The 72,089-nt window shown below is 37.2% G+C and overlaps 1 protein-coding gene across 1 annotated transcript; it reads right to left on the bottom strand.

Moving 5' to 3' along the window:
- Positions 1-39,223: 39,223 nt before the first annotated feature.
- LOC145167863 (putative WRKY transcription factor 46) lies at positions 39,224-41,488 on the bottom strand. Its single transcript, XM_079087125.1, has 3 exons — positions 40,910-41,488; positions 40,694-40,822; positions 39,224-39,966 (listed from the first exon to the last, which is right to left on the bottom strand). Exons 1-3 carry the CDS (start codon positions 41,185-41,187, stop codon positions 39,435-39,437), a joined length of 939 nt encoding a protein of 312 aa, XP_078943251.1. The 5' UTR covers positions 41,188-41,488; the 3' UTR covers positions 39,224-39,434.
- Between the last annotated feature and the right edge of the window lie 30,601 nt (positions 41,489-72,089).

The raw sequence follows: 72,089 nt of genomic DNA, 5'->3' as shown, positions 1-72,089 counted from the left end.
CCTAAAAGTCTGCAGAAACGAGATTTAGAAATCGAGGTCTTGTGAGAAGCTACCTCAAAGTGAATGACTCCATTAGTTCGACTGTAGTTGGCAGACAAATAAGCCCTAGAAAGATGGACTAAAGGAACAAATTCTGCCATGGTTAAAGCTTGAGCTAGTGGCGATAACCTTAAGAATTCAATCATGGGCCTTAGGGCTTCATTGTAGCAAGATGAGTCAAGATCAAGAATGAGGTTATGGTTTGTCTTCACATTAAGCATGATGATGGAGGCAGACTGATCCGTGAAAGAGGTAGTTTCAGATGATCCGGGCATTGAAGTAACGAGAAAGATGACGATTAGTAGAGAGCGTTTGCGATTTTTGTTTTGAGGGTTTCTGAATACAGTGTGAGCGGTGAGAGAGAATGAACCGTCAAAACCCTTTTATACGGTTTATTATGAGTGGTGAGAGAAAAGCACGGCCTGATGTTTATGTACCCCGTAAAAGTGGCCTTGAAAAGTGCGACAACTCATCCATGTGTCAGACGTCGTTGTAACTGACACGCATGATGTCAGTGATTTGAAAAAGATGTGCCTGATTTGAATCCTTATCTCCAAAAAAACCGTTGTTTCAGTTTGCGACTCATTCGGAATAAACAACCAATCCACCATGGCCTATTTTCTGAAGTAGAGTAATCAATCGGAATTAGAAACAAACTGTGAAAAATAATTAAGATTTTTGTATAAGAGTGTGCTAAAGAAAAAGAAATAAACCAAATAAATTTGTCAGAATCTTTTAAGTCAAATAAAAATGACATGAAAATCAGATGGATCCCGGGCAACAATCTCTTCCTTCTGAGTCCAGAGAGACTCTGAAGTGCTTGCGTGGTATCCCATTGAATTACGATCACTAGTCTTATAATAAACTATGAAAGGCTTCTTTTAATTGGCTTCATGGGTGGCTAAGCTTCAACCAAATTCCAAAACTTTACATAAGTCCGAAGATCTGAGAGAAGTACTTGTTTAACCAGTGTAGCCATAAGAACACTTATGCTTTGGATATTCTTTAAGTGGCTGGATATTATGGAAATCTCAAGAAAAATAAAAACTTGGATCATTTTGGAAGAAATGTATTGGGTCGATAATATTTCCTTAATATCACTCAAAAAGAAAAATTAGATTTCAACTTAAAATGTACAAACCATAAAGGTTTTAAATGTCAATTCCTTGGTAAAAATATCTAGAACATTTAATTGTTCACCGTGAATTCAGAAATGGGTTTCAGATTTTGGGGTCTCACTCAAAATCGTGATAATAACGATTTCAAGATCTTAAACACGGATGTTATGTAACCATAAACCTCAGTGGTAAATTTTGAGAGTCTCAAGGGTTACGTTTATGAATGCGATTTGATGGAGAAAGTTTAGATTGGTTCCGAGGAAGAAGGTGTACCTCTGCTATATATGAATGATAAAGCAATCAACTCTTAACTCAATGTGAGAAGATTAAGGTAATTCGATGAATTATGTGATTTATTAGCCTGATTGGGAAGAAACGATCGGAATGAAAGTTTCATTAAGGCTTCGAACATAAAGTCCTAGAGGATTGAGACAACATGCAATAGCATGCTTCTAGGGACACGTAGCTAATGCATAGATTCAGAATTATACATGCCCCCATCGTTCTGAATTGAAGTATTGAAGTATAAGTACCTGAAAAGCGAACGATAGCATTCTCAAAAGTAAACTATAGTTGGTATTTTTGATTTTCTGAAAAAGATAAAATAAAAATTATTTTTGTGATTTTTGGTTTTCTGAAAACAAAGGAAAACACAAATAAAGAAAAATATTTTTGAGATTTTTGGATATCTGAAAAAAAAAAAAAACATAAATAAAGAAAAATATTAAAGATAAATAAATTTAAAAACACTAATGAACAGTAACCTCCGAACAATTCCGAAGCTCGGAATCAATCGGAGGACACTTAATGTACAAAGCATACAAAAGATTTCCAAAACCCCAATGAATAGTATATTCTGATTAATTCCGAAGCTCGGAGCCATTCGGAACTTGAACAGTAAATTCCGATTACGAAGGGGATTTCAGAACTGAGTCCGCTTCAATCATGCATAGCCCTTGTAAAATCCGATTGGATGTTATTTCTGGTAGGACTTTTGTAAAGATGTCTGCCAACTGATCATAGGATCTAACAAAATGGACTTTAACATTTCCATCCTCAACGTGATCCTTTATGAAGTGATATCGCAGTGCTATATGTTTCGACTTTGAGTGTTACACTGGATTATGGCAGACTCTGATTGCGCTTTCTGAATCATAGTATATTGGAATCCTCTTCATGTTCATTTAATAATCCCTAAGTTGATTCTGAATCCATACTACTTGGGAAGTGCATGATGCAGCCATGATGTATTCAACTTCTGTAGTAGATAATGGCACACAAGTCTGCTTCTTGGATTGCCAACTGACAAGTTTGCCATCCAGAAACTAACATCCCCCAAAAGTTCTTTTTTGATCAAGTCCACATCCACCAAGATCAGCATCGAAATATGATTGCACAAAGAATTCTGAGTTAGAAGGATACCAAATTCCGAAAGAGGTTGAGCTTTTGAGGTGTCAGAACATGTTTTTCATAGCTACATTATGTAGTTCACGGGGATTCACCTGAAATCTAGCATAATAACATACAACAAACATAATATCAGGATGACTCAACGTTAGATACATTGAAGATCCAATCATATGGCGATATATAGTGATATCAGTTGCTGGCTTGTCCAAGGATGGAGTGAGTTTCGTTCCGAATGCCAAAGGAACCTTGACTTTTAAATCACCCACCATACCAAAATTCGCTAGAAAAGTCTTTGTGTAGGCTTCTTGGTTGATAAATAATCCCTCTGAACTCTGTCTAATGTTTAAACCAAGGAAAATTTTAATTGGACCCATTGAACTCATTTCAAATTTAGTTTCTATCAGTTTTCAGAATTTAGCTGTTAATTTAGGATTTGTGGATCTGAAAATTATGTCATCAACGTAAATTTGAACAATCATTAAATGGTCAACGTCTTTCTTGCGAAAGAAGATTGAGTCAACTGAACCTTGTTTAAATTTTGATTGTTTCAGAAAACGAGTAAGAGTTTCATACCATGCTCGAGGTGCTTGTTTCAGACAATACACAGCCTTATCCAATATATAAAAATGATTTGGATATTTTTCATTAACGAAAACCGGTGGTTGTTACACGTAGACTTTTCCTCGAGTTCAGCATTTAGAAGCGTGCACTTCACATCTATTTGCTAGACTTCAAAATTTTTGTGAGCGACATATGCAAGAAAGATCCAAACAGATTCAATTCTTGCTACCGATACGAACGTCTCTTTGTAGTCTATTCCTTCCTCTTGGCAATATCCTTTCACCACCAGTCGTGCTTTGTTGCGAATAACGTTTCCTTCCTTATCCAACTTATTCTGAAACACCTATTTCATTCCGAAAACTAAAGCATACTTCGGAGTGGAAACTAATATCCATAATTTGTTTCTCTCAAATTCATTGAGTTCTTCTTGCGTAGCTTGAACCCAATCTGCATGATCGAGAGCTATTTTCACAGTTTTAGGCTCAATCTTGGAAATGAACGAATTTAACATGCAAACTTCCATTTTTGAAAATAATGCAGTTTGTTTCACTTTTTGTTGTGCCCTTGTAGGAACACCTGAAGATGAGTCTCCTATAACTTGAAACCTTGGATGATCTTTGGTCCATTTGGTCATGGGAGGGTAGTTCGGATCATAGGTTGCATTGATTTCTGCAACAACATCCTCAAGCTCAGATTGTACATCAAAATCATTATTTTCATTCTCCCCGCTGGGAATTTGCATTTGAACCTTCATTCGGTATCAGATTCTTCCCCTGGAAATAAGTATCGGTATTGGAGCTCGAAGTGGAACTCTCCCCGTGAAATGGAGAATCAGAAGGTCCTTGCTGAGGTGGGATTTCAGAAGTTTTCGGAATAGGTGACTCCTAAGAAGTCTCAATGTTTTCCGTAGCTTCATCAACAATTTTCTTCAATTCATCTTCTTGATTGTCGTTTGCCTTCGATTATGAGGAAATAGCTTTATCAAGCTCATCAAACAAATTCAAAAATTCCTCATATAGATCTGAGAGAGGAATTGTCATAGGATTTGTTGACGGAAAGATTTCCTCTGTTTGACAAACTTCTTTTTGATACTTCTTCAAATAGTTATCATCAAAGGTCACATAATAGGTTTCTTCAATCTTCCTTGATTTCTTGTTCAGAACCCTATATGCCTTTGAAGTTAACGAATACCCCAAAAAAATTTCCTCATGAGCTTTCACATCGAATTTGTTCTTTTTTTCTTTAGAGTTGAGAAGAAAGCAGCTGGGTCCAAACACATGAAAAAATTTGATGTTAGGTTTCGAATTGTTCAAGATCTCATAAGGAGTAATCATAAATCTTTTATTGATGAAGGAACGGTTTTGTGTGAAGCAAGCAGCTGCAATAGCGCCAACCTAGAAGTAGAGAGGAAGATTCGCAAATAATAACATCGTCCTTGCAACTTCACAAAGAGAGCGGTTTCGTCTTTCAACTACTTCGTTCTGTGGTGGAGTGTAAGGAGCATAGAAGTTGTGAGAAATTCCTTTTCCAGTTAAGAATTTTTCAAATGCTTGATTCTTGAATTCTGATCTGTTGTCACTGCGAATTTTCCAAATGGACTTTCGTAATTGGAGCTCAACTTGCTTAATGAAATCTATGAGCTTCGGAGTGGCATTTGATTATTGTCTAAGAAAGAACACCCATGTAAATCTAGAAAAATCATCAACAACAACAAAAATATATTTATTACCACCAATACTTTCGATGGCAGATGGGCCACAAAGATCAATGTGCAATAGTTCCAGTGGCTCAATGATTTTTGTATTGATGATGTTTTTTGATTTGGTGTTTAAGCCCATTACTATAACTGGGATGTTCTTTCCCCGATTGTAGCATGATCCTTTTGGGTTGTCTTCACCAGTGCAATTTGATAGGATGGACTTTTGAGAATAAGGTTATTTATGATTTATTAATATATTACAAGTATAATATATTAATATGAAATCATATTATTTAATTAATATTGATCAAGAATTAATTTGGAATTAATTTTGTGATCAAAAGAGACTATTAAATATATGGAGATTGATTGTGTAAATCAGTCATTCTAATAGTGGGCTAATGATCCATGGTTATTTAGGATAGGCTAAACCAATGAGATAATCCATGGATAGTCCATGGAGGTTAAAGATGGGTTTTGAGCATTCTAACACTTCCTAAGTGTACATGCAACCCTAATAACCTTGGATCTATGTTTGTCTAATAATCATGCAAAGTTGAATTCCAAGGTTATATTCTTATCTAGCATACATGGGGAACATTTTTAACTTGAATGAAAGATAGAATAACTTAGCTTGTTGTTGATTATGATCCTTGAAACCTTGTGAGCCTAGCACCCCAAGTGTGATGCCTCAAATGCTTCACATAACACCAAATGCAAAGGATAAACTTTGAGAGAATCTTACACTCGCAAAATCGGCTCTAGCCCTCTTGTTTCTTATGTGTAGCCTATTTTGGTGGAGAATGGGTTTCTTATATAGTGTTAACACATCTAGGGTTACACCATGTAAACCCTAATGTGTCATGACTCTTCATTTCCATGACCCATGGGTTTGTTACTCCCATGGAGCATCCATGGAGCATCCTATGGGTGGAACCCAACTTGATAATCCATGGAGCCACTTAGCCCACTATATAAGATATGGAAGATTTACATAATCTACCCATATATTTAATTAGTTATCTTTTGATCACTTAATTAATTCTAAATTAATTCTTGATCAAACTAATTAAATAATATTATTAATATATTAGAACTTATAATATATTAATAAACCATAAGTGTTATTTCTCTCATTTTAGTTTATCCAATTGCATGGTGCCATGCAACCAAAATGGACCATGCCGGGTCGGGTCAAGTACATACCAGAAATAGTTATGGACTTAGACACCTTATCCAACAGTCTCCCACTTGGATAAGTCTAATAACTATAACTGCAATACTTCAGGAACCGATCGGCAATCGTAGCTCTTTCAAGGTCTCTCGGAACTGAGAAGATGATGATACGCCATTTAAGATAAGTGATCATATAATCATCTGTTCTAGATATCAGCCGGACAAATACATGGAACAGTGTCTTACTTTGTGTCCAGCAGTTTGTTTCCCGATTTCCGATTTGTTTGACATAGAACTCAACTGAACACATCAACTTAGTTCTGACCGGGCCCGGTACATAGGTCAAAACAAAATCATCGAGGGGCCCAGATATCAGCTTCTAATCCAAGAAGGAAAAGATAAACTTCGACTCATATGTTTGTTCTACTACTCATTGAATTATACACAAGAGCACGTTTTATAAGATCGAGTTACCAATACGTTTTCGTACAATCAATGCATAACCAACTCATAAGTAACAAATCATATATCTAGGTTTGAAGACTTATATGATATTACCGTCTCACGATCACTCGAGATAAATTCCATGAAGTGATTCCAGTGAGCGTAGGTTGAGTCCAATGCTCAGAACTTATGAGCACTCATGAGTGTTGTAGCCATGTCCAACAACTTAGACCTCTGCAACCAATCATGACAGTCTTGATTCATACCTACTTCTGATATATGACCGACTGTGGAGGTTCGAATAATATGATATACCAAACATAATTATTCTGGAAGTCAAAACATGCAAAAGAAATATAGTAAACGATCGACAAGAGATAGCAACACTTTACTCATAAATAAAACACCTTTTATTCATCATCTAATGTCAATTACACTTTACAAATTTCAAGGTTATCTAACTAATAAATCTAATATCATCCTTCAGCCCTATGCTCCGAGCATGCTGGAGATGCTTAACCCGAGTCAGTCCTTTCGTGAGGGGATCTGCTGGATTCTCATCCGATGATACCCTCTTTGCCACGAGGAGTCCTTCTTCTATTCGATGTCTGATGAAATGTTATTTTCTGTCGATGTGTCTGGATCTCCCGTGATCCCTTGGTTCCTTCGCTAAGGCAACTGCACTTTCACTATCACAGAAAATTTCCATTGGCTCTTTAATAGCTGGTACAACTCCAAGGTCTCCAATGAAGTTCTTCAGCCATATCGCCTCCTTTGCTGCCTCGCTAGCTGCTATACACTCTGATTCGCAAGTTGAATCAGCCACTGTCTCTTGCTTGGAACTCTTCCAAGAAATTGCTCCTCTATTTAAGGTAAAGACCCAGCCTGACTGAGAGCGGAAATTATCCCTATCAGTCTGAAAGCTAGCATCACTATACCCTACAACTCTCAAGTCTTCACTCCCACCGAGGGTAAGGACCCAGTCCTTAGTCCTCCGTAGGTACTTGAGGATATTCTTTACCGCAGTCCAGTGTGCCTTGCCAGGGTTCCCCTGATACCTGCTAACCATGCTCAAAGCAAAGGCTACATCAGGTCGAGTACATGTCATAGCATACATGATCGATCCTACAGCCGAAGCATAAGGTATTCGACTCATTGCTACTATCTCAGCCTCAGTACTAGGGCTTTGTGTCTTACTCAATTTGGCATTACTCTGGATGGGTAACTCTCCTTTCTTGGAGTCCTGCATGCCGAATCTCTTCAACACCTTATCCAAGTAAGTACTCTGACTAAGTCCAATTAGTCTTTTACTCCGGTCTCTCAAGATCCTTATCCCTAGAATATAGGCAGCTTCTCCTAGGTCCTTCATAGAGAAACACTTCCCAAGCCAGGACTTAACTTCCTGCAGAGTTGGGATGTCATTTCCTATGAGTAGTATGTCATCCACATACAATACCAAAAAGCTAACTATACTCCCACTAGCCTTGACATATACACAAGATTCATCTTCACTCCTAGAAAAGCCAAATTCCTTGAATTTCTCATCAAAGCAAAGATTCCATCTGCGAGGTGCTTGCTTTAACCCATAAATGGATTTCTCAAGCTTACACACTCTATTAGGGTACTCTGTGTTGACAAAACCCTCTGGCTGACTCATGTAAACATCCTTAGCCAACTTTCCATTAAGGAAAGCGGTTTTGACATCCATTTGCCATATTTCATAGTCATGAAATGCGGCTATGGCTAACAGAACCCTAATAGACTTAATCTTGGCCACTTGAGAAAAGGTCTCATCATAATCAACTCCCGGAGTTTGTGAGAAACCCTTTGCAACCAGTCGTGCCTTATAAGTGTGTACATTACCATCCATGTCGGTCTTCTTCTTGAAGATCCATTTGCACCCTATAGTCTTACGACCTGGTAAGTTCCAAACTTGATTGTCATACAGGGACTGTATCTCGCTGTCCATTGCCTCTTTCCACTTGGCTGACTCAGGACCTGTCATGGCTTCCGCGTAACTGTTAGGTTCATCCAAACCTATCAGTGTCTCATCACTGATAAGTGTATCACCTTCCGCAGTAATATGGAATCCATAGTAATGCTCAGGTGCATTCCTAACCCTTGTGGAACGCCTCAGAGGTACAGACTTGTCAATTGGCTCAACAGAAGTTTCCTCCTCAAGTTGAGTGCTAGGGTTTGAAGTTCCTTCACCACTTGACTCTTGAATTTCTTCAAGGTCAACTTGCCTCCCACTGTCTCCTTAGCTTATGAACTCTCTCTCTCTCGAAATAAAGCCCTACTAGCTACAAAGACCACATTCTCATTAGGTCTGTAGAAGAGGTAACCAAAGCATTTCTGTGGGTAGCCGATGAAAATACACCTCTCACTTCGAGGTTCGAGCTTATCATGAGTCTCGCGTCTCACGAAAGCCTCGCAACCCCAAATCTTAATGTGGTCTAGTTTGGGTACTTTACCAGTCCACATCTCATGAGGAGTTTTGGCAACTTTCTTTGTGGGAACTAGATTAAGGATATGGGCGGCAGTCTCTAAGGCATACCCCCAAAATGAGATTGGTAGCGAAGCTCGACTCATCATGGAATGAATCATATCCAACAAGGTTCTATTACACCTCTCAGCTACACCATTCAACTGCGGTGTCCTGGGAGGTGTCAATTGTGAGACAATCCCATATTCCCTAAGATAGTCGAGGAACTCTGAACTAAGATACTCACCACCTCGATCGGATCGAAGCATCTTAATGTTCCTGCCCAATTGATTATCGACTTCCTGTTTAAACTCTTTAAACCTCTGAAAAGTCTCTGACTTATGCTTGATTAAGTAGACATATCCATATCTACTGTAATCATCTGTAAAAGTCAAATAATAACGATTAGCATCCCTTGTGGCATGTTTGAAGGGCCCACACACATCCGTGTGTATAAGATCCAACAAACCTTCACCCCTCTCACAAGAACCTGTGAAGGGTGACTTTGTTATTTTTCCAAGTAAGCATGATTCGCAACTATCATCTGAATTTAGGTCAAATGACTCCAATACTCCATCCTTTTGGAGTTGGCCTATGCGTTTCTTGCTTATATGTCCAAGACGACAATGCCATAATGATGCTTTATCCAAGTTATTATCATTAACAAAATCAATACACAATACATTATTTCCTAAGTTATCAACCACAGATACAGTTTCATACACACCATCACAAGGTAATGCTTTAAAATAAAGAACATTATTAAAGAAAGCATTAATCGAACCAACTTCATTATCAAATGAAAAGGTGAAACCTTGTTTATACAATGCATGAAAGGAAATAATATTTCTTGCTATTTCTGGCGAATAACAACATTTATTCAAATCTAAACTAAACCCACTACTTAGCGATAAAGTATAAACTCCAATCTTGGTGACAGGTAAAGCTTTCCTATTCCCTATGATTAAGTTTATTCTTCCATGCTCCACATTCTCACTTCTTCTTAGTCCCTGCAAATCAGAACAGATATGAATACCACAACCGGTATCAAGGACCCAAGAGTTAGAATGGGGTGAGTTATTAGATAAGATAGTGTAAATACCTGCATGGTTGGGTTTAACTTTCCCATCCTTCACATCTTGTTGGTACTTTGGGCAGTTCCGCTTCCAATGTGACTTTTTATGGCAATAGAAGCATTCAGCCTCTTTAGGGTCAGAAGAAGGAGTGACAAAACCTTTCTTGGTTCCACTTGAAGAAGAGCCATCAAGGGTCCTAGCCTTGGTACCCTTCGAAGATTTCTTCCTCTTCTTCCCTTTACCTTTCCCGATTGCCAAAACCGGGGCGGAGTTTGGAGTAGGAGTGTTAACAACCGACTTACCCTTAAGACCTGTTTCTGCGGTCTTGAGGAGTCCCTGAAGTTTGCTGAGTGTGACCTCTTCCTTATTCATGTGATATGTCATGCGGAATTGATCATAGCACGATGGTAAGGAGTGCAAAATGATATCTATTGCAAGCTCCTCAGGGAAGTTCACATTAAGCATCAGCAACTGATCCACATACCTTTGCATTTTCTTCATGTGGCTCGTGACGGATTCCCCATCCTTCATCATGGTTGTTATGATAGAGCATATGATTTCATACCTCTCTTGCCGTGCACTTTGATGGTATCTTTCCATCAGGTCTTGGTGCATTTCAAAAGGGTAGAAGTCCTCATAGGACTTTTGGAGTTCCGCTGTCATGGTGGCCAACATGATGCATGTCACTTTTGTAGCATCCCTTTCATGTGCCCGGAAGTCAGCGATCTCCTGGGGAGTTGCAGTGGTCTCATCAATCTCCTTAAGCTCCTTGTCAAGGACATATTCTTTGTCCTCGTAGCGGGTAATCATCCTAATGTTTCTGATCCATTCATTGAAGTTGGATCCATCAAAAGTGACTTTCCCACACAAGTTCATAAGGGTAAAGGAGCCATTAGGATTAGAGCCAGAAGCAGAATTGTTTGAAGACATCTGAAAGAAGAGAACAAGATTAGTTTAGATATTAAGAGAGTCCTTAATAAAACACCCAAATGTAATATTAAGGCTAGGATCCAATCACAATATATTATAACTTAGAAGAGGTATGCCGTAATCCAAGTTATAACATATTTGAAAGGTTGGTGAATGACGATTCACCAATTTCCACCATGAAAAACGAAATATAAATATTAGGTTTTTAATTGGTTCTTAGAAATTCCTAGATTCTTTTGAGATTCAATGAACTTTTCAAATGCATGTTTCAATCTCGAGTGTGCCCTCCAAGTTTTGTGACTGGGATACCGAGGATCACAAAACGAGGTGTGAAGTAACCATGCAAATCACTTGGTACCCTCAAGGTTTATCACTCAATCGATGTGCCGGTAAACCACACACGCTCCACCGATGCTATGGTAAACCTTAAGTCACCCTTTACCTACCTTGTTAAGTACAAGTTAGTGTGCCGGTTAACCACACACACTCCACCAACGACTTAAACAAAGTGTAAAGTGTAATTTCATGGATTAGCACCTTATTCACATTTTCCTAAAGTAACTAAGATTGGGAATTTAATAAAAGCATTTAGTTACTTTATAATATTCATCATACTTTTAATGAGAATTTATAAGTCCTTGTCTTACCCATTCGGCTAACGACCCTCCACCGATCAAGGAAGTGGTGGGTGAGAGTGGACACCCATTAAGTTGCCATTTTATAGGCAACAACCTTATACCCCCCTTATAGACCGACTTCGTGAATGAGGCGTACTAGCGGTAAGACGACTTGACGTTATACATATATATATTAGTAACTTATAATATTATAAAGTATAAGGGTTGAATTTTAACTTTTAAAATTCTAAGGGTTGGAACTAAAGTTTTAATCAAGACTTCACATGTTCCAAAACTTGAGGGCAAGTTTTATAAACTTCCAAAATTTTTCATTTCTTATAACTTATGAATTAATTGAGTAATAAAAATGAAGACTCTTCATTTTTATAACTCTTGTGTTCTTTTAATGGCTTTAATAAAAGTGAGACTTTTGGTTTTCCATAACTTGAGAACAAGTTATGGACTCCATTAAAACACATTATGATCATGAATTAAACTACCATGAAGGTTACAAACAATTCCTATGATCATCTAATCTTCATAAGTTCAAGAACATGAATATGAACACTTTCAAGAATCAAAAATTACACTTAAAAAAAAACTTGTAATTTTAATAATTGCCATTGTAGATGGATTAGCATAAACATTACACCATCTAAAACAAGCTTTAAAACATCAAAACAGTTTAGGGTAATGTTTCTAGTCCATTTCCAGCAACAAATGTGCAAACTTTCATACGAGCAGAAAACAGACAAACGATTTTTTTTAAAGCTGTTTGCAGACAAAAAAAAACAAAAAAACCTAGGCTCTGATACCACTGATGGGTTTTGAGCATTCTAACACTTCCTAAGTGTACATGCAACCCTAATAACCTTGGATCTATGTTTGTCTAATAATCATGCAAAGTTGAATTCCAAGGTTATATTCCTATCTAGCATACATGGGGAACATTTTTAACTTGAATGAAAGATAGAATAACTTACCTTGTTGTTGATTATGATCCTTGAAACCTTGTGAGCCTAGCACCCCAAGTGTGATGCCTCAAATGCTTCACACAACACCAAATGCAAAGGAGTAAACTTTGAGAGAATCTTACACTTGCAAAATCGGCTCTAGCCCTCTTGTTTCTTATGTGTAGCCTATTTTGGTGGAGAATGGGTTTTTTATATAGTGTTGACACATCTAGGGTTACACCATGTAAACCCTAATGTGTCATGACTCTTCATTTCCATGACCCATGGGTTTGTAACTCCCATGGAGCATCCTATGGGTGGAACCCAACTTGATACTCCATGGAGCCTCTTAGCCCACTATATAAGATATGGAAGATTTACATAATCTACCCATATATTTAATTAGTTATCTTTTGATCACTTAATTAATTCTAAATTAATTCTTGATCAAACTAATTAAATAATATTATTAATATATTAGAACTTATAATATATTAATAAACCATAAGTGTTATTTCTCTCATTTTAGTTTATCCAATTGCATGGTGCCATGCAACCCAAATGGACCATGCCGGGTCGGGTCAAGTACATACCAGAAATAGTTATGGACTTAGGCACCTTATCCAAGAGTTAACCCATGCATCCTAAGTAATATGAAAGGTCATTAGGGTTTACAAAGTGTAACCCTAGCATTTTCCACATTATAAATAGAACCCCTATAGCCAAAATCAGTTACACCATAAGCCACACCATTCTTGAAGAGTGAAGTTGATTTTGTGCAAGTAACTTATTCTCTCAAGCCTCCTCTTGCATATTGGTATTTGTGAACCATTAGAGGAATCACACTTGAGTTGCTCAAGCTTTCAAAGGTCAAGAACTACAAGTCCTTCTAAGAGGTAAGTAATCTAACTAGTTGTATTACTCATTTGACAATTTGTATGCTAGTTAGGAGAATGCTTTCGAAAAATTGAAAATGCATGTATAATTAGAGAAAACATAGATCCAAAGAATTTAGGGTTGCATGTGCACCATAGGAGTGTTATAGTGCTCAAAACCCAACAGTGGTATCAGAGCCTAGGGTTGTTTTCTATTATATTTGATGGTTGTAAATTTTTCAAAGATGAAAAAGTCGATTTTCCTGCACCTGACTGGTGAACTCGCCAAGTACATGAACTAACTCGATGAGTCTACTCAGTAACAGAGCAACTCGGTGAGTCAGTTCATGCACACGATGAGTTGAAGGCTCTGTTTGTAGAATTTCAAGTTTTCTTGGCCTGGATTGGATTAGGAACACTACCACAAACTGTTTTGGATCATTAAAATGATTTTTTTCTGATTTGTTAGTGCTTGTACTCATCCAACCACAAGATAATTGTCAAAGTTTTGAGAAAATTGTTGTTTTATATGATAAACAAAGTTGCTTGTAAATTGTTGACTTGGAATTATCTTGTTTATGAGTTTAGTTAGATCAATCATGAATTATGTGATATTTTAGTTGTTCGAAAATTGATCTAAATGAATTTTAATGACCTCCATAACTTGTCCTCATGTTCTGGAAAATGAAAGGTCTCATCTTTAAAATTGCATTAAAACTCATAAGTTATGAATACCAAGAGTTTTGACAAGTTTCAAAACTTGCCCTCAAGTTTTGGAATTTGTAAAGTCTCACTAATGAAACTTTAATTCCAAACCCTACAGTTTTAAAAGTTAAAATTCAACCCTTATACTTTATAATATTATAAGTTTAATAATATATATATATATATATATATATATATATATATATATATATATATATATATATATATATATATATGAAAAGTCAATCTTACCGTTAGTAGGCCTCATTCACGAAGCCGGTCTATAAGGGGGTATAAGGTTACTGCCTCTAAAATGGTAGTTTAATGGGTGTCCACTCTCACCCACCGCTTCCTTGACTGGTGGAGGGTCGTTAGCCGAACTGGTATGATAGGACATTAATTCTCCCTCATTAAAATTATAATGATAAATATAAAGTAACTAAACTTTTATTAAAACTCCCAATCTTAGTTACTTTAGGAAAATATGAAAATGGTGTTAATCCATAAAATTACACTTTGCACCTTTTTAAGTCATTAGTAGAGCGTGTGTGGTTAACCGTCACACTAATATGGGATTGACAACGTGTGGCAAAGGGTAGCTTGATCTTAATCATAGATCAATGGAGCGTGTGTGGTTAACCCTGCACATTGATTAGGTGATTTGTAACATTGGGTGTACCAAGCTAATTTGCATGGTTATTCACACCTTGTTTGTGATCCTCGGCATCCCACTCACAAACTTAAAGGGCACGATCGAGATTTAAACATGCCATTAAAAAGTTCAATGAATCTCAAAGCATCTAGGAATTTCAATTCAATAAGACTTAATAATCTATTTCGTTTTCATGGTGGAAATTGGTAAATCGTCATTTACCTACCTTAAAATATTTTACAATTGGATTTCGGCATCCCTCTTCGCAATTGTAGAATATTGTGTTGGGTCCTAGCCTTAATATTTCATTTGGGTGTAATATTAAGGATTATCATCTAATCTAAACTTTGTTCTTCTTCTTTTACAGATGTCTATTCCAAACTATGCTTCCAACCTAATTCCTTCTGGCTCTTTCTCCCTCATGAACCTATGTGGGAGGGTCATTTTCGATGGCTCGAACTTCAATGATTGGATTCGAAACATCCGAATGGTTATTCGTTATGAGGACAAAGAATATGTCCTACATAAAGAGCTTAAGGAGATTGATGTCACACTGCTACTCCTGAACAAATAGCTTAACATACAACTCATGAGAGGGATGCAACAAAGGTGTCGTGTCTAATGATTGCTACCATGACTGCTGAGCTGCAGAAGTCCTATGAGGACTACTAACCCTTTGAAATGTATCAAGATTTGATGGAAAGATTCCATCAAAGTGCTCGGCATGAGATGTCACACCCCGATCCTTGTCGGAATCGATCAAGGCATGATATATTGTTCAAAGTCTCATGACAACTATGTTATAATATGATTAGATTCAATTAAGTACTAAGTATGCAAACAAGATCCACAACATACAAATACATATCCAAATACGAACAACATTTATTACATCAAATTTAAATTGTCTTGTGGATTTCTAAGGCGCAACCTATTTTTCATCATTCTTCATTCTTCATTCTTCAAATCTGCACCATGGGTAAAAACAGGTCAACTACGAGAGTTGGTGAGTAATCAAATTTTAGTAGAGAAAATTGTGAAGTTGAAACATTTATAATTTGAAATTTGTTTTCTTTTGAAGTCGCCAAACAATTGTATTTGAGATAAATGTTTATAAATCAAAAATTGATTAACAATTGATAACAACAACAATAAGTCCTCACCCTATATATATATATATATATATATATATATATATATATATATATATATATATATATGTATATATATATAAATATATATAGGATGGAGCATCTAATCATCATACACACTCAACCACGTGTGATCAATCACCTTAGCGTCCCAAGGCGGGGTGGTCAACCCAATAGCGCTATTATTGTCCATGACGTACCTCAAGAATACGGGCATAGTCATGGATATTAGACTAAAAATGGTAATGCACTACAAGTACATGTAGCGTAAACAAACAATAGTTATACAATTAATGACTCACGTATAAATGTCCCAACAATGTCTCAATTGTGATAAAACAATAAAATGAAGTTGAAATATATTAGAACCACATGATACACCCCAAAAGTATTGAAAATTATAAAGTATGGGGTAGATTACTCACTTTAGTCCCAAAACGAAATGCGTGTGTCGTACGATAGACGATTCGGGTCAAAATGGCGTAGAACCTAATATAATTAATAGTTTTGGTTTAGGAACTGCTAAACAAGAATGAATTATTAATACAAATAATTAGACGCGTATTCTTATATTAGATGAATTAACAATAATTCATTTTGATTATAATATTAAGGTATTTATTTGTTAAATGAATTTTAAATTGAATTACTTACTTTGCATAATTAATTTATATTTTCAATTTAGGCTAGATTTTAATAATTTCTTATTAAAATAATAACTTGCCTAATTATAATTATTTATAGATTTTAACAATTATTTATATGAAATAATCATTAAAATGCATTTTTACATGCTTAAATACTTAGGAAAATAGTTTTAAATAGTAAACAGTATTGAAAAATTATGAAATTATTAGTAAATCATTATTTCATACAATATGAATTACTGTAAAATTTGTATATTTTTCTGAACTGTTTTAGTATTTATTTAATATTTTAATGATTAAACAACACAAAATTCGGGAAAAATAGTAAATGATTCTCAAAAAATCTGTAAAATTAACCATAGTTTTATAACATGATGTAGAGCCCAGTGTATAAGTTTCAGATATTTGTTACTATGGGAAGTATTTTTTATATATTTCATTATTAATTAATGAATAAAATCATAAATAATAGTAAACAGTAATATAAATGCATGAAACTTCATATATCATGTTTAATCAGTATACATGTCATCCCAGAATTTTCTCAGAATTTATTGAATGCAACAAGTATTTTATGTGAATTATTGCCCTACTTTATTGAAATAATTATGATAATTCAATAAAAATAAGTTATTTTCTGAAAATTTCCAGAACTTCTTATTTTATTGATGGTATTCTGAGAAAAATCAGGTTTATGAAAAAAATGAGTTTTAAATATTTTGGTTGATTTAATTTGTTTCTTGTATGAATTTGAAACTTTTAACAACATACCTTGATGAATGCTTCAAGAGGGATGAAGATTTGAGTATAATAGATTGTTCTTGGATGGAATATGAGTATTCTTGGAGGAAATTTCGAGATTGAGAGTGAGAGAAAGAATAGAGAAGATTTAAGTGGTGAAGAGAATAATATGTTGGGAGAAAAAGGAAAGGAAAGTGGATGGGAGGTGTGAGTGGGAGACCATGGGAATAATCTTTTTGCTTTTGGTGGTCTTCATAATTTCCCACTAACACAAGCATCTTTTACATAATTAATATATGAGTTTTATAAAATTTAAAGTAAAGTTTATAAAAAATAGAGTTTTATAAAATTTAATGTAAAGTTTATAAAAATGGAGTTTTATAAAAGATATGTTATTATTTGATTATAACAATCTACTTTGATTTGAAGTTTAATTAGAGAATTCAAGTTTGATTCTTTTAATTTAATTAGAGCATTATACTTTGATTTTATTTTAATATGGTATCATAATTTATTTTGATTATAGTTATAACGTTGTACAATACTATGTTGCTATTAACGTCAAGTTATATCGTATTGCATGGGTTTTGATCCTATTAGCGTCAAGTAATCTTGAGTAGGGTTTATTAAATTTCCAATTGGGTTGGGTTGACCCGAATCCATTTTAGGCGGATGTCACAGTCTCCCCTACTTTAGGAAATTTCGTCCCGAAATTTAAGAAGAGAGTACCTTAAGAGAAAAGTTGTGGGTATTTGGTACGCATATGATCCTCACGCTCCCATGTATACTCAGGTCCACGTGCCGACTGCCACCTGACCTTAACCAGGGGAATGCGACTTCTTTTGAGTTGCTTTTCCTTTCGGTCGGCAATTTCCAAGGGTTTCTCGGTAAATTGCATTGTCTCGTCGATTTGGATATCCTCAAGAGGAACATGAAGGTTCTCGTCTGCTAAACACTTCTTGAGGTTGGCTATATGAAATACTGGGTGAACTTTCTTAAGCTCTGTTGGTAGATCCAACTCGTAGGCTACTGGTTCGATCCTTTTTATGATCTTAAACGGGCCTACGTAGCGTGGTGCCAATTTACCCTTGCGTCCAAATCGAACCACACCTTTCCATGGGGACACTTTTAACATGACCATGTCACCTACGGTAAATTCAAGCGGTTTGCGTCGCTTGTCGGCGTAACTCTTTTGTCGGCTACGAGATGCGAGAAGGTTATCGCGAATCTGAGTGATTTTGTCGGTTGTTTCCTGGATAAGCTCAGGACCAACGATTGGAGAATCCACTGTTGCGCGAATCACGTGGGACTCACCGATTTCATGCCAGCAAATAGGAGATCGGCATTTACGGCCATACAATGCCTCAAATGGTGGCATCTTGATGCTAGAATGATAACTGTTATTATAGGAGAATTCCACCAACGGTAAATGAGAGTCCCAGTTTCCTCCGAAATCCAAGACACACGCCCTCAACATATCTTCGAGTGTTTGAATTGTCCTCTCAGATTGACCATCGGTCTGAGGATGATAGGCGGTACTGAGATCGAGGCGGGTTCCCATGGCTGTTTGAAGTGATTGCCAAAACCGAGAGAGAAATCTCCCATCACGATCTGAAATGATGCTGAGAAGAATGCCATGCCGACTAACTATCTCGTTGATGTAAATCCGAGCAAGTTTTTCGACTTTGAAATTTTCCCGGATGGGAAGGAAATGAGCGGATTTGGTCAAACGGTCAATGATTATCCAAATGCTGTCGTGTCCTTTTGTGGTACGGGGAAGTTTGGTTACGAAATCCATGGCGATCGCTTCCCATTTCCACCTGGGGATTTCTGGTTGGACCAATAGTCCAGAGGGTCGTTGATGTTCTACTTTGACCCTGGAACATGTAAGACATTTGGCCACGAATAAAGCAATATCCTTTTTCATTCCCGACCACCAATAATTGGTTCTCAGGCCATGATACATCTTGTCAGTGCCCGGATGAATGGAATATCGGGTTTTATGGATTTCTTCCATCAGGAATATGCGAAGATTGTCACGATCTGGGATCCAGATGTGATCTTGATAATAGAAAATACCATCAGATTTGGTTTCCAACTCCCCATCAATTCCCGTGGGCATGTCATTTTCGGTAATTGCCGAGTGTTGGGCTCCTCGAATTCGGTCGCTGAGATTGGACAAGATAGGAGAACATATTAGATGAAATGCATGGGCATGTTCTTTTCGGCTTAACGCGTCGGCTACGACGTTTGCCTTGCCCGGATGATAGCGTATTTCACACTCGTAATCATTTAGGAGTTCGACCCATCGTCTATGCCTCATATTGAGTTCCTTTTGATTAAGAATATGTTGCAAGCTCTTGTGGTCGGTGAAAATTACGCATTTAGTGCCGTAAAGGTAATGCCTCCAAATTTTAAGAGCGAAAATCACGGCACCGAGCTCCAAATCATGAGTCGTATAATTCCTTTCGTGGATTTTGAGTTGTCGTGATGCGTAAGCTATAACCTTTCCCCTTTGCATCAAAACACAACCTAGACCGAGATTGGAGGCATCGCAGAATACCACGAAATCTTCGGATCCTTCAGGGAGTGTAAGAATCGGAGCGTCACACAAACTTTGTTTAAGGGTTTGGAAAGCGTATTCCTGCTTGGGTCCCCAATCAAATGGTGTACCCTTGCAAGTGAGAGAAGTAAGCGGTAAAGCAATCTTTGAGAAATTTGAAATGAAACGCCGGTAATAGCCGGCTAAACCAAGGAAGGACCGAATTTCCTTGGGGGTACGGGGGGCTTTCCAATTCTGGACTGCTTCAACTTTTGCGGGATCGACTAAAATACCCTTGTCACTTACAATATGACCAAGGAATTGTACCTCATTTAACCAAAACTCACATTTCGAAAATTTGGCGTAGAGCCGATTTCCTTGCAACGTTTGGAGAGTTAGGCGAAGGTGTCTTTCATGCTCTGCCCTTGTCTTGGAGTAAATGAGGATGTCATCAATAAAGACGATAACAAAATGGTCGAGATAAGGTTTAAATACCCGATTCATCAAGTCCATGAATACGGCAGGGGCATTTGTTAGGCCGAAAGGCATAACGGTGAACTCGTAATGACCATAGCGGGTTCGGAAAGCGGTTTTGGGGATGTCTTCTTCCCGTACTCGAAGTTGGTGATAACCTGAGCGAAGGTCAATTTTTGAGAAGCATGAAGCTCCTTGAAGCTGATCAAAAAGGTCGTCGATCCGAGGTAACGGATATCGGTTCTTGATGGTTAATTTATTTAACTCCCGATAATCGATACACATACGAAACGAACCATCTTTCTTTTTGATGAAGAAAACCGGGGCTCCCCAGGGTGAAGTACTAGGGCGGATAAATCCCTTATTGGTTAGTTCTTGGAGCTGACTTGCCAATTCTTGCATCTCGGTTGGAGCCAACCGATATGGAGACTTGGCTATGGGAGTAGCCTCAGGAACAAGTTCGATGCGGAACTCTAGCTCACGTACTGGAGGGAGTCCAGATACATCATCAGGAAAGACGTCGGGAAAGTCTCGTACTATCGGAATATCTTCGATCTTCTTTTCTTTGACCTTTGTTTCCACCACATGGGCTAAGAAAGCCATATATTCTTTTCGTAGATATGATCGAGCTTGAGTACATGACATAAGACTAAGCTTTTTCGAATGAGTCTCGCCATAAATACGAAGACTTTGACCGTCGGCGAGAGGAATACGAATGAACTTATCATAACATACTATTTCAGCATGGTTTTGGGATAGCCAATCCATTCCTACGATGATGTCGAAGCTACCAAGTTCCATAGGAACTAAATTGACAGAAAATTTATGACCGGAAAAATCGAAAGTGCAATCTTGGATGACTGCATTGAGTGAAACGTATTTTCCATCGGCGACTTCTACGGTAAAGTACTCATTAAGAATCGTGCGAGGTGTGTGAAGTATGGGCTCAAATTCCAAAGACACAAAACTTTTATCGGCACCTGAATCAAAAAGTACTGACGCGTACCAGTTATTTATGAGAAACGTACCATTTACGACCTTGTTATCGGTCTTTGCTTGGGTTGCGGTAATGACAAAGGCTCGGCCTTTGGGAGCTGGAACCTGCATTGTTGGATTTGCCTGGGCTTGGGTGTTGATGATATTGACTAGCCTAGGACACGCGTTTTTGAAATGGGTGGGGTCACCACAGTTGAAGCATGTTCCAGTTGGATACCCCGTTTGTGTTTGCTGATTTGAGGGTAGATAGAGTGGTCGCTGAGTTTTTGGTGCACGACATGTGTCCGCCAAGTGGCCATAGCGACCACAATTCGTACAGAGGCGACACGGGCTAGTGGTCATATGGTGATAGTTACAGTGGTTACAGAGGGGGTGAGGTCCGGTATACGGCTTTTTATTTGGTTGGGCTGGTGGGGTGACTTGGGTGATAGGAGTAGCAGGGGTAATAATAGCATGGTTGTGGTGATGACTTTTCCGCTTCTTTTTGTCATGTCGGTGGGAGGACTCGGACTTGACAATTTGGGGGGTCTCAGGGGTCGACTTTTCAGTTGACACCTTTGAACCCTTGCGTGGGAGGACACCATCGTTCACATTGTCCTCGTTGAGTTGACCTGCTATTTCAATGGCAGATTCTAGGGTAGATGGCCTGCTGCTGGTCACCGAATCACGGATCTGGCGTGGTAACCCTTTGATGTAGCGGCGTATTGCAGTTTTCATAGATTGAACCATGTGAGGTAGGAGTCTCGAGAGATCATGGAATCTATTGGTGTAGGTCGCGTTGTCGCCTCCCTCCTGTTTCAGATTCCAGAATTCATCCTCGAGAGTTTGCAATTCGCTGTCAGGGCAGAACTTCTCCATCATGCGTTCTTTTAGTTTTGACCAGGTCATTCCCAAGGCAACAGCCTCTTCCTTTGCCCGTTTTTCTAGGTTCCACCATGTGAGAGCATGACCTAGGAGGCACCTTGTAGCATGACGGACCATCAGGTCCTCAGGACACTCGCTATGGATGAAAGTACTCTCCATTTCTTCAATCCATGTGAGGAGTGCGGTGGCACCATCGGTGCCTTTGAAGTAAGGCGGATTGCAGTTACGAAAGTGCTTGAACGAGCAACGAGGAGTTGTTGCTGGAGCTTGTGGCTGAAGAGAATGAAGTTGGGTTGCAATTGTTGGGATGACGTTTGCTACCTCCTTCGCGACCAGGGCAGCTAGCCTTCTGTTGTTGCGAGCAGCGTATGGGGGTCGTAATGCCATCTACGAGAAACACGCATATGGACTTGTGAGTTATTTGTAAATTGATTATGGAAATAAAGTTTTTAGACATTGTTGGGTAAAATAATTGTAAAACACTTGTTGGGCCATGGTTAGGAGTGTTCGGCACCTTTTGGGCTTTCCATGGTTACTAAATGTGAAACATGTAGCACTTGCGTGGGCCCCCACAAAACTAAGTTTTCACATTTCTTTCCCACTTCTAGTCCCATTAGGGAACTTAATAGTCCAATGAGTTGGCCATTTTGGAGTGTATCCTTTCGGATACGTTTGATAAGGTCGGGTATTTTGATGGCTCAAAAGTAATGTGAATGACGCGCTTTGGCCTATAGGTTTGGGAACTCTCGCCTTTGGTCCCCAGATAAGCAAACTGGTCCCTCGGTTGATTGGGATGTATACGAATGCTTACCTAGTCAGGACTTTCAGGCTACCGGCACCTCCCCCTTCCAGTTACTACGCGTCCATTACTATGATCCTACCCAACTAGAGTGGATGACTTTGAATTTCCTATGAGCTCTAAGGAATACATATATGTATATACATTTTGTTAAACAACTTGAGTATGTGTGTGATTTTCAAAGAAAGTGGAGAATATTCACAAGTGTATGCACACATATAAGTGTCAGGAGTAATACGTATGCACATAAGGGAGCAATTAACACACAAAGGTATTCCTAGGATTTTCTAAGTGCGAATTGCATACAGTTGTGTGTGCATTTTATAAACTAGCATACGAGAGGACCCTAGAGGCTATAGACTAGGTCAAGGCAATTAACCTAATTCCCTATAGTCAAGGGCTCTGATACCAATCTGTCACACCCCGATCCTTGTCGGAATCGATCAAGGCGTGATATATTGTTCAAAGTCTCATGACAACTATGTTATAATATGATTAGATTCAATTAAGTACTAAGTATGCAAACAAGATCCACAACATACAAATACATATCCAAATACGAACAACATTTATTACATCAAATTTAAATTGTCTTGTGGATTTCTAAGGCGCAACCTATTTTTCATCATTCTTCATTCTTCAAATCTGCACCATGGGTAAAAACAGGTCAACTACGAGAGTTGGTGAGTAATCAAATTTTAGTAGAGAAAATTGTGAAGTTGAAACATTTATAATTTGAAATTTGTTTTCTTTTGAAGTCGCCAAACAATTGTATTTGAGATAAATGTTTATAAATCAAAAATTGATTAACAATTGATAACAACAACAATAAGTCCTCACCCTATATATATATATATATATATATATATATATATATATATATATATATATATATATATATATATGTATATATATAAATATATATAGGATGGAGCATCTAATCATCATACACACTCAACCACGTGTGATCAATCACCTTAGCGTCCCAAGGCGGGGTGGTCAACCCAATAGCGCTATTATTGTCCATGACGTACCTCAAGAATACGGGCATAGTCATGGAGATTAGACTAAAAATGGTAATGCACTACAAGTACATGTAGCGTAAACAAACAATAGTTATACAATTAATGACTCACGTATAAATGTCCCAACAATGTCTCAATTGTGATAAAACAATAAAATGAAGTTGAAATATATTAGAACCACATGATACACCCCAAAAGTATTGAAAATTATAAAGTATGGGGTAGATTACTCACTTTAGTCCCAAAACGAAATGCTTGTGTCGTACGATAGACGATTCGGGTCAAAATGGCGTAGAACCTAATATAATTAATAGTTTTGGTTTAGGAACTGCTAAACAAGAATGAAGTATTAATACAAATAATTAGACGTGTATTCTTATATTAGATGAATTAACAATAATTCATTTTGATTATAATATTAAGGTATTTATTTGTTAAATGAATTTTAAATTGAATTACTTACTTTGCATAATTAATTTATATTTTCAATTTAGGCTAGATTTTAATAATTTCTTATTAAAATAATAACTTGCCTAATTATAATTATTTATAGATTTTAACAATTATTTATATGAAATAATCATTAAAATGCATTTTTACATGCTTAAATACTTAGGAAAATAGTTTTAAATAGTAAACAGTATTGAAAAATTATGAAATTATTAGTAAATCATTATTTCATACAATATGAATTACTGTAAAATTTGTATATTTTTCTGAACTGTTTTAGTATTTATTTAATATTTTAATGATTAAACAACACAAAATTCGGGAAAAATAGTAAATGATTCTCAAAAAATCTGTAAAATTAACCATAGTTTTATAACATGATGTAGAGCCCAGTGTATAAGTTTCAGATATTTGTTACTATGGGAAGTATTTTTTATATATTTCATTATTAATTAATGAATAAAATCATAAATAATAGTAAACAGTAATATAAATGCATGAAACTTCATATATCATGTTTAATCAGTATACATGTCATCCCATAATTTTCTCAGAATTTATTGAATGAAACAAGTATTTTATGTGAATTATTGCCCTACTTTATTGAAATAATTATGATAATTCAATAAAAATAAGTTATTTTCTGAAAATTTCCAGAACTTCTTATTTTATTGATGGTATTCTGAGAAAAATCAGGTTTATGAAAAAAATGAGTTTTAGATATTTTGGTGGATTTAATTTGTTTCTTGTATGAATTTGAAACTTTTAACAACATACCTTGATGAATGCTTCAAGAGGGATGAAGATTTGAGTATAATAGATTGTTCTTGGATGGAATATGAGTATTCTTGGAGGAAATTTCGAGATTGAGAGTGAGAGAAAGAATAGAGAAGATTTAAGTGGTGAAGAGAATAATATGTTGGGAGAAAAAGGAAAGGAAAGTGGATGGGAGGTGTGAGTGGGAGACCATGGGAATAATCTTTTTGCTTTTGGTGGTCTTCATAATTTCCCACTAACACAAGCATCTTTTACATAATTAATATATGAGTTTTATAAAATTTAAAGTAAAGTTTATAAAAAATAGAGTTTTATAAAATTTAATGTAAAGTTTATAAAAATGGAGTTTTATAAAAGATATGTTATTATTTGATTATAACAATCTACTTTGATTTGAAGTTTAATTAGAGAATTCAAGTTTGATTCTTTTAATTTAATTAGAGCATTATACTTTGATTTTATTTTAATATGGTATCATAATTTATTTTGATTATAGTTATAACGTTGTACAATACTATGTTGCTATTAACGTCAAGTTATATCGTATTGCATGGGTTTTGATCCTATTAGCGTCAAGTAATCTTGAGTAGGGTTTATTAAATTTCCAATTGGGTTGGGTTGACCCGAATCCATTTTAGGCGGATGTCACATGAGAAGTATGAGATCATTGCCTCCTTGATCACAACCAAGATGAAGGATGGAGAACCCATCACGGCCCACTTGTAAAAGATGCAGAGATTTGTGGACCGCTTGCTTAAATTGAATATCAATTTTGATGAAGAGTTGGCCATAGATATTATTCTACACTCTTTACCTTTTTGTTATGATAAGTTTTGTATGACTTATCATATGAACAAGGAGGAGGTCACTCTTAGCAAGCTTCAAGGCCTTCTAAGAATTGCAGAAAGCAAATTGAAAGGCAAGTCGGTTGTGTCTACTCCTACTACTACTTCTTCCTCTGTTCTGGCTAATGGACATGGGAAGGGAAAGAAGAGGAAGGCTCCCTACAAGAGCCGCAAGGGAAATTCTCTTGATGGATCCTCTTCCGGTGGGACCAAAGTTGGTTATGCTAATCCCTCTTCCAATCCGAAGGATGCAGAGTGCTTCCACTGTCATGAAAAAGGGAACTGGAAATGAAGTCACCCCCAGTACTTGCAGAACATAAAGGATGGCAAGATCAAGCCCTCCTTTGCAGATATTTACACTATTCAATCTAATAATTCATCGCATGCTAATTCTTGGGTCCTTGATACAGGTTGTGGTATTCACATTTGTTCTGATTTGCAGGGACTAAAAAGAAGTAGGGATGTGGAGCACGGGAAGATAAACTTAATCATGGGAAATAGGAAAGTGTCGCCTATGACCAAGATTGGAGTTTATTCTTTATTGCTTAGTAATGGTTTAAATTTAGATTTGAATAATTTTTGTTACTCGGCCGATATGGAGAGAAACATTATTTCCTTTCACAGTTTGTATAAACAAGGTTTTACCTTTTCTTTTAATAAGGAATGGTGGTATTTTTGCTTATTGTAATGTTGTTTTTTATTTTGAAGCATTACCTTGCAATTATATATATGAAACTATGATGGTTGTAGATAAATTAGGAAATAATCTGTTAAATATAGATTCGTCCAATGATTTGGACAAAGCATGCTTGTGGCATTGTCGTCTTGGACATGTCAACAAGAAGCGTGTCACACCCCAAAACCATGAACGGCGGAAACGTTCTGGGGCGGAGGACGTCATGTACAGTATCACAATAATGAATAGTAGTAAACAAGCAACAACATCATCCATTGCGTTAATAGTATAATTTTAATACAAGTGTGTTCTGTCAAATTATATAGACACCAAAATATAAATCAAAATGAAAGATGAGTCTTGAACGAGCTCCATCTTCTCTAATCCTTGCATATGTACCTGTCTACTGGTGACCTGAGGATACAAGTTATTTTGAAAGCGAGTATCAGCTTTAAAGCTGGTGAGATCATAAGTATTTTAGTGTCTATATTTGTAATAATGTATTTGTAAGTATGTGAAGTATAAGTATGTAAAAGTTTTGAACCTCCTAGAAAACCCTATGTTTCCTACTAATAGTAGCCTTCTACCAAGGCATCTAGTATCTATCTGTGTCTCTTGTAAGAGTGTGCATTTTCCCAATCTGACTATCATTAACCAAAATATAGCTCCTACATTATTGCCTATTGTGTGAATATCACCAAGTAAATGTAATGGGAAAAATGAATTAGTACTGTAGTATTATAATAAGTGACTACTGTTATACTAACTACCTTAAATCTAATGTAATTTAAAGTACCATGTGATCGGCCTGTAATCCTGCTACCGACTATAGAACGCGACAATGTAAGATGTCGGAGAAAAATGACATTTGGCACCCATAGACATTTAAGTCTAACTATAGCTAGCAGCCAGGTGTAGGATAGTCAATCCAGTATAGCTATACGCAAACTCATACACTCCCTAATTAAGGAGATTCTAGATACATGAACGGTCATGGCAGGTAGTGCCATGCCCCGTACGTGGCTCACATAACTGCATGTAATGTAAATGTAATGTATTTGTGTGCTAGCTGTATTATGTGTTCTTTCTCTGTCTAGCCTATATGTTCTCTCTGTATAGTATTGTATGTTCTCTGTGTGTACTAGCTGTATTGTGTGTTCTCTCTCTGTCTAGCATGTATTGAGTCATGAATGAACTGACTCTTTGTATGATTCATTGTTCTAGTATTAGTATTAGTAAAACCCTAAACTACGCCAATTGTTGGTTAATAGTAATATGACTCGTACGTATGAACATGGAAGTATACCCTTGCTACCCAAGGGTATTGAATTGACTGGAAGAACCTTTATGACTATATATGTACACATGATATATAACTAATATTTAAACGACCTTAGGACGAATAACCGATGCCTTAAAGCCACATCCCAACGAGGAAAAGGAGATAAAGTGAGCTAGCCTTCCTAAGTCCTTTAAACATTACTTATATAACTATACATATCTAGGCATGCAATTGACAATATAAAACTATAAAAGAAATTTTGTAAAACCTTTAAAGAGTTTAGGAACTAAGAAAAGATGACTTGATGTCAGTTTGTAAAACAGTTTGAAAGTAGTATATTTGATAAGAACCGTTTTAAGTATAAGGAAATCCTTTGTTTGAAACACAATTGTAACAGGGTTTGAAAAGAAACATTCAGTATGTAATACAGTTTAATAAAGAGTTTTAAACCAGTAAAAACATTTTGGAAAGCCATTTGAAGTAATCTGTTTGGTAAAACAGCTAAAAAGTGTAGTAAATCCATTTGTATGCTAGTTATTAATCACATGTGATTGATATTATAACTTGCATGATTCAACTTGTATCCCCCCCCCCGCCATAAAAGCATTTAAAAACATTTAAAAGATAGATTAAGGGGTATGAACTCACCTGTAGCAAGTGGTTTGGGATGAACGGACTGTGTAGGATGCTAAGTGTCAAGTGAAGACTTGTAAACACTCTATGATCCTAGATAACATATAATATCACATATATATCCAATTAGTCTTTAAACAACTAAATAACAAAGTTAAGACATCCTAGGGTATGATAAACACCTTATATAAGTGTCATAAGTCCTAAGGATTGCATCTAAGTGCTGTAGGACAAAGCTATTGAGCTTAGGGTTCAAGGGAACCCTCTTTGTGAGTTTACGGTTTGGAGACCATAACTCATTGAGTTTACGGTCGTAAACCCTTGAGTTTACGGCCGTAAACTCATACATCTTTGACCACTTTGTGTTTTGAAGCCTTAGAAGCATTTCTACATTGAAGCATAAGCCTATGGAAGTGTTTGTGGCATCAAATCACCCCTATATGTAGTTTACGGCCCATGGACCACTATTCTATGTGTTTACGGCCGTAAACACATATGATCTAAGGTCTTTTTATGTTTTCAAGTCCTTAACACATCAATGAAGGGATCTATGCTAGTTACCAAATCTTAGGAAGGGACTAGGGCCACTTTGGCACACTTTTTAGGGTTTACGGTCCAAGAACATCTTGGACCGTAAACACCTTTGATCCTCATTTTCTTGGGTTATTTCTTGATGTATGGATGTATAACAAGCTCTATGATACTCTAGGATAGAAGTACTTACAAGATAGAAGCTTGAAATGAGCCAAAAGTCCAAGAACACTAGTGTGTGTTCTTGGTGTTCTTGGTGAAACTTGAAGATTCAACCTTTTGGAATGATTTCACGGATAGAAGTGTGTTAAAACACTAGATTAAGTCATATAACAACTTAAGAAGGCTAGAAACACTTACTAGATTGAAGATCTTGAAAAACTTTTGGATGATACTTGAGAGAGAAATGGATTTGGATCTTGAGATTTGGAAAAAGTGTAAATAATGACTAAGTGTCATATATATACTCCCAAATTTAGGGTTTTTGGCTGTAAATATTTTATTCAGGCAGTAAACTCCAATTTCTTGGAGTTTTGGAATAACAGTGTTGCACAATAAACCCTAGGGCATCCTCTCCACTGATATCTCCCGGAGTGTAAATTCTAAAATACTCAAACTTTTTCCAAAAAGTTTGAAACTTAACAGCAACTTTTCTGACTTCTATTGAATTGAAGGGTTGTACAGAATGGAGATTTCGGGTTGTCACAAAGCGCATAGCCCAACTCCAAAAGGATGCAGTCTTGGAGTCGTTCGACTTGAAGTCGGATGACACTTGCGAATCTTGTTTACTTGGAAAGATGACCAAGTCACCCTTCACTGGTACTTCTGAAAGGGGTGAAGGTCTGTTGGATCTCATGCACACTGATGTGTGTAGACCATTCAGAACCGCCACAAGGGATACTAACCGCTTCTATGTGACTTTTACTGATGATTATAGTAGATATGGGTATATTTACTTAATCAAGCATAAGTCGGAAACTTTTGAAAGTTCAAGGAGTTTAAGCAAGAAGTGGAGAATCAATTGGGCAAGAAGATAAAGATGCTGCGATCCGATCGAGGAGGAGAGTATCGAGTTCCTAGACTATCTTATAGAATGTGGAATTGTTTCACAATTGACGCCACCAAGGACACCAAAGCTTAATGGTGTGGCTGAAAGGCGCAATCGAACCTTTCTAGACATGGTTCGTTCCATGATGAGTCAATCTTCGTTACCTATCTCATTCTGGGGGTATGCCTTAGAGACTGCGGCCCATATCCTTAATATAGTCCCTACCAAAAAAGGTTTCTAAAACACCTCACGAGATGTGGACAGGGAAAGTTCCCACATTAGACCACATCAAACTTTGGGGTTGCGAGGCTTTTGTGAGAAAATAAACTCACAAAAATCTCGATCCTCGGAGTGAGCGATGTATTTTCATCGGCTACCCACAAAAATCCTTTGGATATCTCTTCTACAGACCGAGTGACAATGTTGTCTTCGTTACGAGGAGATGAGTCTTTCGCGAGAGAGAACTCATAGTCCAAGGAAACAGTAGGAGGCAAATTGACCTTGAAGAGCTTCAAGAGTCAAGTGGTGAAGGAACCTCAAACACTAGCAATCAACATGAGGAGGAAACTCCGGTTGATCCAATTGACGAGTCCTTAACTCTGAGGCGTTCCAGTAGAGTTAGAAATACACCTGAGTTTTATGGTTTCCATATTACCATAGAAGGTGATACATTTATCAGTGATAGCATACTGGTAAATTTGGATGAACCTAATAACTACAAGGAAGCCATGGCAGGCCCCGAGTCTGCAAAGTGGAAAGAGGCTATGGACAGCGAGATTCAATCCATGTATGACAATCAAGTTTGGAACTTGGTTGACAATGTACCGGGTCGTGATACAACCAGGTGCAAATGTATCTTCAAGAAGAAGACCGACATGGATGGGAAAATACACATATATAAAGCGCGACTGGTTGCGAAGGGCTTTACTCAAACTCCGGGAGTTGACTATGATGAGACCTTCTCACCAGTAGCGAAGATTAAATCTATAAGGGTTATGTTGGCCATAGCTGCATTTCATGATTATGAAATTTGGCAAATGGATGTCAAAACCACTTTCCTTAATGGAAAGTTAGCTGAAGATGTTTACATGAGTCAGGCAGAGGGTTTTGTCAATGCAAAGTACCCTAATAGAGTGTGTAAGCTTGAAAAATCCATTTATGGATTGAAACAAGCATCTCGCACATGGAATCTTTGTTTTGATGATAAAGTCAAAGAGTTTGGATATTCAAGAAGCGAGGATGAGTCATGCGTACATGTCAAAGCTAGTGGGAGTATAGTGAGCTTTCTGGTATTGTATGTAGATGACATACTGCTCATAGGAAATGACATCCCAACCTTTCAGGAGGTTAAGTCCTGGATTGGGAAGTGTTTCGCTATGAAGGACCTTGGCGAAGCTGCTTACATCCTAGGAATAAGGATATTGAGAAACATGAGTAAAAGACTAATAGGACTTAGTCAAAGTACATACTTGGACAAGGTGTTGAAGCGTTTCAGCATGGAGAACTCCAAGAAAGGTGACTTACCTATCCAAGGAAATACCAAACCGAGTAAGACTCAGAGTCCGAGTACGAAGATTGAGATAGCAGAGATGAGTCACATACCATATGCTTTCGCAGTTGGTTCGATCATGTATGATGTGACTTCTACTCGCCCTGATGTGGCCTTTGCTTTGACCATAGTCAGCAGATATCAAGGGAATCCTAGTAAAGCTCATTGGATTGCGGTTAAGAATATTCTTAAGTACCTACGGAGGACTAAGGACTGGGTCCTTACCCTCGGTGGGAGTGATGAATTGAGAGTGACAGGGTATAGTGACGCCATCTTTCAAACCGACAGAGATAATATCCGCTCTCAGTCAGGCTGGGTTTTTACCCTGAATGGAGGAGCAGTAACTTGGAAAAGTTTCATGCAGGAGACTGTAGCTGATTCAACATGCAAATCAGAGTACATAGCAGCAAGCGAAGCATCGAAGGAGGCGATATGGATGAAAAACTTCTTCGGAGACCTTGGAGTCATTTCATACATAAAGGAGCCTGTGGAAATTTTTTGCGATAATGAAGGGGCGGTTGCCTTAACCAAGGAACCGAGAGATCATGGTAGATCTGTTGGATTAGTGTCTAAGCTTGTAACTATATTTGGTATGTACTTGACCCGGTTGTGTATGGTTCTTTTTTGTCCACATAAATCATTTGATTAGATACATATAATCATATATGATTAGATATATTTAATCAAATGTGATTAGATATATTTAATCACATATGTCATTATTGCATTCTCGATTCAATAATTATTTTTTTGTCAACTTTAATCATATGTGATTAGATACGTATAATCACATATGATTATATGTATCCAATCACATATGATTTACATGAACAATATTGATTTTTGATTTTTCGTTTCAATAGTTTTTCTCAAGTATTTAATCACATATGATTATAAGTATTTAATCACTTATGATTAATGTGGACATAAATTTCTTTTAATGTCCTTGATTCAATATTTTTTTCTCGTGTATATAATTACATGTGATTATATATATATATATCTCAGCACATATGATTTGTTGAATCAAGAACGTGAAAACAAATCTTTTTTCACATAAATCGTATGTGATTAAATACACGAGACCAACTATTGAATTAAAAACACAAAAATGAATATTGTCTACAAAAATCATATGTGATTAAATACATATAACCACATGTGATTATATGTACCTAATTACATATGACTTATGTGGACAAGATTCATTATTTCTTTCTCAAATCAATAGTTGTACTCATGTACTTAATCATATGTGATTATATGTGTCAAATCACATATGATTTATATTGATAATATTCGTTTGTGCATTTTTGATTCAATATTTTTTCTTATGTATTTAATCATATGTGATTGTATGTATTTAATCACATACGATTAATGTGGAAAAAGAAAAACTATTGAATCAAAAATGCGAAAATGAATCTTGTGTACAGAAATCATATGTGACTAAATGTACAAGAACAACTATTAAACGAGAATGTGAAAATGAATATTGTCCATCTAAATCATATCTTATTAGATACATATAATCTCATGTAATTAAATACACAAGAACAATAACTGAACCGAGAACGCGAAAATAAATATTTCCCACATAAATTCTATGCGATTAGATACATATAATCACATGTGATTATAGGCGTTTAATCACATATGATATATTTGGACAATATTTATCTTTGTGTTCTCGATTCAATAGTTGTTCTTGTGTATATAATCATATGTGATTATATGTATCTAATCACATATGATTTATATAGACATCATTATTTTTTGCCCATATAAATCATATATGATTAGATACATATAATCACATGTGATTATTTGTATTTAATCACATATGATTAAAGTTGACAAAGAACAATTACTGAATCGAGAATGTGACAATGAATCTCATCCACATAAATCATATATGATTTGATACATATAATCACATGTGATTATATGTATTTAATCAGATATGATTTATGTAGACAATATTTATTTTTGCGGTTTCGAATGAATAATTGATTTTGTGTATTAAATCACATGTGATTATATGTATATAATCACATATATTTGAGGTGGACAATATTTATTTTTTTCCTTCTCAATTCAATAGTTGTGCTCATGTACTTAATCACATACAATTATACATATAATCACATGTGATAAAATGCATGAGAACAACTATTGAATCGACAAAGCGAAAATGAATTGTGTCCACATAAATCATATGTGATTAGATTCATATAATAACACATGATTAGATTTATTTAATCATATATGATTAATGTGGAAAAAGGAAAACTATTGAATCGAAAACAAGAAAATGAATCTTGTGTACATAAATCATATATGATTAAATGTAAAAGAACAACTATTTAACGATATTTTGAAAACGAATATTTTCCATATAAATCATATCTGGTTAGATACATATAATATCATGTAATTAAATACCCAAGAATAACAACTGAATCGAGAACGCGAAAATGAATATTTTCCATATAAATTCTATGTGATTAGATGTATTTAATCACATATGATATATGTGGACAATATTTATCTTTGTGCTCTCGATTCAATAGTTGTTCTCGTATATATAATCATATGTGATTATATGTATCTAATCACATATGATTTATATTGACATCATTCTTTTTTGTCCATATAAATCTGATGTGATTAGATACATATAATCACATGTGATTAGATGTAATTAATCACATATGATTAAAGTTGACAAATAACAATTACTAAATCGAGAATGTGATAATAAATCTTATCCACAAAAATCATATGTCATTAAATACATATAATCACATGTGATTATATGTATTTAATCATATATGATTTATGTAGACAATATTTATTTTTGCGGTTTCGATTAAATAATTTGTTTTGTGTATTTAATCACATGTAATTATATTTATATATAATCACATATGATTTGAGGTGGACAAGATTTATTTTTGCCTTCTCAATTCAATAGTTGTGCTCCTGTACTTAATCACATGTGATTATACATATAATCACATGTGATAAAGTACACGAGAACAACAATTGAACCGACAAAGCCAAAATGAATTGTGTCCACATAAATCATATGTGATTAGATCCAGATAATCACATGTGATTAGATGTATTTAATCACATATGTTGAATGTGGATAAGGATTTGTTTTCGCATTCTTGATTCAATTTTGTTATCGTGTATATAATCACATGTGGTTATATGTATCTAATCACATATCATTAGATACGCAAAAATGAATCTTAGCCACATAAATCATATGTGATTAGATACATACAATCATATGTGATTATATGTATCTAATCACCTATGATTTATGTATACAATATTGATTTTCGTGTTCTTGATTTAATAATTGTTCTCGTGTATTTAATCACATGTGATTATACGTATCTAATCACATATGATTTATGTGAATAAGATTCAAATTCGCGTTCTCAATTAAAAAGTTTTTATCATGTATTTAATCTAGTTGTTATTATGTATTTAATCATATGTCATTTTATTTACTTAATCACATACGATTAATATGGCCAAAGAACAACTATTGAATCGGAAACATAAAAATGAATTTTATGCATATAAGCCATATGTGATTAGATCATATAATCACATGTGATTTAATACACGAGAACAATTAACAAATCAAGAACGCGGAAATGAATCTTGTCTACTTGTCTCACTAGAGAACAAACTACATTCTACCTTTCCTTGTTCACTCTACCAGATTAGGTTATCCGTGAACAATAACATAAAAAAAGTAATGCCCACATAATAGGAGAGTTAGTGTAACTCACCTCCTTGAACTTGAAAATTATATAGCTTGATCTATATGGATCATTTCCTTTCCGAGAACCTACAAAACAATTATAACATTATTTAGCTTGTGCTTTGTTGTATTACTTTTATAAAACTTGTGTACATATTTCCTTATTTTCTCTTTGATTGTAGTGCTCTGTTTGGGATCTGTTTTCTTACCTTTCAACCCATTCTTAAATTTCAATAAAATAATATTGGTAAATTAGACCTTTTTATGTATTTATAAATATAAATATTTCGTTCTAACGATCTCTGGTTGATTTTATATTAAATTTACAAGTTAGTAACTTTAAGCTGTCACTTTCTGGACCACTCAAAATTCTTGGAATAAACTGTACCAATATACTAAGAATTACATCAGTTCCTTTATATGTGGGAAACTATACATCCATATCTAACTATAGGCTTTGGAATTTTAGCATTTGAAGTTCTGATGAATTTATTATGATTTTTTGAAGACAATGTATGAAATCTGTGACAGCATGGACGAGCCTGAGAAGATTTCCAATTTTACCCCTCAAGGAGGTGGAATTTCGAAATGTGATTCAAATTTCGAAGAAACAAGACACACTAAGATTTCCAGAAAACTAAGTCTCATGATTTTTAGATGCTCTTATTGACCTGCATGGATTTTAGAATTTGGGGGACAGATTTAGGAAAATTGATCATAATAGCTTCTAAATCACTTTTGGTGTTATATTAAGTAATTAATGGTTAAGCCTTAAGTTTATCACTTTTAACATGATTTTTGGTTACTTATTAGGATATAGAGATGTGAAATTCAATTTAAACTAAGGGTCTTAATGCTTGGCTTAATGAGGGTTCAAAGTTAAGGATTTTCACATAAAATGTCATTTTCACACTTATTAGGTTCTTTCAGACAATATGACAAACACCTGGTGTGCATGAAAAACCCATTCTTAAATTTCAATAAAATAATATTGGTAAATTAAACAATTTTATCAATTTATCAATATAAATATCTCGTTCTAATGATTTTTGGTTGATTTTATATTAAATTTACAAGTTATTAACTTTAAGTTGTCACTTTCTGGACCACTCAACACTTTAGGAATAAAATGTACCAATCTACTAAGAATTACATCATTTCCTTTATATGTGGGAAACTATACATCCATATCTAACTATATGCTTTGGAATTTTAGCATTTGAAGTTCTGATGAATTTATTATGATTTTTTGAAGACAATGTATGAAATATGTGACAGCATGGACCAGCCTGAGAAGATTGCCAATTATACCCCTCAAGGATTTGGAATTTCGAAATGTGATTCAAAGTTTGAAGAAACTAGACACACTAATATTTCAAAAAAAACTAAGTCTCATGATTTTTAGATGTTCTTATTGACATGCACGAATTTTAGAAGTTGGAGGACAGATTTGGGAAAATTGATGATAAGAGCTTCTAAATCACTTTTGGTGTTCTATTAAGTAATTAATGGTTAAGCCTTAAGTTTATCACTTTTAACATGATTTTTGGCTACTTATTAGGCTATAGAGATGTGAAATTCAATTTAAACTAAGGGCCTTAATGTTTGGCTTAATGAGCGTTCAAAGTTAAGGATTTTCACAGAAAATGCCACTTTCACACTTATTAGGTTCTTTCAGACAATATGACAAACACCTGTTGTGCATGAAATCCTACAGTAACCATCAACTCTCTAATAGACTCCGATTCAGCCCCTAGAGCTTACAATTTTCAATAAAAACAATCCAGCTGAACATATAATTCCTCAAAAAATGAAGCAAATGAACAAGCAAGTTAGTAGTTCATCAACAACAGGAAAACATAAGGGAATTTTTCAAGTAGAACATCTTCTATAATGTAAAATCAAGTATTAGACATCGATTAGTCGTTCATTATAAGCTTAATTTCATGAAATTCGTGAGAAATTGAGTCAATTTAGGTTGAAAAAACGCAGGTGAATAGACTGAAAAATTACTACCTGGAAGCTTTCATAGACCGTCTTTGTAGTGATCAACATCAATGTCGACTGAGACTTGCAGGAGCGATAGTTAACGATGAGCTCCGTCAATTGTGATGTTGGTTCAAATTACCCAAGAAGATGTGTAGAGAGAGAAATCGGAGAGAGATATGTAGAGAGAGAGAGATAAGTAGAGAGAGAAATAGAAAATAGATATGTAGAGAGAGAAAGAGGAGAAAGATACATAGAGAGAGAAAGATGAGAGAGATACCTAGAGAGAGAAAAAATAGAGAGAATATTTATAAAAATAAAAATAAAGTTCTAATTATGTTTTAATAAAATTAAAATATTTTTTTAACATATTATTTAAATTTCAACATTTAAAAATTAGTAGTCAAAATTTGTTCTCAAATGTTCTCACAACAAGAAATGTTCTCGATTGAACATATATATATATATATATATATATATATATATATATATATATATAACACTTATCCCGGAATCCTCTTCCGTAGTAGAGAAAAACAGGTCAAACCCAACACTGTAGCTTGAATATATATATATATATATATATATATATATATATATATATATATATATATATATATATATATATTCAAGCTAGAGTGTTGGGTTTGATCTGTTTTTCTCTATTACGGAATGAGGTTTCCGGGATAAGTGGTTATTATATAGAAAAAATGGTTAGATTTTTACCAAATGTCTTTAAAAGTTGGTTAGATTAGTGTGTTCCTAAATGGATTTTAATAGGGAAATAAGATTTATATCAATTCGTTCGATCCACAGATAGGACTCTCGAGATGAGAACACCTCCATGTTTCACTTGTATTTGAGATTTATGTTGAAAATGATGGATATCTATTAACTTTTAATGGTGATTTGGCATTTGATTGATAATTGATGTTTTTAAGTGCGTTTGATCAAAAAATATAATTTTTGAATCAGTCACAAACAGTAAAACCCATGGAAATTAACCCCCTAATGAGACGTAAGAGGTTTGGGTGTTGAGAATGCACAAAAACCTTGAGTTTTTGACAAAAATGAATTATCAATATGAGAACTTATACAAGGCATGACCTCCTAAAACAAATAAAATAACTCATGGATTTGGATGAACTTACAACAAATCGTACATATAAATTACATAATAACAAATCAAACCTTTCAGCACCTTTCTTACTGAATAGGGCAAAATATATATAAACACGTATTTTAACCGAATTTTATCTTTAAAATATATTTTTAAAGTCGACTTATTGGTAATTAATCTTGATCATAAATTTTTATGTCCTAGTATTATATATAAACATACTATATTTAAATTTGAATTGATCAAAGTTCCTTTTATGTGCAAAATATTTTGTCCAAATTGCAATTTCTCTTTTACTTTTTGTAGATATGCAAATCCAAATGAAATCCATGTGATAGCAATAATTTAGGTAATTGTTCCTTTGGTTTCATTTTCAGGCTATTTATCAATCATTGCAAACTAACGGTTTGGTAAAATTCCATAAAGAAGTGCGACTTTGATACTCATTTCATATTTTATTGTCTTTCTTTTACATATTTACTCGTTATAAATATATTTCTATTTTAGATCAAACAATAACAATATTAAGCCTACAAATACAATTTTATTTGTGGACAAAATTGCTAGAAAACATACAACTTTAATACGTATCTTGAAAAATAATATACATTCAAGAAAAAGGAAGATAGTAGAGTGGATTGGGTACTCTAAACATATCTAACTATAAATTGCTAAAAAAAAACCCGAAAAACTTATACTTCCTTTCTATTCTCTCCCTTTGTCGTCTTACAATCAACAGTTGCAATAACAATAACAACAACAGACAGTGTTTTAGGCAAACTTCTCCAAGTCTGTGATGTCAAAAAGAATGTCACCATCGAAATCCACATAATCAAGCGAGAATCCCATGTCCATCATGGGCGAATTACTTCCTGAATTTGGTGTTGAGTTCATCATCTCACTGACATCGGAATCCGAATTATGCAAATTGTGGTTAAAAGCGATAAAAGCCGTTGAATCACATCCTAAATAGAAAAGATTCTCCAATTTTTCGGTTTCAATTGGCGTTGAATCAAACTTAAAAGAAGGAAACAATCCATCCTCACAAGTATTCATTCCTTTACTAGATTTGAAGCTAAACCCACGTTTCATATTCGTTTTTTGTGTTGGTTTTTCGACTTGAATATTTTCCTTCTCTTGTTTTGGGGTTTTCTCTAATGCTTTCGATAGTTGAGTCGCTTGCATGCACGTATGTCTCCCCCGATACGTTATTTCAAAGACAGATGAATCTTCATCTGATCTTTGTACTTGTTTTGTTGCCAAACAACCTTGTACGTGTCGATGGGTGCATCTATAATACGCCCTATAATTTAAAACCCAAAATTAGAACAATTATTCCAACAAAAATATATGGTAAAAAATCAAACTTTATATACACTACCCCTAACATGGTATTCTTTTCAAAATCCGTACACACCTGCTTTGCTTTTCCAAACATTTTTTTTTATCATAAATACCAAAAGGTTGGTTTGTTGAATATCTATGTTGGATATGGGCCACAATATTGATGAGTCTTTGCAGTGAATATAGTTGATAAACAAGTGGCAATTGATTAGACTACACAAATTAATTTTCTTTGTTGATAAGATAAAGTACATTGGCTTGTAATGAAACCAATTTTTGTCATTTTATACCTCTATGTATATAGTAATCTTAGAGTTAACTAGGGTTTGTTTTTTTTTACAAGTTCAATAAGTTCATATGTTCAACTATAAATAATTGTTTTTTTTTTATTTAATTCATACAGATTGACCTATTAAGTTAAACCACAAATTAAACTCTGCTTAGTGTATTATGACAATAAATTTTTACATATTGATCTTTATTTTTCGAACTAATTTCTTTTGCGTTAAAATTTATATGTATGTCGTGAAATTCGTGTTGTTAAAGTTATGAGTAAAACGATCATTTAGCTTTATTGTTTATTGAATTTAAAAAAATAAACATACTTTATGTACACATCTCTTAATCTAAAACATTATTGGGTCACCACTTGAAATGGGAAAAAGACATGGATTAAAGATTCTAACCTTGGATGATTAGCACCTAAGATATCTTTTTGACCATATTTTCTCCAACTATATCCATCACTAAGAGGCCCTTCCACCATCGTCCCTGAACACACTTTCACCTGTTCACTCCATTTCGCCATTGTTTTCCTGCAACAAAACCCACCAAATTAAATCCAAATCCATTCCAATATAACCAAAAGAAAACTTCCAAAAACTAAAGACTCCAAGATTCACCTTTTCTTAAAGACATTCTTGGAATCTGAATCTGCAAGATCAGAAACATCAGTCGTTGGACTGATTTCACCAAAAGAAAGTGGTGTTTGTGATTCATCAAAAGCAATTCCCCGATTGAGCATAGAAAGTGCTTTTTCGTATGAAGAAAGTATCTTTTCAACAAGAAACTCACAAGCTTCAGCTGACATGGGTTTATCGAGATAATCTTTAAGCTGGTTAGTTAACTCTTTTCCTTGAGTTAACTCATTGATCAAAGGCCTTTTCTTACTTGTTTCCATTTGGGAGTTGGGGTTTCTTGATGAATGTATGGAGTGGATCAAGTGATGACCTGTTTTAACCTTTATGGATAAAACTGATGATGTAAAGGACAAATGGACATCAAGAATATATAAAGTTGAGTTTTTTTTGAAGTTTGAAAGATTTGAAAATTGCACAGAAGGCCACTTGGGAAGTTTATAATGGAAATAAGGAAGTTGGGTGGATATGTATGTATGGGTGGTTGGTTGATTTGTATAATAAGGAGAGGGATTCTGATAGTTTAATAAGGAGAAAGGTATCGAAGGGAAGGTGGGTGGAAAGAGAGGTGTGAAGGGAGAGGTATATATAAAACCCAAGAAAAAATTGACATTTTCAGAACCCAAATTCCCAAATCAAGAACATGACACAATTTGAAAGGGATGATATGCAAGTGATTATAACATTCTTGGCTTGGATTTAAGAAATTGGGCTCTGACAGAATAATAAAACTCTTGTTGTATGTGTCTCGAAGTTAAGTTGGATATTTTAAAATTAATAATTTAATAAATAAACAGGAATTTCAATTTCGGAGTTTGGACCAAATGACCAATTCAAATTGGATCTATATGGCCTAAAAGTACCACAGTCTCTTTCACGCAATTCCGCAAACACTTTGTGTGCATTCTACTACTGTTCACTGAGTTAAAGAGGCCACGACCAATTCTTTAACCTCTTTCCGTTAAACATAATTCTCACGTTCTAAATTAGAAAACAATTTGTTGTGAAAGAATTCCGCAGTTCTAAACAAAAACCCGAATCTTGCACATATAGATTTACACAACCTCTATATAATTTTCAAAAGATTGACAAAAAAACTAGCTAATCTACTTTTAATGGTTTCAATATAAAAACCCACTTCAATTTTACAAATTTGGAACCAATCTAGAAGACTAGAACATGACGTAGGAAGTAACCCATAAGATGCTAAAAAACAAAAGAAATTTCGATGAATATCCAATTAGTTAAATAGAAATGAATTAATAATTGGTGAGAGAGAGTAAATGTGGAAAGTCAGAAAAGAGAAGGAAGAAAGGAAGAATGTTCAAAGGTGCTTCCGCGTTATTGCCTTGATCTTCCGTTCAATATCCTAAAAGGTTTAAAGCGATGACGCTGATGGGGTGTCATTGCGGATCCCATTGCTTACGCTCATTGATACATTTAATTATTATTTGAAAAAAAATATATATATATGTAAGGCTTCTCTTATCTAAAGTGTTTGACACCACGTAATATATAAGGCTTCTCTTATCTAAAGGGTTTGACACCACGTATTAATTCGATGAAATAAATGAGTTTAAATAAGAGATTTTAAATCGTATAAATGGATAGATTGAGATTACTGACATGAAAATTAATAGGTAGATTGGGTGTTTAGTTTTCCTCAACTTGTTTAGTGATTTAATACGATCTGTCCGGTTTGTGATCATGTTTAAAAATGACATCTTGATATATTCTAGGAGTAAGGAGGAATAGGGAAGTTGTTTATGGACGAGCCACATGGTTCCTTGTATTGCTGTAACACCTGTTTTTTCAGAATGGATCAGTTGGTGACCTTAATGAGTCAGAAGTATGGTTTTTAGGGAAAATCACATGTCACGACGTGGTGGGCCGGTGATCACGACGTGGCATGAGACTTAGGTAATTGCGTGTCTGGATGGACACCTATCCTAAAGTCCAAACACCTTCTTAGCTCAAAACCTTTCATAATGGCCCAAAAGCCTCTCCTTACTAACGGGCCTAAAGTTTATGTCCAAAACTATTTAAATGGGCCATATGGCCCAATAAGGCCCAACCATAGCAACCATGGCCCAAAACCGATAAATTGGTCCACCAATCCAACCCAACTCCAGGACCAAAATTGGTCAAGGCCCAGAAAGGCTTACAGCCCACACGAAGCCCAAATCCTTCTGAGTGCGTACGCTCAACGTACCCCTTCAGTACGCTAAGCGTACTAGGGTTTGGTCAGTACGCGCTGCGTACATGCTGCTACGCGCAACGAAGAAGTCAGTCATGCACAAATGGCTATTAAGCACTTAATACCTTAAGCCATAAGTCCAAACCACGGATCTAAGTTCCTCCTAACATCTAAATCCATAAAGTCACGGACTTGGTGACTTTGCATGTCCCACATAAGCTCAAACTCCAAAAATGATAATCTACTTCCATGAAAATGGTCTTAACTCATGCATGAACCCATTAAGACCTCCAAGATGGCAACTTTCTGCCTTAGGGACTCATTTAACACTAAGAGTGGTAACCCTAAGTCTAAGAATCGGATTTGAACCATAAAGCTTCATCATTGGGACCAAAAAGTAACCAAAACTCAAAAATGGTAGATCTAAGAGATGAATGATCAAGTTCAAAGCTTTATACCTTCATCAAGTTGAGAATGAGTCCTAAAAGCCAGATCCATAAGCTCCTCCTTGATTCCCATCTTTGCATCAAACTCCATCTTCTTGAAATGGATCAAACACCCCAAACATGGACTCCATAAGTTCAAAATGCCACCATGGATGATATATGACGATTTCTAGGGTTTAGAGGGATGGAGACTGAAGGTATTAGGGTTAGGTTATGAGATAAGGAGCTTAAATAGGGTCCAAGACCCTAAAATAGGGTTCTGGTCTGATTGGCCTACGCCCAGCGTACTCCGAGGAACATTCACGACCATCCTGGTCAGCACGCCCAACGTACGAACCGCGTACTGGCTTCTTAACTAGTACGCCCCGCGTACTCGGCTAAGCCTGAAACCCACAGAACTTCTGAAAGCCATAACTTCTTCGTTATAAGCCCGATTCCGACGATCCTTATATCAACGGAAAGGTAACGAGAAGCCCTACACTTCTAATAACTCAAACCTTTCTTAAGACCTTACGAACAAGAATCCATTTTCCACAAAATCCCGAACTGACACTTTACCGAAATACCCCTACGCTCCAAAATACAAACCGAACACCCAGATCACTTCTAATGCATCACCCCAACCCAAATGGGCCTAGATCTTACCTTTTCAAAAGCCCTAATCCTTATGATGACCGATCTTCGGGCCACAGCCTCAGACTAGGAATCGATTTGGAAGAGGATGTTACAACTCTCCCCCACCTGAATTAGATTTTGTACTCGAAATCCGTCCTTACCTTCCCAGCACATCCAACAATCTAGTCCATACCTCCACAATCTGGAATAAATATAGCCGTCCCAAGGCAACCTGCTACCAACCCTAAAAGGACTTACCAACCTAAAAAGGAACGAATCTTGAAACCTTTTAGAATAAATCCACCTCTACCCTTCCGAAACTCGAAACTTCAAATTGACCTAGCTTCCCGACAACTGCCCACACGAACGATCATTGAATTTATTCCATAAGAAAACCAGCCTAAACAGAATACTTTTCACCAGTAATACCTTGAGGCTTCCAAAAGAACAAAATCACCGGTCAACTGCGGCTACCGAATAATAAGCAATTCCACACACGGACCCCAAATTACTGAAGTCGCTCCAACTCCTCTTGCTGTCACATAACTGCTTTCCTGAAAAACAACCAGGACCTCCCTGGTCCCAACTTGTCTGCCAACTGTCCGAAACACCGGACACTTGACCGATTGCTGAGCCAAAAACACACTCAACAGTCCCATGCGAACTCCGAAGGGTACATTGTCTAACAATAACTGCCCTATCCATACCGCCACTCGTGGCTCCTTCAATCCATGTGATCCATCCGATCATGATAGGCTGACAACCTGTCGCCACTAAATCCGACGCAAGAAGGTGAATGCTACCAGGACATCTGTAGCCTTACATCATACCCGGTCTCCTTCGACCTACCGTTTCCTGATTCTAACATGTTGTGGCTCTATTACGGATAGAGCCACCCGGGAGACTGATGGGTTTTGAGCACTACAACATTCCTATGGTGTACATGCAAACCCTAAAGCTTTGGATCTAGTTTGTCTAATGAACATGCAATAATCATCCAAAGCCATAAACCCTAGATCTAGCATGTGATAATCAAATAACATCTGAATTAGGGTTTAGATCTTACGTTGATTGTTATGTAGCAATAACAATCTCAATTCCTTCTTGTAATTTGATTCTGAAAGCTTAGTGTCACAAGTGTCACACCTCTAATGGAGTCACAAACACCATAAGCAATAAGGATGAAGAAGGAGGAGAGAGAAGACACAAAAAACGTCTAGAAACCCTAAGGAATAAATTAGCCAAGTTTTGGTGCCCTAGGGGTCCTTAAATAGTGAGGCTATTAGGGTTATCTAACAAGGAAACCCTAATTTGACTGCTTAGGCCCTAAGCAGCCCATGGACTCCTCCTTTAGAGGCGTTGGACGAATTATAAAGGGTTTCCCCATAGATTTCATCCACTCCATCCTCTATGGAGTCTATTAGCCCAATATCCAACTATCACACAATTGACAGTTCTAGTCCCCTTTATTTAATTAATGTCTTTTAGCCACAAAATTTATTCTGATTAATTCTTGACTATTATTAATTTAATAATATGATTTCTCTCTTAATATATTATTCATATAATATATTAATAAATCATAATTAATCTCTTTCTCCATAAATCATCCTATCAAGTTGCTTTGGTGAAGGCAACCCAAAAGGACCATGCTCGCAATCGGGTCAAGTACATACCAAAATAGTTATGGGCTTAGACACTAATCCAACAGTCTCCCACTTGGATAAGTCTAATAACTATTCTGCGTATGACTTCAGATCCTGATCAGCAATCGTAGCTTTCAAAAGCCGCTGTCAACTCTGATCTGATCAGATACGTGTCCTTTAGATAAGGAATCATATATTCCTTCATTCTGGATATCGTATAGACGTGAGATATGGATTGCAATCATTCTCTCGGTCTATGTGTTGTTTCCCGATTTCCGATTTACGACGACTGACTAATTGAACAAATCAAATTAGTCCTGGCCCGGCCGAGCACTTTCCTTTGTCATCACTAAATCATCGAGGGGCCCACAGATATCGCTTTTATCCTACATTGCGTAAAAGGAATGGATAAACTTCGACTCAATGCTCGCTTGTACTTACTCACCGAATCACACACAACAATATGTTTTATAACACCAAGTTACTGGTGTGTTTACATATTATCAATGTGAAACCGACTCGCAAGATACAACTTACACATCTCGGTTTCAAGAAAATAAGATATTATCGTCTCACCAATCACTAGTGATAAAATCCATGAAGCGATCCAAGTGAGCGTGGGTTTAATCCAATGCTCAAATCATATTCGCAAGCACTCATGAACGTTGCAGCAAACCTTTGCTATGTTTAATACACTTTAGACAATCTACAACCAATTCATGACAATCTTCTTTCATACCTACTCCCAAAGTATGAGTGACTGTGGAACGTTCGAATAATCTTATCATTCAGGAAGTCAAAACATGCAAATTGAAACACAAGAATAATACTAATCTTATATGGCCCCAAACTTTTGAGTATAAATAAAACACTTTTATTTAATCACCATATCGATTACTCATTATTTGTTGTTTCGGGTAATCAACTTCTTACTTGAATTATAACGACAATTGTCCCATGCTCTTAGCATGCACACTATGTTTACTTATGGTCATTACTTTGTGAAATAGTATACTTGAATAACATTTTCAATCACACTCATTTCATAATTCCCAATCCTTACCACAAGTGTAAGAATACCAAATTTTTGCCACTTATAGAATATGTTAGATTTTAACATTTTATGCAATGATCCTTTCGTAATGTCACAGCACCAAAGTCACAAAGACTATTGCCAATGAAATTACAAAGTCCTCTATTGGAGATTGTTGCAAGACAATTCCATAGACACGAAGTCTCACATTCAAAGTACATTCCTTTGAACATCCTTCTTGCATAAAAGTTTCTAATCTAGACATATAGATTCTTAACGTCCAACTCCCAATATGGAAACACTTCTATATTTGCCATATGACAACTCATTTTAAATAGAATCTTATCTATTCATAATAATGTCAATATAGTCCATCCATGATTATATTTCTAACTGTCTACAAGTGACCAATCCTTGGCGAACCTTAGATTGTCCTCTTGACAGTTGATTAACCACTTTTAGTCATATATGGTTCCAATCATTTTTCCCTCTTAATGCCCTAGGCATTTGGAAAATTTTTAGAACACGCAAATATTATAGCATATGCAATTGATTCTATACTCGAAGCGTATGGAACATGATGCATAATGTCTTACATAAAGACGTGATACTTTACCAGTCTCTTGCCATAATATTTCTATTTGTCATGTTCTCACGATTCGAACTATGAAGAGGGATGCCGTAATCATAATCGAGTGTGAGAACGCAACAATTAATTTCATATATAGAATTCTCTTACGTTGAATCCTTTCAACCTAACATTCATATATCGTTTTGACTAAATTTGATTAAAATTTCTCGATCTAAGCTTTTAGATTGGAAACGAAGTATAACATTCTCTCCCTTAATTATAGCAAAACAACTTTTCAACCTATGCAACTTTGCAAAGTAAACTTTTGTTTTTCTATAATTAATATTGCCAACTTGCAATACTTAAAATAATAATAATCATGCTCCCACTAACATGATGATTATATCCATACCAGCATAACATTTATGCTCCCACTACCTTGACACGTATTCAGAAAACAGTTGGACTTCTAAAAGACAATACTTATTGACTTTCCAAAGTTCATATTTCCAATACGATGTGCTTCGATAAGCCTTTATCTAAGCTTCTCAAATTCACACACCTTTCCTTAGATAGCTCACATGTGTGTCTAAACTAATTCAGAACTTATATTACTAAGTCCTAAATGTTCAGACTAACTGCCAAATCTCACAATTCGAACTATTAAGAGGGATGCCGTAATCATAATCAAATTTGAGAATGCAATTTACATAATCACTATCTCCTTAAAATCTCTCTTAGTGAAAGCGTTTCCTCACAATCATTTTCATGAAGGAGAGAAACCTTATGACACTTAGATTTTATGGTGCATGTGTTCCTATCCATGCAAATTTGTCATAAGCATAATCGTAAGATAATGTTTGTGACAAATTCAAACTCTTATGGACAGAACTTGTTCATTCTTAATTTCTTGCCATCAAGGGTCCCACCATTGCTTCCAAGTTATTTAGCAGCTCACCTATGCCAGTCAATGTACTTTCATTGATCAAGGTGTTTGCCCTTATGCATTCAATTGAGAACTCGTAGAACTCATATGCATAATCACTCAACTGGATTGGCACAGAAATAAAATTTTGTCAACACGATAGGTTACAATCCTCAAGTCGTGTGCTAGTGTTTAATAGGTTTACTTCTTGATTTGTTCTTGAAACTTTTCAAGATCTTTAGACTCCCACTGACCTCTTGACATATAAGATTCTCTTGTCAAGAAATATTTCTTGACAAACAAATACTCAAGAGTTAGTGTGTGTCTTTATCAAGAGAAACCTACACACAATTTGGTACTAGCCGGTCTTTGTCTTATTCAAGACATCACAACTTACCAAAATGTACAAATGTAAGAACATTCCTACTTAAGATTATGTCACACCCCAAAGCCGGAACGACGGAAACGTTCGGGGGTGGAGGACGTCATGTTTAGTATCACAAGATATGCATTATAGTAAGCAAGTGATGAACAACCATTTCCTTAGAAAGAAAGTCTTTACAATCTGTGTGTTCACAAAACATAGAATTCATAAGCAAATAACAAAACAAGACTTGAAGCTATTATGCTCCATCTTCTGAATTCCCAGCACGAGTACCTGTCTACTAGACTCCTGAGAATACAAGTTATTTGAAAGAGTTGATCAGCAATTAAGCTGGCGAGTTCATAAGATTTTAGTGATGTAAGTAAGTTGTAAAATGTTGTTGAAAATGTAGTTAAAATGTAGTTGAAAATGTAGCTGTAGAATGTAGTAAGTTGTAAGTTCTGTTTAGAAAAGTTCGCCTGTTCCTCTAGAAAATCCTATATTTCCTACTTTAATGAAAGTTAAGTAAAATGACTCTACAATCCTTTCTATGAGTACTAAGTGGTTACAAGTTATATAAGACTTAGAGTAAACAAACAACCGATTGTGCGCATCTGCCCTAAGGCGGAAAGCACACATCCCATTGTTTGTTTGATCATTGTGGTATATAACCCTGGTGTATTCACTTGTTACTCATGGAGTTAATTGTAATGGTTCCTTTATATTTAATGAAAAGATTCTTTAAGAAAACCCTTATTTCTTATAATAAAATGGTGACCACAGTGATTACTTTTATAATAACTTAGTTTATACTGGATATATATGATCTAATATCGGATAGAAAGTTAATTGGGTGAATCTGCCCTAAGCCCACAACCAAACAAGGAACAGGAAGTAAGGCGGAAAGCAAACATCCAACTCCCTATTGGGTATTAATTATATATAACCATGATGTATAAACTAAAGTATTATAGAGTTAATCACCTAAGGTCCTTTAAGTTTATACTGGTTTAATAAAATGGATTAAACCCTTTACTGGGAAGTTTCTAGTTTTGTATACCAAAAGTTCAGATTTGGAAAGTATGTTTTGTACTAGAAAACTGTGCATTGACTCTGTGTCTTATGACTTGACCCATACCTGGTACCCTTATGATGACTTAATGTATACTAAGCAGATATATATATATATATATATATATATATATATATATATATATATATATATATATATATATATATCTAGAATCGAATAGAAAATAGACTGGGTGAATTCGTTCCAAGCCCACAACCAAACAAGGAACAAGAAATGAAGCGGAGAGCACACATCCTATTACCTGTCGGATCCTATTGATATATATATATATATATATATATATATATATATATATATATATATATATCCTTTGATGTATACATTAAGGAATCATAAGGTTAGCATTATGGTCCTCTCTACTAAACGTAGCCTTCGACCAAGGCATCTAATGCTATGTGTGTTTGTTTCTTGCATGAGTTGTGTATTTTCCCAAGTGAGACTATCATTAACCAAAAATATAGTTTGCATTGACTTTCAAGTGGTACTGTCACTTTATTAAAGTAATGGGAAATGTAAGTACACAGTTGTCGTTTAAAATGACATACGGATGTACTGATGAGCTTAAAACATGTTTGTTTTATTACCGGTCATAATGTGAAGGCTAGTACCCCTACTATACGCTCTCCCTGTCTAGAGATTAAGGGAACCAAACGCGACCTCTGCAAACTAATGCAAGCCGTGTAATTCACATTAAAGTTATATGATCATGTATACCCAATATAACTATCACCTTTTGTTTAAAACAATAAGTTAGTGATTCATTGGTATAATTAGATCCTGTAGTAGTTCCATGCTATAACAACTTAGTATGTTTGTTCTGTTTGTTTCTCATCATAGTATGTTCTGTTTGTTTCTCATCATAGTATGTTCTGTTTGTACTAGCTGTATTGTATGTTCTCTCTGTCTAGTATGTATGTATGTTCTGTTTGTTTCTCATCATAGTATGTTTGACTCATGTATGAACTGACTCTTTGTATGCTTCATTGTACTAGAAGTAATGAATAGTATCTTCCTAAACTATACCTATTATAGTTTACTAATGTTTTACTTGAACTGTTATTGAAAAGACTCATTTATCTACTAAGTTATGCTTGTACTTTAAAAACGGAGTTTGATTAACTATGAAGTAACATAACTTTAAAAGAATTTTTGAAATGTTTTGATCACTTATAAAAGACATAAGCAACATTTTGAAAGATGTTTATAACAAACAATTACACAATTATCATTGTGTTCAACTTGTATTCCCCCCCCCCCTTAAAAGCATTTAAAACAGTTAAAAGATTCATTACGGGGTATGAACTCACTTGATGTGGGTGATTCAAATGGGTATGCCTGTAAGGATGAGAAGTTCCACGAATGAAGTCCTGAGACACAATAAGTCCTAAATGACATATATTGGCATGAATATAGTGTTTATAAGCAACTATATGAAAGGAAACACCTTCCGGGACTAGGAAACACTTTGACCAAGTGTTGGAATCACATGTGATTCATCAAAGGAGAGTGGAATGGCACTAACTTGAGTTTACTACCATGGGTTTACGGCCAAATGGAGTTTACGGCCGTAAAATCATGGTCAAACATGCCTAAGTGTGTGTTTGAAGGCTAGGGAAGTTTTAGGGACTTTTGCTCTACACAAGTATGAGAAAGACCAACTCATTGAAGGCTTTTGATGAGTTTACGGCCCAAAGGAGTTTACAGCCGTAAACTCATGGTCATTTATGCTTATGAGGGTAGTTTAAGGTCCTATTCTCATCAATGAAGGGTTCTAGGTCACAAGCTTTGCATCTAGGAGGGTTTATGGCCATAATGGCACCCTTAAAGGGGTTTACGGCCATGGGAGATGGCTTGGCCGTAAACTCCTTTTGTTCTTGTGTTCTTGATGTTTTCAAGTCTCTAAGCATGAGTCCTAACTAGATATGAAGTATAGGGAAGAGTACTTACGATCTAGATGCTTGAAATGGTCGATTTTGGCCAAGAACACTAGTGTGTGTTCTTGGTGTTCTTGGTGAAACTTGAAGATCTAGCAAAAAGAATGATTTCACGGATGGAATCATGGAAGGATACTAGATTAAGGGATGTATCAACAAATCAAGGAAGAACACTTACCACTTATGAAGATCTAGGATGAAAAGTTGGATGATACTTCAGAGGATTTGAAGAAAATTGGCCAAGGAAAGAAAGAATGAGCAAAATGGCCTAGCTTCGTCTATATATAGGTGAGTTTACGGCCCACCTTGAGTTTACAGCCGTAAACTCAAGTGTTGTGGCCGTGAACTCTAAATGAAGAGGTTAAGGATGGATTTGTTGAACAGTGTCTCTAGCAGGTACATTCTAACACTCATTCCTTAAGTGTTTTAGGCTTAAAATCCTTAGAATGACCTTTAACCAGGCTAGAACTCAATACCAATGAGTCTGACACTCAGTTGAGTTGACTGACTGAGCTTCCAAAACAAAAATTTTTCGGGTTGTCACATCATCCCCTGTTCGATGGAATTTCGTCCCGAAATTAGCTTTCTTAGCAGTATTACTGGGGTTGCGCTCCTCTAATTGGCAGAGTACCTACTCGTAGACCTGGGAACTTTGCCCTGGTGTTCATGATAGGATTCGTACTTGGTCCATCTATCATTACCTCGTGTATACTAGTCGTATATAATTAGGATTAGTAAGACGGTCGGATGTGCGACTCTGCCCCAGGTCCACAACCAAACAAGGAACAGGAGATAGGGCGGAAACACACATACTAAATCTGCGTAATCATAATCATATACCACCCTCGCGTATACACTGAATAGTGATAGGTGGGCTGTATTCGTCCATAGCCTCTATGCTCGAACTTGGCCTGTTGGACGAGTGGTATTTCGTGACGGTCTGCGGACATTCGATGATAAGGCTTCGGAGGACAAAGTGCTCTTCGCACGAGTACTTCGGGGTTTAGAATACGAAAGATAAAACTGAGGTTTAGGTCGGACTGTCGATATGAATGACGAAAGTTTCGAGAACTTGCCGATCGAGGCGATAGAAACTTATGAACTTAGTATGGTGAGGACCACGCCAACTCATGACGAATGATAGTAACGGACTCGTTACTGAACAAAGTTTTGGCCAATTTGAAAGAAACGTCTGTTATACGATGATGTATCCCTAGTGTGTTCGATAATGTACTCCTAGTATGTTCGACAATGTACTCTCTGTAAATGATCTAGGGCTTTCTGCTTTCCCTTTGATGTTAACACTTCTACGTATCGTATCGCTATGTGCGCATACATACAAATGAAAGTGCTTTGATAACTGGTGATGATACTTTATATCATGATCCTCCTTGGTACCACTACGATCGCCTGTCATATACTAGTTATGAATATTTAAGACGAATAAAACAGTTGACTGAGTAACTCTGCCTCAAATCATCAACCAATTAAGGAACATGGATTAAGGCGGAATCACTCACTCTAAGCCTGCATCCTCTTAGTTATTCACAACCATGATGTATATGTTACGCCATTATAGCTTCTCTAAACGGATCTTTTAGTTCTCTTGAATACTGTGATCTATCTCAATATGTGAGTTATTATAATTACTTTTTAAGTGTTCTCCCCAAGTTTTAATCTTATATGAATATAAATTAATTTTTCAAAGTAATTACTATTTCGAAAAACGTACCGCTGCTCGTCGACAACTCCAAGGTAGATTCTCCTGCGGTGATCATCAGGATGCGTCCATCCGCTCCCGAGTTCATTGTTATCGGGCAGTCCCTCTGATAGTGTCCAGTCTCACCACAGCCATAACAGGCTTGGTTTTCTTCAGCTCCGGGGACTTGGGAGATCGGTTGAGCCGGTGCCCTGCAGAAATGGACTGTGTGTCCCTTTCTGTGGCAGTTCAGACACTGCATTTCCCGGCATACTCCAGTGTGATAATAGTTGCACTTACCACACTTTGGGAGGGTTCCAGCATATCGATTGGCAGGTGCTGGAGCAGCAGGTGTTGTAGCGGCGTACATAGTACTTGCTTGTTGCTCTTGTGGGGTGTCCTGTGTTGTTCGCTTCTTCTTCCTCTTGTTCCCCGACTTCTGATTATAGTCCTTTCCCTTTACTGGCTCGGGAACGAGGACTTCCACACCATGGCGGACTCCATGGTCGATGAGTCGCTGGGCCAGGCGTTTGGCGCTATCGAATGTGGCCGGGTTAGAAGACAACACATATCCTTGGGTCGGGGCAGTCAGACCCCAAATGTATCTTTCTATCTTCTTGCTCTCCGGGGTAACCATCCCGGGGCATAGAGCTGCTAGTTCCCTGAACCGGTCAGTGCAGGTCACTATGTCTGAGCCGACCATAGTGAGCTCCCATAGTTCTTGTTCGAGCTTTTGAACTTCGCCCCTCGGGCAGTATTCTTCCAACATTAACTCTTTTAGGTTTTCCCAACCCATTGAGTTAGCCACTAATAGGGTCAGTGACTTAACATGGCTGTTCCACCATGTTAGGGCTTTGTTAGAGAAGGTGCAGGCAGCAAACTTCACTTTGCTCCCTTCTGGGCACGAATAGATTTCGAAAATCGAATCTGTTTTCTCGAACCATCGCATCAGAGCGATGACTCCACCATTTCCATTAAAGGAATTTGGTTTGCAGTTCATGAAGTATTTATACGAACACTCCCTTGGGTGTCCGTGAGTAGCTCCGGGGTTGGCTAAGTGGGTACCGCTACCAGATCCGAAGGTACCACTTTCACCGAGGTGAGCTATAACAGTTGCCACTGCGGAGGATATCGTTGCGTGGAGAGTAGCAGCATCGAATTGTGACGGTGGAGTTGGAGTTATCGGAGTAGTGCGTCTGTTTGATCTGCGAGGAGGCATCTTTGCTAAAAGAATACAAATATGAGATGGAATAAGTCTAAAGCAATGGACACAAGCCGAAAGCTGAAAAGACAAGGTTATCCTAGTTCTCGGTGTATCGGGTCCTGACTTCCACAGGGTTCTAGAAACAATTCATAAAAGAGTCTATACCTAATAAACTCTATGAATTTGAAAATGGTTATCCTCGAATGAATATCTGTTGCCTGAATAACTGTTACCAGCTGCATGTAAGAAAATAATCCTAACACATAATGTGAGCAGTGTCTCAACTCGCTCATTAAGTTAACAAGATTATTATTTATTAGTGTGACGTGTAAGACGTTTTCGTTACTTCGGCTGATCCCTCCTTGAAAACTTCTCATGGACTTGTTCTTGTTCCTCCTGGACTCTTCTGTTGTCTACTATGAGGAAGTGGTTACATCTATCTGGGCTTGTCGTGCGAGAATGGAAGTGACTAAAGAATCTATGAGATTTAAGGTAACTTTATGGGGTGATCCTTACAGAGTCCTCCTATAATTGCACAAGGTATACAAGTTGTATATAATTCAAGATTAAATAGACCTTCGAATAAGTGATCCTACTCCAAAACCACAACCAAACAAGGAACAGGTAGTGAAGCGTAGATCACAAATTCTAAGTCTATATATTCTCAGTTATATATAACCTTGGGAGTATACATTGCAAGATTATAAACCTATCCGTAAGGGTCTTTTAAGTTATCACATAAGTTATTTGTATGGTGCCTAAAATATTCCTATAGTATTTTAATGTAATGTACCTGGTATGTTTCAAACTTTTTATCGCGTTATAGTATCATAGAATACTCCTATAGTATTCTAACTCTAATGTACTTTGATCTAGTATTCTCTTGACTGGTGTTTAGGTAAGTTTTAAGACTGTTGCAACACCACATCCCTCCCAAACACATGTCGGTCACATCTCGAATGAATATAGTTGATCAGGCTATATTGATCCTAGCTATGATTACATAACTGTTCAGGTTTGACGACAATGTTCAACCTTTAAATACTTTAGTTCTGTTCTTCTTGTGATACTTGGTCTAGTATGTACATGTATGAGCAAGTAGGTATATTTTTATAACTTATCGTTACACTCTTAAAATATATCATTATCCAGAGCACTTAAGCCCCATTGTATTTATAGTTGTATATCTTTTATCGCTTGATATACTTAGTTCACTATAAACAATGCTCTGATACCAATCTGTCACACCCTAAAACCGGAACGGCGGAAACGTTCGGGGGTGGAGGACGTCATGTTTAGTATCACAAGATATGCATTATAGTAAGCAAGTAATGAACAACCATTTCCTTAGAAAGAAAGTCTTTACAATGTGTGTGTTCACAAAACATAGAATTCATAAGCTGGTGAGTTCATAAGATTTTAGTGATGTAAGTAAGTTGTAAAATGTTGTTGAAAATGTAGTTAAAATGTAGTTGAAAATGTAGCTGTAGAATGTAGTAAGTTGTAAGTTCTGTTTAGAAAAGTTCGCCTGTTCCTCTAGAAAATCCTATATTTCCTACTTTAATGAAAGTTAAGTAAAATGACTCTACAATCCTTTCTATGAGTACTAAGTGGTTACAAGTTATATAAGACTTAGAGTAAACAAACAACCGATTGTGCGCATCTGCCCTAAGGCGGAAAGCACACATCCCATTGTTTGTTTGATCATTGTGGTATATAACCTTGGTGTATTCACTTGTTACTCATGGAGTTAATTGTAATGTTTCCTTTATATTTAATGAAAAGATTCTTTAAGAAAACCCTTATTTCTTATAATAAAATGGTGACCACAGTGATTACTTTTATAATAACTTAGTTTATACTGGATATATATGATCTAATATCGGATAGAAAGTTAATTGGGTGAATCTGCCCTAAGCCCACAACCAAACAAGGAACAGGAAGTAAGGCGGAAAGCACACATCCAACTCCCCATTGGGTATTAATTATATATAACCATGATGTATAACCTAAGTATTATAGAGTTAATCACCTAAGGTCCTTTAAGTTTATACTGGTTTAATAAAATAGATTAAACCCTTTACTGGGAAGTTTCTAGTTTTGTATACCAAAAGTTCTAATTTGGAAAGTATGTTTTGTACTAGAAAACTGTGCATTGACTCTGTGTTGTAACATCCCAAAATACATGACTAAAAATTTCATTTTAAAAACATTACTTAAACCATAATTGTCAATTCATAACATAAATCATAACATAAAATCATAATGTGAATTCAAACATAATCTTCTTATCAGAGTAAAACATCCCAGGCTGACTAGTTATGGTGTGTGCCATGCGATCATCCCGAGCTCTACTCTCCGCTACCGGAAATACCTAAAACCAAAACTGAAAACTGTAAGCACAAAGCTTAGTGAGCTCCTCCAAACTACCACATACCATACAATAACATATAAAGCACATACTGGGCCTTGCCCACTGCATCGGACCGAAGTCCGGACTAACTAGGGCCTTGCCCCCTGCATCAGACCGAAATCCGGACTAACTGGGGCCTTGCCCCCTGCATCGGACCGAAGTCCGGACTAACTGGGGCCTTGCCCCCTGCATCGGACCGAAGTCCGGACTAACTGGGGCCTTGCCCCCTGCATCGGACCGAAGTCCGGACTAACTGAACATAGCATAGCATAATCATAACTACTAGCATAAACACATGTACTGCATACTGCATCGGACCGAAGTCCGGACCACATAACACAAAAACATGCTTGAATCACAAAGACATCAAGCACACTGAACTACTACATCGGACCGAAGTCCAGAACTACTGCTAACTAAACGGGCCGGCATTGTGGCCGTAGACGCGTTCCTACTGGAAGGAAAACTCACCTGTACTGCTGAACTCTGCTGATAATCCTCTGGCTGCTAATCGACTATTCTCCGAAGCGCTACTCTCCTAGCTCACCGAGCTACCAACACCAAATAATAGAACTTAGCCTAAACTGTCCTCCAGAGGTCAACTAAGTCAACTCTGGTCAAGGTCCTGGTCAAAGTCAACCTTCCAGTTGACTCGACTCGCCGAGTTGTTCTACCAACTCGCCGAGTCCATGCTCTTCAAATCCCAAACAAGCTCGACTCCACTCGTCGAGTCTAGCGAGAACTCGACGAGTTTTCCTTCATCTAACGCTTCGGGACTATCTTCAACCGACTCGCCGAGTTGTTCTACAACTCGCCGAGTCCATCTTCATCAGCTAAGAAGATTGCCTTGGACTCGCCGAGTTCCTCCTTGAACTCGTCGAGTACCATGATATTCATGTCCATCACAGACACAGACTGGCTGAATCCTTTACTAACTCCACTCACTGATCTGTATCATAAACAGAAGGGTTTGGGTTTGCGACCCGACTCGCCGAGTCCAAGACTGACTCGCCGAGTCCATCTTGAGACAACTCTATTATGTCGATTTCAGTCTATTCCAACACTCCTAACTCATAGATCTGGACTCCTTATGCTAGCATTGCACGTAAAGTTGCTAACTTTATGTGCATGCAAGGTGCTATGAGGCTAGAACACCAAATCCAAGGTAATAAGAAGTTCAAGGTCAAGACATGGAGCCTTAGCTAGATAAAGCCAACAACTTTGAGCTTCTAGAGCTCAAAAGTGTCCAGATCTAATGTCCAATCCATCCTCCAAGGCTTATCACCCGAATTCCACTTGGGAATGGTCCAAAAGTAACAAAAGATAAGCTAGAAAAGGGATCTAGATGATTAACAGCCAAGGTATAAGCTTTATACCTTCAAATGATCTGGAATGTCACCCAAACTCTGGATCTATACTCCTTTCCTTGCTCCCTTTCTTTTACAATCTTCAAGATGCACACCAAGAGCCTTAATCTTCTCACACAAACTCAAGAATGAAGTTGGGAGGCTAGGGTTTCGTCTCTGGACAATGGAGGCTATAAATGAAACCCTAGAAATGAGAATGAGATGCTTAAATTGGGTGCCAAGTCCCGAAATTAGGGTTTCTCAACCCAGACCAGACTCGTCGAGTCAGTCTCCCTGACTCGCCGAGTCGGTCACTTAATCCGCGACACGGGTCATGCTCCGACTCGTCGAGTTCCTCCTTGGACTCGACGAGTGACTCCTTTGACTAAGGGCTTTTCTTTCGTTTATTGGTCCTTCGGATTCTGGGTGTTACAACTCTCCCCCACTTAAACTAGACTTCGTCCTCGAAGTCCGCTATGTCCTACTGTTCTGCAATCTGCTTTCAGCACTGTTGCCGGAAGAATCTAACTCCTGCTGGCCACTTCCATTGACCTTTCACCCGGTCATTCAGACTAATATTAGTTCTTGTAGCTATTCACCTTGAGTGCACTCTAATTTTCGACAACCCTGAGAAAACATCTTACCCAACTGACCATCCATCTGGTACTCCTCGGTTACTTATGATGAACATCTTAGGGGCTCACCCTCTTTTCCTTGCGCGTTTTCTGGCTTCCCCAAGGCAACTCTCCATAACTAACCATCTCCTCTGCCACTGCGAAGAACATTTCTTTCATGCTAGCCATTACTCCAGTCATTTAAATTAGATTTCATCCTCGAAATCATTCCTTACCTGCTGACTACTCCAGGTTCCCACTAGAACAACATAATTCACAGATCCACTTATCCCTGCGATCCACTTATACTTGGCCATAACTCAGATAATCGTGCTATGAGTGACTTGCCACTCCCCAAGCTATCCATGAAAATCCAAAATACCATTTCCGCTGGAGACCCAACACTGTCTGAACACTGATCTGCCTGATCACTGAATTACCTGAACACTGAACTGCCTGAAACACTGAGCTACCTGGAACACCGATCTGCCTGAAGCACTGAACTGCCTGGAACACTGAACTGCCTGAAGCACTGAACTGCCTGAACACTGAACTGCCTGAACACTGAACTGCCTGAAACATTGAACTGCCTGAACACTGAACTGCCTGAACACTGAACTGCTTGAACACTGAACTGCCTGAACACTGAACTGCTTGAACACTGAACTGCCTGAAACACTGAACTGCCTGGAACGTTATGCTGCTACATGGCTGCTTTCCAATATCTCTAGAGACCTTCCTGGTCTCAATTCATACGTCAGCCATCTGAAATATCGGGTTCCAACCCGATTGTGGAGCCCCAAGGACTCCCTACTTAGTCGCCTCACACAACTTCTGGACGAAATCCTTCTTTGAAACTAACAACTACTTGTTATCTTGTCACTGTGGCCCTAGCAGCCTTTTGATCTAACTTTTCGATTCCACACGTCGAATCCTGGGGTTACCAACCCACAGCTAAACGCGATTGCTACATGACCAATTGTAGCCTTATATAACAAGTAACCTGAAGCAATCCATTGCTTCCTCGATCTCACAACTGCAGTGGCATTCCTACAGTCTTATCACTGGCTCAACTCGGTCTAATCCATCCAGATAATTCCGAAACCCACTTCGTGGATTTCCACATCCTTACTGCTACGCCCGAACTGGGGCTAATGTTCCTTCCGCGTATTAACAACGCACTCATGCTGTCTATCAGCCAAGTGTATTCCACGTCTACGCCCGCAGTCTCACAACACTCTAGCACTACTTAACTGCTAGTGAATGCTACAGCTACACCCGCAGACTTACAACACTCTGACAGTATCTGGCTGCTAGGGAACGTTACAGCTACACCTGCAGACTTACAACACTCTAACACTATCTGGCTGCTAGTGAATGCTACGGCTACACCTGCAGACTTACAACACTCTAACGCTATCTGGATGCTAGTGAATGCTACGGCTACACCCACAGACTTACAACACTCTAACACTATCTGGCTGCTAGTGAATGCTACGGTTACACCCGCAGACTTACAACACTCTAACGCTATCTGGCTGCTAGTGAATGCTACGGCTACACCTGCAGACTTACAACACTCTAACACTATCTGGCTGCTAGTGAATGCTACGGCTACACCCGCAGACTTACAACACTCTAACACTATCTCATTAGTTGGTTACTGATCCGAACACATCCGACGACGAGTATACATACGAACTATCATTCAAGACTGAACCCATGTCCTGACTGAAACCCCCAACCTGATTCCATAAGGCTTGCTGGCAAACATTACGGGAATGCGATCTCCTTACTGGCAAGTTTTTCCAAACTTCCGTCTCACACTATCCTCAAACCACACATCTGTCTGGACTGTCTTCCTTTCTGGTAAGGATGTGAAACTTATCCCAGTTTCAAAACTGCTCCTATTTCTGAATCCTTGGATGATTCTCCCCCACTTTGATTCAACTAGCGTCCTACAGCACACAATGCTGGAAGGATCCTCAATCCTTCTTACCATTCTATGCCCAATCTGCTGAAAACCAGGTTGCCATTGCTAGTGTGTCACTACTAACCAATCCAAAAGGTCACACCACTTCCAAGAATCCGAATACATTTCTGGTGATAACCTGCTCGACCCAGGAAGCTCCGAATCTCAATTGGAGACTTCGAAAACTCCCACTGTATCACGGCCTCTACCATAGCCGGAACGACTAGAATACCCTTCTGATTGACAAGGTACCCAAGAGATTGCACCTCGCACAACCAGAACTCACATTTGGAGAACCTTGCAAAAAGTCTCTCCCTTATCAAGGTCTCTAGCACCTCCCTCAGGTGCTCCTCGTGCTTGAAATATAACCGATCTAAACCCGAACTACACCTTCCCAAAGGTAGTGAGATACTACCGAGTCTTACTCATACTTGCTACAGTTACTGCATCCGAAGTAACCTGCTCTACAGGGGACGTCCTCCAGCTATCATTCCAAATCCAAGATATGCAGATGGCATATGACTCACTCACAAGTAGGTAATATAATATTCCAATGTATGTACCTACTAAATCGGTGCAGTAACATAACAACAACATCATAAATAATAATTGATAGGAAGGTAAAAGATACATACCTCCAACCTCCCGTGCTTGCCGAATCCTCGCTGAAATCAACCGGAATGCTCTGCTCCGAGCCGTGGGCGCCCTTGCCCGACCCTAACGTCTGCTGGCGGTTCTCGAAGTCACAGGGGCAGGAGCTGTCACCTGTCCTGCTGAACACAAACTCGGACAGTGGGCCTTCTTGTGGCCCCTCCGACTGCAATGGAAACATATTGGGTCAAGTCCTTCGGCGATGGTAGTAGTACAATCTCTGATAAAATGACCAGTCCGGCCGCACTTGAAACAGCCAGGATCACCACCTCTACTACTCCTACATGCACCCCCGTGCGTCCTGCCACACTTACCGCATCGGCTGCGGCCCTGGAAGTCTCTCGATCTCGAACTCGGCCCTTTGGTTCTTTTACCCGAACCTGTGGGCCACTGAACCTTATCCGGTTTCCTCTTCCTTTCTGACTCCCGGTCAATCTCTCGCTCCTGCGTTACCCCATCATCCCCATCAATCGTCTGAACAACCGCTTTCTGATCCTGGAGCTTCTTGGTCAACCTATCAGTGACCCTCTCAACGATGTCGGGTAGCTCCTCGCGAACGACTCGTGATACCTCCGCAGCAATCCAATCACGTAGAGAACTCTCCTGGGGACAGGGTGCCCCACTCACTCCCGACCCCTGATGGCAAGAGCTAAAAATGGGATCCCCCTCCCTGATGGATCCCTGGGATCCATAAGAGTCGGGCTCTAGACAAGCCCCAAACTGCCCTGAAACTATCCCGGCCCTAAAGGCCTCAAGACGATTATCCAAAAGTTCCACGATGGCCTCCCTAACCGAACCAAATATCACAGGAGTCTGATCAATGATGTTGCGCATAATCTCTGTGGAAATGACATCTCTCATCTGATCATCAAGCTGTCCGGCTCTAGAGCCTGAGCCAGATCCCTCCCCGGCACCTGAACTGCCAACTGGTATCTCGCACAACGTCACCATGCTGAAAACATATCGCATTAACTGTCAGAATACTCATGGCTGCTGAGGGATCTCACACACTCTACAATTTCCTTGGTTTTGTTTTGGCCCCTCTTGAATCGAGTACGGATCCTCTGCTTTCAGTAGTACGGGCCCATACTACCTTCCACATCTATCCGTACTTTTCTCAAGAGTTACCTTAACTCAACCAAGTCCCTTCTACTGCTACTGATCTCTGCTACTCTCATCCTAGGCTTGCCCTAGGCAAATCTCTGACTCTACCCAAACCAGTCCTCAGCTGCTGAAGGCCTCCTTGTAATGCCAATTAGTCATCACCTGAATACCATCACATGTGACGAGGCTCAGATAATCCTTCGAGTAAAAGACTCGTCCCTACAACGGTTAGACTGAAACGAGAGCTGCACAATAGGGCCAAATCCAGTACTCTGAGATTATTCAACCCTGATCACATGTGACGTGACGTATTCACCTAATGGCTAACTCCCATCACTCAGAGTCCCTCAAAGCACAAAGCAAGCAGCATTCAGACACAGGAAACTACTCAAGCAAATCTATTCTCATAACAAGAAACTGTACTAGCATACAATGCTAAGCTTATACTATCAGGCATAACCTAAACATGCTATCCTACTGCTGTCTACTCAATACTAGCATGCAATTCTCATAAAGCTGAAACACATATAGCAGGCACATAAGGCATCTTCCTAGATCCTTAGTCCTATTCTAGCATGCTGTTCTACTGAAACTGAAACTGATAATCATAATATAAACTTGTATGGGTAATTTGGGAGTACTTACTTGAGCTCAGCTGATTGCATGCACCACACCCTTTTTCTCTGTTCAAAGTTCTTTTTCTTTCTAAAATTCTTTTTGCTTTTCTAAAACACTTTTTTTTAAGTTTCTTTTTGCTTTTATAAAACTCTTTTCTTTTGAAAACTTTATACCACTTCCTTAGTTTGAGTTCAGACACACTCGGGAGTACGCCCGAATCCCTCAAACCAAGGCTCTGATACCAACTTGTAACATCCCAAAATACATGACTAAAAATTTCGTTTTAAAAACATTACTTAAACCACAATTGTCAATTCATAACGTAAATCATAACATAAAATCATAATGTGAATTCAAACATAATCTTCTTATCAGAGTAAAACATCCCAGGCTGACTAGTTATGGTGTGTGCCATGCGATCATCCCGAGCTCTACTCTCCGCTACCGGAAATACCTGAAACCAAAACTGAAAACTGTAAGCACAAAGCTTAGTGAGCTCCCCCAAACTACCACATACCATACAATAACATATAAAGCACATACTGGGCCTTGCCCACTGCATCAGACCGAATTCTGGACTAACTGGGGCCTTGCCCCGTGCATCGGACCGAAATCCAGACTAACTGGGGCCTTGCCCCCTGCATCGGACCGAAGTCCGGACTAACTGGGGCCTTGCCCCCTGCATCGGATCGAAGTCCGGACTAACTGGGGCCTTGCCCCCTGCATCGCACCGAAGTCCGGACTAACTGAACATAGCATAACATAATCATAACTACTAGCATAAACACATGTACTGCATACTGCATCAGACCGAAGTCCGGAACACATAACACAAAAACATGCTTGAATCACAAAGACATCAAGCACACTAAACTACTGCATCGGACCGATGTCCGGAACTACTGCTAACTTAACGGGCCGGCATTGTGGCCGTAGACCCGTTCCTACTGGAAGGAAAACTCACCTGTACTGCTGAACTCTGCTGATAATCCTCTGGCTGCTAATCGACTATTCTCCGAAGCGCTGCTCTCCTAGCTCACCGAGCTACCAACACCAAATAATAGAACTTAGCCTAAACTGTCCTCCAGAGGTCAACTAAGTCAACTCTGGTCAAGGTCCTGGTCAAAGTCAACCTTCCAGTTGACTCGACTCGCCGAGTTGTTCTACCAACTCGCCGAGTCCATGCTCTTCAAATCCCAAACAAGCTCGACTCCACTCGTCGAGTCTAGCGAGAACTCGACGAGTTTTCCTTCATCTAACGCTTCGGGACTATCTTCAACCGACTCGCCGAGTTGTTCTACAACTCGCCGAGTCCATCTTCATCAGCTAAGAAGATTGCCTTGGACTCGCCGAGTTCCTCCTTGAACTCGTCGAGTACCATGATATTCATGTCCATCACAGACACAGACTGGCTGAATCCTTTACTAACTCCACTCACTGATCTGTATCATAAACAGAAGGGTTTGGGTTTGCGACCCGACTCGCCGAGTCCAAGACTGACTCGCCGAGTCCATCTTGAGACAACTCTATTATGTCGATTTCAGTCTATTCCAACACTCCTAACTCATAGATCTGGACTCCTTATGCTAGCATTGCACGTAAAGTTGCTAACTTTATGTGCATGCAAGGTGCTATGAGGCTAGAACACCAAATCCAAGGTAATAAGAAGTTCAAGGTCAAGACATGGAGCCTTAGCTAGATAAAGCCAACAACTTTGAGCTTCTAGAGCTCAAAAGTGTCCAGATCTAATGTCTAATCCATCCTCCAAGGCTTATCACCCGGATTCCACTTGGGAATGGTCCAAAAGTAACAAAAGATAAGCTAGAAAAGGGATCTAGATGATTAACAGCCAAGGTATAAGCTTTATAACTTCAAATGATCTGGAATGTCACCCAAACTCTGGATCTATACTCCTTTCCTTGCTCCCTTTCTTCTACAATCTTCAAGATGCACACCAAGAGCCTTAATCTTCTCACACAAACTCAAGAATGAAGTTGGGAGGCTAGGGTTTCGTCTCTGGACAATGGAGGCTATAGATGAAACCCTAGAAATGAGAATGAGATGCTTAAACAGGGTGCCAAGTCCCGAAATTAGGGTTTCTCAACCCAAACCAGACTTGTCGACTCAGTCTCCCCGACTCGCCGAGTCGGTCACTTAATCCGCGACACGGGTCACGCTCCGACTCGTCGAGTTCCTCCTTGGACTCGACGAGTTGACTCCTTTGACTAAGGGCTTTTCTTTCCTTTATTGGTACTTCAGATTCTGGGTGTTACATGTGTCTTATGACTTGACCCATACCTGGTACCCTTATGATGACTTAATGTATACTGAGCATATATATATCTAGAATCGAATAGAAAATAGACTGGGTGAATTCGTTCCAAGCCCACAACCAAACAAGGAACAGGAAATGAAGCGGAGAGCACACATCCTATTACCCGTCGGATCCTATTGATATATATATATCCTTTGATGTATACATTAAGGAATCATAAGGTTAGCATTATGGTCCTCTCTACTAAACGTAGCCTTCTACCAAGGCATCTAATGCTATGTGTGTTTGTTTCTTGCATGAGTTGTGTATTTTCCCAAGTGAGACTATCATTAACCAAAAATATAGTTTGCATTGACTTTCAAGTGGTACTGTCACTTTATTAAAGTAATGGGAAATGTAAGTACACAGTTGTCGTTTAAAATGACATACGGATGTACTGATGAGCTTAAAACATGTTTGTTTTATTACCGGTCATAATGTGAAGGCTAGTACCCCTACTATACGCTCTCCCTGTCTAGAGATTAAGGGAACCAAATGCGACCTCTGCAAACTAATGCAAGCCGTGTAATTCACATTAAAGTTATATGATCATGTATACCCAATATAACTATCACCTTTTGTTTAAAACAATGAGTTAGTGATTCATTGGTATAATTAGATCCTGTAGTAGTTCCATGCTATAGCAACTTAGTAAGTTTGTTCTGTTTGTTTCTCATCATAGTATGTTCTGTTTCTTTCTCATCATAGTATGTTCTGTTTGTTTCTCATCATAGTATGTTCTGTTTGTACTAGCTGTATTGTATGTTCTCTCTGTCTAGTATGTATGTATGTTCTGTTTGTTTCTCATCATAGTATGTTTGACTCATGTATGAACTGACTCTTTGTATGCTTCATTGTACTAGAAGTAATGAATAGTATCTTCCTAAACTATACCTATTATAGTTTACTAATGTTTTACTTGAACTGTTATTGAAGAGACTCATTTATCTACTAAGTTATGCTTGTACTTTAAAAACGGAGTTTGATTAACTATGAAGTAACATAACTTTAAAAGAGTTTTTGAAATGTTTTGATCACTTATAAAAGACATAAGCAACATTTTGAAAGATGTTTATAACAAACAATTACACAATTATCATTGTGTTCAACTTGTATTCCCCCCCCCCCCCCTTAAAAGCATTTAAAACAGTTAAAAGATTCATTACGGGGTATAAAATCACCTGATGTGGGTGATTCAAACGGGTATGCGTGTAAGGATGAGAAGTTCCACGAATGAAGTCCCGAGACACAATAAGTCCTAAATGACATATATTAGCATGAATATAGTGTTTATAAGCAACTATATGAAAGGAAACACCTTCCGGGACTAGGAAACACTTTGACCAAGTGTTGGAATCACATGTGATTCATCAAAGGAGAGTGGAATGGCACTAACTTGAGTTAACTACCATGGGTTTACGGCCAAATGGAGTTTACGGCCGTAAAATCATGGTCAAACATGCCTAAGTGCGTGTTTGAAGGCTAGGGAAGTTTTAGGGACTTTTGCTCTACACAAGTATGAGAAAGACCAACTTATTGAAGGCTTTTGATGAGTTTATAGCCCAAAGGAGTTTACAGCCGTAAACTCATGGTCATTCATGCTTATGAGGGTAGTTTAAGGTCCTATTCTCATCAATGAAGGGTTCTAGGTCACAAGCTTTGCATCTAGGAGGGTTTATGGCCATAATGGCACCCTTAAAGGGGTTTACGGCCATGGGAGATGGCTTGGCCGTAAACTCCTTTTGTTCTTGTGTTCTTGATGTTTTCAAGTCTCTAAGCATGAGTCCTAACTAGATATGAAGTATAGGGAAGAGTACTTACGATCTAGATGCTTGAAATGGTCGATTTTGGCCAAGAACACTAGTGTATGTTCTTGGTGTTCTTGGTGAAACTTGAAGATCTAGCAAAAAGAATGATTTCACGGATGGAATCATGGAAGGATACAAGATTAAGGGATGTATCAACAAATCAAGGAAGAACACTTACCACTTATGAAGATCTAGGATGAAAAGTTGGATGATACTTCAGAGGATTTGAAGAAAATTGGCCAAGGAAAGAAATAATGAGCAAAATGGCCTAGCTTCGTCTATATATAGGTGAGTTTACGGCCCACCTTGAGTTTACGGCCGTAAACTCAAGTGTTGTGGTCGTGAACTCTAAATGAAGAGGTTAAGGATGGATTTGTTGAACAGTGTCTCTAGCAGGTACATTCTAACACTCATTCCTTAAGTGTTTTAGGCTTAAACTCCTTAGAATGACCTTTAACCAGGCTAGAACTCAATACCAATGAGTCTGACACTCAGTTGAGTTGACTGACTGAGCTTCCAAAATAAAAAATTTTCGGGTTGTCACAGATTATGTCACTCAAGTCACAATCTTGGAGTTTGACTCTAAGACTTGATTTTGGAATGATGTACGATTCATCTTATTGACTTAACCCATTTTGACAATTCTCGACTCCTCTTCTTAGCCATACTAGTGCACTAAGGTGTCCTTAGAGGACGAATTGTAATATGGTTCTTAAGACGATCATAAAACATGATACAAAAGTACTCTCCCTTCTTCTTTGATTGGAGAAACTTTTATCTTTGATTCTTCTTATTCGTTCTGCCATTCATCGAGACCTTTCAATGATTCAGAATTACACTTAATCTTGTAAGCATAATCATATTTACTAGACTTTTAGTAAATCATGACGAATAATCTCATTTTTTATTTATGGTGGACTAAACCAGTGCACATCATTGTGAACTCGATCTCCTAGTCCTTCACTTGACTCTTTGTCAAGGAATTAGCCTTTAAAATTTCTAAGTACCAAGATTTACATACATCACATGATTCAAATCATATGATTCCAAGCTTCTGTCCAATTGAAACTTGGGCGATGTGAATCTTGCCTTACTTATAAAATCACGACGCTGCCATAAATAACATAACTAAGAATCACATCCACTTAATATTGCTTATAATAGAAACACACGGACATCAATTTTCACAATTGCCATTGCAAGGAAATATAAATAGGATAAAATCAAAATTTTATTTTATTGCGGAAAAATATATCCTTACAATGCAAACGAAAACTATGCTATTACGTATTCCTAAGCAATCTATCATAACTCTAAGTAGCAGCTCAAAAATCCGATCATCGAATCCATGCGATCGTAATCCATTTCTTCACGATCAGACTCAGATCGCTCCTTCCTCTAAGCTTCCTTTCTTTTCTTCGATCCTTCAAAACATCAAAATGTAATCTTATCACATCATGTATTAAGGATCTCCAAATAGGAACTTAATGGAGTTAGATAGTGGATTTTACCTGAAGCAGAGTCATACATCTTGACTCTCCCATCTCTTAGATCTCTCAGGTAGTCAGGACAGCTTCGTAACCAATGCCCCTTCTTTTGGCAGTAGAAACATATGGACTCTCTGGAATGGCACACGAGACTATGTCAGACTCAACCTTTCTCTTGCGTAGAGAAAACTTTTATGGACTTCCAATGTTACCATTGCCCATAGAGGGTTGGGATATTGATTTACCAGACGAATTTGCTGACCAGTGCGCCAAATCATTTCTGATTCAACAGCAATAAGCAAATAAGTCAAATCAGTAAGGGTCATGTCGTGGTCCATCATATAGTACTCTCTAACGAACTTACCATATGATTCGGGAAGTGATTGAAGAACCAAGTCAACAGCCAACTTCCTTAAAACATCGACACCCAACAATCCCAATCTATCAATATGTAACCTTTTATCCAAGACATGAGCACATATAGACTTTCCATTTTCGTGTCTTTTGCCAATAGGGCTTGAGTGACCTTGAACTTTTCAAGTCTTCGAACACGTGGGTCAGGGAGAATTATTGGAGGAGGTGAAGGAAATGAAGCATGATTTCCATTTCCACAATACAATCATGGAACATCATCTTCACGTGGAAAACCTTTTCCAATGGATTTAGGAAGACCATAGTTGTCAGACTTTGACATCTATGAAACGGGAGAAAATTCAAGTTTAGTTGATTGAGTCCTTAATAAAACACCCAAATGAGATAGTAAGGCTAGGATCCAACACAATATTCTACAACTTGGAAGAGGGATGCCGTAATCCAAATTGCAGAACATTTGAAGGTAGGTAAATGACGATTTACCAATTTCCATCATGAAAAACGAAAAGAAGGTTAAGTTTTAAATGAATTGAAACTCCTAGATCTTTTGAGATTCATTGAACTTTTCAATGTCATGTTTAATCTCGATTATGCCCTTCATTTGTGACTGGGATGCCGAGGATCACAAATAAGGTGTGAATAACCATGCGAATGTACGTGGTGCCCTCAATGTTACAGTCACCTAATCGACGTGCCGATTAACCACACACGCTCCATCGATCTATGACAATCATCGAGTCACCCTTCGCTACCAATGCCAAACCCAACTTAGTGTGCCTGTTAACCACACACGCTCCACTAATTGTCTCGAGAAGGGTACAAAGTGTAATTCCATGGAATTGCATCGCTTTCACTTTTCCTAAAGTAACTAAGATTGGGAATTTTGTAAAACATTTAGTTACTTTATTATACTTTTAATGAGGAGAGGGTTTGCCCTATCCTACCCGTTCGGCTAACGACCCTCCACCAATCAAGGAAGCGGTGGGTGAGAGTGGACACCCATTAAACGACCATTTTATAGGCCATAACCTTATACCCCCTTTATAGACCGGCTTCGTGAATGAGGCCTACTAACGGTAAGACTAACAGTTTAAGTTATACATATATATAATATTAGACATTTAATGTTATATATTGTATAAGGGTGTATTTTACACTTTTAAAATACTATGTGGTTTAATTTTATAAATTACACTTTTAATTAAATATAAACCATATGATTATGGATTTATTAACTCTCTTTTAATTATACACTTAATTAATTTAATAAAACCATAAGGGTGCAATTTGAACTTTAAAAAAAAGGGTTTTAGAATTTAAAATTTCAAAATTTAAACTTTTAATCAAAAATTTAAATTCCAAAACTTGAGGGCAAGTTTTGAAACATTTCAAAACATTAGGGTTTAAAATTTAAATATTTCCAAATTAACCTTTTAATCAAAAATTTAAATTCCAAAACTTGAGGGCAAGTTTTGAAACTTTTCAAAACATTATTAAAAACATTCTAGATCAAATTACAAATAATAACAATTAAACAATTAATTGATGATTATCTAAATATGATCTAATTCAATTTCTTGCAAGATAATCTATCAAATAATTCAAATAAATCAAGTTTATCACTTAAGGCAATGATTATCTAGTTAATTTGACAATTATCTTCTATTCTAGCAAGGATAATCAATACCAAACATAAAAAATCGAATTTTAAGAGTTAAAAACGTTTTTGGTAACTTATCCAAGCCAAATCAGCAAAAAATCCCGAAGATACCTCTGTCTAACCCTTGGACTCGCCGAGTCAGTGACTGGACTCGCCGAGTCAGGAAGAGTCGCCGAGTTCATCCACTGACTCGCCGAGTCAGTCAGGCAGATAGCAAATAAACTCGATTTTCAGGCAAAGAATGATCAAATAAGCATCAAAAACATTAAACAAACAGCCCTAGGCTCTGATACCACTGATGGGTTTTGAGCACTACAACATTCCTATGGTGTACATGCAAACCCTAAAGCTTTGGATCTAGTTTGTCTAATGAACATGCAATAATCATCCAAATCCATAAACCCTAGATCTAGCATGTGATAATCAAATAACATATGAATTAGGGTTTAGATCTTACCTTGATTGTTATGTAGCAATAACAATCTCAATTACTTCTTGTAATTTGATTCTGAAAGCTTAGTGTCACAAGTGTCACACCTCTAATGGAGTCACAAACACCATAAGCAATAAGGATGAAGAAGGAGGAGAGAGAAGACACCAAAAACGTCTAGAAACCCTAAGGAATCAGTTAGCCACATTTTGGTGCCCTAGGGGTCCTTAAATAGTGAGGCTATTAGGGTTATGTAACAAGGAAACCCTAATTTGACTGCTTAGGCCCTAAGCAGCCCATGGACTCCTCCTTTAGAGGCGTTGGACGAATTCTAAAGGGTTTCCCCATAGATTTCGTCCACTCCATCCTCTATGGAGTCCACTAGCCCAATATCCAACTATCACACAATTGACAGTTCCAGCCCCCTTTATTTAATTAATGTCTTTTAGCCTTAAAATTTATTATGATTAATTCTTGACTATTATTAATTAAATAATATGATTTCTCTCTTAATATATTATTCATATAATATATTAATAAATCATAATTAATCTCTTTCTCCACAAATCATCCTATCAAGTTGCTTTGGTGAAGGCAACCCAAAAGGACCATGCTCGCAATCGGGTCAAGTACATACCAAAATAGTTAT

This window comes from Lactuca virosa, chromosome 3, assembly GCF_052849685.1.
Source record: "Lactuca virosa cultivar CGN04683 chromosome 3, Lactuca_virosa_CGN04683_v6, whole genome shotgun sequence".
Classification (NCBI taxonomy): Eukaryota; Viridiplantae; Streptophyta; class Magnoliopsida; order Asterales; family Asteraceae; genus Lactuca; species Lactuca virosa.
This window is presented reverse-complemented; position numbering and strand designations above follow the sequence as displayed.

Coding starts and splice junctions, on each gene's coding strand:
- LOC145167863 (XM_079087125.1), bottom strand. CDS start 41,187: ATGGAAACAAGTAAGAAAAGGCCTTTGATCAATGAGTTAACTCAAGGA. Junction 40,823..40,909: donor AAGAATGTCTTTAAGAAAAG/GTGAATCTTGGA, acceptor GTTTTGTTGCAG/GAAAACAATGGCGAAATGGA. Junction 39,967..40,693: donor TTAGGTGCTAATCATCCAAG/GTTAGAATCTTT, acceptor TTTAAATTATAG/GGCGTATTATAGATGCACCC.